The sequence below is a fragment of the Scardinius erythrophthalmus genome (assembly GCF_964197995.2).
Source record: "Scardinius erythrophthalmus genome assembly, chromosome: 10".
In the NCBI taxonomy this organism is placed as follows: domain Eukaryota; kingdom Metazoa; phylum Chordata; class Actinopteri; order Cypriniformes; family Leuciscidae; genus Scardinius; species Scardinius erythrophthalmus.
This window is the reverse complement of record NC_138230.1, coordinates 18564650-18636738: the sequence shown is the minus strand read 5'-3', so window position 1 is coordinate 18636738 and position 72089 is coordinate 18564650. Positions and strand designations below refer to the sequence as shown.

Below are 72089 nucleotides of genomic sequence, written 5' to 3'. Positions count from 1 at the left end.
TTATGATGTAGGACATAAGAGCCGGGGCTTACCCAATTGCAACAACTTCCATTTTTATTATAGATATTTTGTGCCAATTTCCAAGATTTTGTTTTCTTGAACGCATGGAATAGAAACGGTGCTTTATTTGCAAATGTTTTATGCAATATTTCAATTAGGTGCATAAGTTAAATTCGCAACTTTGGATGGAAACATAGCTAATGATGTCACGAAACATACAATTGTTTAATCCAGCATGGTGGTAACGCTAGGAACCATGCACGACAACACGTCCCGCTGCGTACCATGCAAGACAGGTTTTATCCACAATTTTCTGTTGTTGAAATACAAAAAGTCAAAACACTTCAAATATATACCATGATAGTGTACATTTATATGAATGTGTGAGTGATATAGTGTCAAGAAGGATCCCTCACCTGACTTGCGGACTGTTCCTGGTGTGTTGCTCCCTCCTCCTGTAGGTTGGCCGCCTGGGCCGGGTGAGCCTGCTTTCTTAGTCAACAGACTGTTGAAGAAGTTAGCCAGCACGCCCTCACTTGTCTGACCTCCTGTCATGAAAAATGACAATAATTAGCACAACCATACAAGCCTAAACTAGTTTCAGATCAGTGCAAAACAGTCATATGTACTAAGTTGGAATTAAAAATGTGTTTAAAGGAGGTGAAGTCAAAATGAAAGTCTTAGAGAAATTCAGCAAGGAAACAAGCTTTAATCCCAACAAGCTTTTCTAATCCTCTCCAAACATGGCAGCAATGTTCCTATGATCTAAAACCATGAGAGTAGAGTCCTCCTTATCTGCATACAGGAAGAGATCCTAAAACACAATCTCTGGAGACACTGAAAGTGTATTCATGATCACTGCGGACCAAAACAAACTAACGTTTTTCCCATAAAGCTAAATAAATAAGCTTTGCCACAAAAAAAGAGGATGGGATCTCGCTGAAGGTCAAATGTTACTTTTTTCCCAAGATGAGAGGGTGATGAAAACCAGGAAACCAGATCCAAGGACTTGAAAAAATAAATGCCCAGGAAGTAGAAAGGTGTGACTCCAAAAGCTCTTGCTCCCAAAGTTGGAAAGATGCAGCCGAGGAGAGAAAATAGAGAGCGGGATACAGAAGGAAAGAGAGAGAAAGGTGGAGAAAAGACGGAGGCATGCATCCTGAATACAGTGTTCTTATACACACCTTTCATGTTGGGATCAATCTTCTTGGTACCTGATTGCATGGGCATGACGTTTGCCACATTAGCCGCCGCTGAACGGTTGGTCGTCCTTGGTGAGCCGGTGGGAGCTCTGTTTGTTGGGTCCTATTACACACACACATACAGAAATATTTTAGGATTATAAAACTTTATAATAAGAAAAATTAACCAAAGAAGTAATTCTGTAGTCACATGCAAACATTGTGCAATAATTAGTATGGATCTTTACTTAAATTGCTTTGGATATAAGTGTCTGCGAAATTAATACATGTAAATGTCTTGCAGCAGAAAAGGTCTCCACCCAAAGCATGATTCAACATTGAGTAACACTGTGGGCTGAAATGTAAATGAAGCACATGTAGAAACACTCACCACTGGTCTTCCGGCACTGACTGGAGGCTGTTTAGATAACAGAGACTGAGAACAGAACAAAGACAGAAAAATCATTCAGAGATTATTTCTGTCCTGTTTGGTAATGATTTGTTTGACAAACAAGTTTCATGCATCACTAACAAAACTTCTGTTTACTAGACTTATAACTAGTGAGCTACAGTCTCACTGAATCTAACTTTATGCCACATTTCGTCTAAATTAAATTTGGGTAATGTTTCTGTCTGTGTGTGTACCTACTTAACTATATTTTGAGGACAAATTTGTACCCAGAAGTGACCAAAACCTGACAAAATCTCCAAAAACCTCCCTTTAGGGACGTCCTCATTTGTAAATCTGGGATAAAAATAGTAATTAAAAATATAAAAAGTTATTAAAGGTTTTTTAAAAATGCAGAAAGTTTTGTGTGATGGGAAAAATTAAGTCTATGGAATGTCCCCATTTATATAGCTAAGTAAACATGCTTGTGTGTGTGTGTGCGTGTGTGTGTGTGTGTGTGTGTGTGTGTGTGTGTGTGTGTGTGTGTGTGTGAAAGAAAGAGAGAGAGAGAGAGAGAGAGACTATATATTTTACTTTCTATTCATTTTGTATACATTCAGCTTTGCCATCACAGAAGTAAATTATATATATTTTTTAATTATTTTAAATTTAATGTTATTTTAAATTGAAATAATAATTCACAATATTACTATAAAAAATAAATCAAGATTTCTTTTATGATGATGATGATGATGATATTATAAAATATTTAGCAATTACCTGCAACTTTAGTAGAAAAACTTGGTCATCTTCAGCTTGAACTTCCTTCTCATGTACAAACTAGAAAGACATGTCAGAAATGAGCAGTCGCTAGGAAAGAGAGACTCTATAGCTAATTGCACAAACACTGGCAAAGATCTAATTAGGGCCGAGCCTTTACCTTTCTAATTGGAGGTTTCACTATTACATCTTCAAAGTTGTCGTCTGCTTTTACTGACTGGAAGTTTTCATGCAGAATGGCGATCTTTTTTTCATTGTCCCATCCTGACGGACTGAAAGTGAGACAGATAATAATACATTTACCATTTAAAGAAACATTTGAATGACAGCCAATTTTACACTAATAATCTGATATATTCCAGGTGAGCAAAAATATGTATTAATAAAAAAATTAATAAAACATTTATTACATTGTTTTTTACACAACAAAGATTATAAAACAATTTGCAATTGATTTTGATTCCATGTGCAGACTTCAGTAGTAAAATAAAAATCTATATGTTTCTTGACATCCAACTACTTACATAAACACAGAGTCTTTCTCTACCACCTGAGCTGGGATGTTGAAGGGAAAGCCGTATAACCTGTGAACAAGGTATTTGTATAACAAATCTAGATTTTTGTTCTCCTTCATAGATGTGTAGAGTAGTGCTGCCCCATCTGAAAGGTCACTTGTGAAGGAGAAAAACAAGATGAGGTTACATTTAAGCAGAAACAAGACTCTCCCTATTTGTACAGATTTTTTGGAAAGCAGCCATTATGGCAGGTCAGCTGATCATGTTACCATCCTCTACTGTTAAAAAAAGACATTAAAGTCGACATAAAACGGAAGTTGTCATACTCTGTTCTTCCCTATTGTGACGTATATCTGAGTGAAACGACTTCTGGAATGAGAAAAATGTAGGGCGCGATTTGATTTCGTCCTTCGGGAATTGATTGGATCGTAGGAAGTTGGGTGTTGCTAACTAAATTGAGGCAGATCTGAATGTCAGTTTGCAGTCAGTTGTGGAGGATATATAGACGTTTTTATTTGGTATTTCTTTTCCTTTTTGTGTTTAAATGATATAGACGTTTTTGATTAAAGATTACAAAGGCATATGAATTTTTTTTAAATAATGATGTGCACGGATAAATCATTTATAATAAGCACAAAAAAAACGACAAAAGAATTGTAAATGTTGATTTTATGGCGAATTTAAGAAGCAGAACATCTAAATGTGCAGCCCCTGTTGTTGTATTTAGATGCACACAAATGTACACTTCTGACGAGGAATGCTTAATTATGGCAAAAATCATAACAAAAAGTAGTTTTGGTCAATATTGAAATCACGATTATTGGTGGGCGATATGATCCAAGTCTTATTTCACGATATCAGTCATTTTAAATATCAGTGAAATTTCAAATTGATCGATACTTCAGCAAAAAATAATACTAGGTTAACTAATGCAAGTAAATGGTCCTCAAAATAATTACATAAGACAAGTAAACAGTCAGCAATACAATAAGAACAAAAACTAATTCCAAACAAAACCGACAAATAAATACAATAGAACAAAAATACAAATTAAATAAACAGTGTTTTTCAGGAAAATTTACTAACAGTATTCAGATAATAGACTACAACAAAAAACACTGTATAGTCTTACTGTACACATTAAATACAGTTTAATCCTTAAGTTATTCAGTCAAGATTAGTGAGTGATTTTCCTTTGTCGTTTGTTGTTTGATTATTAATGACATACTGCAGTAGGCATTTTAGGCTGCTGTCACTTTAAGAGCTAATGCACGGATCCAATATACTGTTACACATGCATTTCTTTCTCAACTGTGTACGTTTACTAGTAAAGACATAATCCACTGTGTTTACGTGAATACTCTCCAAAAAGGCATTTTGACATTTTTGTGTACACATTTAGGCTCATGTCCAAAGCCCTTTTTTTTATCAGTGTTCGGCAGAAAGCCGTCTGTGGGCCAGCGTCTCTTTTTGCTTTTAATAACAATGTTTAATATCAAACACATCCAGTAGTTTAGCAACAGTAGACTGCATTTTACAACGCTAACTTGTTTGGCTGATTTGGACGTCATGTTTGAGGTTTTAGGGAGGAACGAAAGCGCACCACTGTGAAGGAAAGGAAGGTGCGTTGGATAGAATGTGGCACAAAATAGTTTTAATTATTTAATTATAGTTTGATTAATACGATTATTCACACTGCCCTACTCCTGACATTTAAAGATAAAACTGAACATGGAAATAGTCTGGCCATCAGATGACTAAGATGTGCAGAGTAAAATATAATTGTCATTACATCTTTGGTTTAGATGTGCTGATGGGTAAGGATACACTGCAAGCAGAAACGTCGAATGTGAGACTGGATGAAGTCTAAGTGCTCGTCTTTATAATCGTGCTCCTTCTCCAAAGTGCTGATCGCATCACACTACAGAGAAAGAAAGAGAGAGAGAGAAAGAATTATGAAAGGGATTCTCCATTAATATTTTAGTCCATCCTTGTTTTGTAACTTGATATATTTGGGGCTTATAGTGAAAGTAAAAGCAAAATCATCTTGGTAAACAACGGACAGTAATGGCAAGATGATCATATTCTTTGAAATACATGGGGTCCAATAGTCTGAGAGCACATTGGCAAAATCCAAAGTAATAAACTAAAGGCTTTAAGATTCCGGAAATATTTAAAATAATGAAAAAGCAAAAGAATTAGAAATATACAGAACTCTGCACCCTTTCTAGTTTCACAATGGCATTTGTGACATTGAACATGTAAATTGCTATGTACAAAAGGTCAAATGTTAACTTTTCACTCAAACTGTTGTGCTAATAATATAAATACAATAGTGTTCAAAAGTTTGAGGGCAGTTTTTTTTAAGAAATTCATATTTTTATTCAGCAAGGATGCATTCACAAAAAGTGACATTGAAGACATTTATAAGGATGTTATAAATGCTGTTCTTTTAACATTTATATTAATTAAATCCTGGAAAAAAAAATGTATCAAGATTTCCACAAAAGTATTAAGCAGCACAACTGTTTTAAACATCAATATTAATAAAAAATGTTTCTTGAGCACCAAATCAAATCAGCATATTAGAATGATTTCCGATGACAATGAAGACTAGAGTAATGCTTGCTGAAAATTCAGCTAGTTTAAAATATATATTCAAATATATAACATTTTAAAATTTCACAATATTACATGTTTTCCTGTATTTTAATCAAATAAGCATAAGAGGCTTCTTTTAAAAAAATGTTACCGCCCCCAAACTTTTGAATGGTAGTGTATGAATGTATCCGGTGTTGTAGCTGCTCTTTTAAATACAATTTAATTACATGTCAGGAGTAGTTTGAGGCAGCAGGTGTACCTTAGTGCAGACCACCACTATAGGCAGGCCCAGGTTGTGTGTGAGTGTGTTATCTCCCAGCGGTAGAAGGATGCTCTCTTCCTCTGACTCAGGATTCCTTCTCTGGGGCACAGCCTCCAGGTCACTTCCTGGTTCCACATACTCCTGGAACTGCTTTGTCACTGCATGCACACACAGTCACATTCTAACTGCATTTACTATAGGTTATTTACTAACTGGAAACTCATTCATGCAGTGTAAGTATAAGAAATGCCTGCAGCGATCTATAAGGACCATCACAGATCAAAATGCATCAGCACACTAGATCATTCTTACAGGGTACTTGGCATGCGAACACGCTCACAATCTCAACGCACACACAAAGAAGCCACTCACATCTGAGCTCCAGCTCTCTCATGGTTTCAGGGGGAACTCTGAGCTTGTCCACAAAATCCCTCACCACGCTGCCCCATTTCTGCAGCGAATCGATGGCCAGCCAGGGCCGGGACAGATCCACCACAAACACAACCAGCGAGTCCTCCAGGTTCTCCGTCGACACGGCGAACTTCTGCAGGCCTTTGTGGTACAGGTCCCCATCCAGCACCCATGCATTACACCGTGCATGATCTGCCAAAAAGAGTTTCGTTAGCTTTAGCATGCCTGTTTTGAATGTCATTGGTCATTAGGGTGCCTCTATACTCACAGATTACAGATAATGTCTTGGATAATTAAGCTGGCAAAACAGTAACAGTATTTATACTTTAGATTGACTTAAACAAACCATGTATAATGGTGCATCAAAATTAATAAATTAAAAATTACACAATAAATTTGGGATCTCAGAGCTCAATTAGGGCATTTATTGTTGTTTACAACCAACACTTTCCCATTTCAATAGAGGACATGACTAAATACTTACTAACTAACTGCTGAAACATTTGCCTCAAAATACTGCAGTGTTAGAAGCTATTGATTGTTTGTAGTGGATCACTACCAGCTTTCTTTAATTCAGTGTCATTTAAGGTTGCACATCAAAAACTATCTATATATTGGCAATATCAAACTGTAGACTGTCTAATCCTTACCATCAATATCATCATCGTGAACATTGAAATACAGGTACTCTAAGCCCCGGCCCTTCATATACTCTTCTACACCTTGTAGTTTGGCCACCAGGGTGGTCTTACCGGACCCCACCTCACCTATAAAACAAGCCAGATTAACACGCAGGCAATTATATCAAACATTTAGGAGCTTAGATACTTTTGGATTCTGAAAAACATATGTAAGCATGCTGCATTTATCTTAACTGTTGTTATAATAACATGCAGAGAAATGCAAATGAAAAAAAAAACAAGTGAACTGAAAATTGTACATATGGCTGCAGTGCTTTTATAGTGGCTGATTTAATTGTATAGCTTTTGTTACAAAGTCAAAACAGAGACATGTAACACTGGATTGCTAATAAAATATTTAACAGACATTTACTCCTTAAGTAAATCATTAAAAAAACATACAACAAAGGGTCTGAAATTAACCAGAGATTGAGGCAAAAATGATGATTTCCTGATTTTTTTAATTATTTGTAACGGCTGGTACTATATTACTCAAATACATGTCTTAATATTTTTTTTTTTATTATATTTAGATGGAGAATTTATGGAATAATGCTAAAATTTTCTATATGTCATAATCATTTGTTTGCAAACATATATTCATTACTTCAATGAGCATTATTTCTGCCTTGTTTAAATTAATAAATTTAGCTAACTGTGTGATTTGTATGTACATTTCTGAAATACATAACTTAGACAGTTACCTCTGATAACAGATCACTCTAAATTGTAATTTGGACTCATGCATTTTCTGTTAAGCTGCTATGAAACAATGTGTCTTGTGAAAAGCGCTATTCAAATAAATGTGAATTTAATTGAATAAAATGTGAATTCAGGTATTTGTCAAAGACAACAAAGTGTGATTATATATGGTGAGTAAAACAAAAAAGGATTGCTCTCCGCACACTGGAATTACAACTCCAGAAAGTTCACTAATAAAACATTATTACTATTATCTTAAGATGGTAAGAAAACAACATGCCCAGAGCATAGATAAAACAGTCTTAAAATAATAATTAATTATACTAACAAAAATATATATTTTTGAAGATATTCAACAGAGATGACAGTATCATGTCTGGCGCCCTATGAGAGCACCCACTGAGGCAGCAAATATGAGCCATTCACTAGCTGTGTCTCAAAAACTAGTGAGCTGCCTACCTAGACATAATTTTTAGCCATCATAGATGCCTAGACAGCACTTTATGTGCATCATTTACACCCATACAGCCTTTTTAGTATCTCATACGGTTCGACTGCAGCATTTGTTCATCGGAACACACCTATGATTCTGTCTAGGTAGGCTGCACGATAGGGTTTGAGACAGAGCCCGTGTCTGAGAGTGCGGATTATCTCTATTCACCAAAACCGACAGTCTGTAACGCATGTAAACCGTTGAGACGGAATAAATGTCTGTTTATTTATATAAAATTCACGCGACAGACACTATTGTCTTTTGTGCGCGCGGTGTCTGACAGCGATGAGTGGAGTGGAGACAATGACGTGCGCTCATTAACAACAACAGCACACTGACTTACGCTACAATAACATCAGTGCCATTAGAGCGAGCGAGCGGCAGCTTCAATTCAGTCAGCATTGTATGTTTTTAAATAATAATGAATGAACCATTGGATGCAGGTCAATAGGATGCACAGCAGACATGAAACAGCATTTATGTGTGACAAGAAGAAAAAAACACCCACCCATAACCACCACATTCTTTCCTGACGGCAATTTTGATCGAGATCGCGTCGACACCTCACTCAATATCGATGACCTGAACGTAAAGGAACACAGAGTTTAAATCACGTTGCTTTATTCATTTTGCATCCCTGCGATCATTGATTCAGACTGGCCTGTGTGTACCTGCCCGGCTGGGGCAATTTGCAAGTTAGCGGCTAACAACTGTCACATGCGGCTCTGGGCCACCTAAAGCCGCGTTCTGCACATAACATCCGAGATTGAATGGGGGATAAAAGAACTAGCTAGGCCTACCATAAATTCTGTCCGTCATCCTCCTCAGGGTTTTGGCTTTCGGATATGCTGTTATTTACATTTGAGCTAACCGATAGGAGTGTATTTCTGCCTGTCGTCGCCATCTTCGCAGGCTTGAGCGACACCCCTGAATGAGCCCCGGATGTGTCGCGCAGAGCCGAGCTTTGCTTTTCTGCTGGGCGTGGACCACTGCGAGCCGCAATCACAGACCCAAAGCTCAGATTCATAGAATATCCTATAATCAAATCATTTCAAAAACGGTACTTTATTAGCAGCCATGGCTACATTAAGAACATTTAACATCCGTGGATCATTTCAATTGCACAAAAGGTGGAATTAAAATAGGCTAGTGGAAAAAAAGGTTCTTTAGATTATGAAAAATATTCTTCATACTAAGAAATAAATGGGTCTTTTATAAACTTTACACTGAAAGGTTCTTTGGGGAACCCAAAAGGATTATTCTATGGCATGCTTTGGAATCTTTATTTTGAAGAGTGTTGAATAGAATAGAATAGAATAGAATAGAATAGAATAGAATAGAATAGAATAGAATGATTATAGGCCTACTATATTATTATAGGCTATATAGCTACTTAAGAATATCATTGAATGTGGTTATTAAATAGAACAGAAATGAAAATAATGAAATACAATAAAGTTTTTGATAAATTATTGTATAAGCCTCTCAATTCATTTCATTTCAAAAAATGCATGGGATAAATAGAACCAACAAACTCAGAATAGTTTTGTGTGCAAGGAAATGAGAGGACATTAGATAGCCTGTATCAAATCATCAAAGGTAATATTTTACAATAAGGTCTCATTTTTTAGTTAATGCAATACAACTAACAATTAACAATATAGTCTTACAGCATTTATTAGCCTTTGCTAAAAATGTTCATGTTAGTTCACAGTGCATTAACTAATATTAACAAATACAACTTTTGATCTTAGTGTATTAGTCAACGTTAAAATGAACATTTATTATATTAACAAATGCTTTACATGCATTTAGTTAGTTAATGTTAACTAATGTAGTTATCTAATATTAACAAATTAAACCTTACTTTAAAGTGAAACCAAGAAAGAAATGAGTGTGGACCACTGTGAGCCTCAATCGGCTGAATCAAAGCTCAAATTCAGTCACCTGAATCAAAGACTAGAAGAGAGCCAATTGAAGCCATTGAAGAGAATGGATTTATAATAATCACAAATCATTCATTTTAAATAACTCAGAATAAAGAAATAAACTCAGAATAGAACTATTGTATTGAATGGATGAACAGAGGACACAGAAATGTCAAAACATCACAACAAGAAAGAGAGAAAGAAAGAAAGAAAGAAAGAAAGAAAGAAAGAAAGAAAGAAAGAAAGAAAGAAAGAAAGAAAGAAAGAAAGAAAGAAAGAAAGAAAAAGACAGAGTGCCGAGTAACCTCAATCACAGCCTCGATTCAAGCTTAGACATGATATAGAATAGAATAGAATAGAATAGAATAGAATAGAATAGAATAGAATGTCATTGATGACTATTTTTATATTCAATTAAATGATCTTTATTTAAATATAGGCTATTTTACACAGGAAAACAGACTGATGTGTTGGCAATTGTTTTGTTTCATTCAAAAAAGGTTAAAAAGAAATGAATCATGTAGGCCTACTCGTGCTCATGTGGGCAGACATGTTAAGACATCAGACATTGGACTTGGGCCCCGAATCATTCCAACATTTCACAGCATTGATTTGCTTAGGCCCTGCTTTTGTTCATCAAGATAATATACTTTTCACAAGATCTCACACCAATTGTAATTTACTGAACTAACCGCCAGAGTGCAGGATTTCACTGTTCGCACCCTGCACTTCCTCTCCACCTCTCACAGTGGAGGATTAAACAGTGAAGTTAACTGGAGTGCGCGCGCCTGTCCTGCTCTTATGTTGAGAGAGGAGACTGCGGGTCGGACTATCCATCACCTTTTTTAACGCTCAACCCTATGGAAATGCTTTTATCACCGTAGACAATCTGGACATGGAATCGGATGGAAAATGAGTCCAGTGCGCTAACTGCACTCAGACCGACCTTAATACTGAGGAACTTTTTCTGGCATCCCTTGGAATTTGTTCTTATACTTAAACAGTGGGTAAGTTTTATCCATTTTATATCAAAACGCGCAAGAATTTGGTGATGTTTTACGCATTGATGGAATAACCATTTTACCTCACAGTTTAAATCATATGGCCAAATATATTGATGTATGGACACATTTTGCATTTAATGTATAGCCTACATAAGAAATATTAGTCTGTCAGAAGTGATTTTGTAAAAAAAAAAAAAAAAATTAAGTGCAGTTCAGACTTGTACTGTTCGAATCCCATTGAAAAAGAAGGCGCACTGAAAGGCTGAAATTCTTGATAAAAGAAATGATGGCATAAATAGTTTGGAATACCATTTTATTATTATTTAGAAAAAGAAAGAAAAAAAAGATAATGAGGGAATCAGTTTTTTATATTGCACTAATATATGGGAAACTTTTGCCTGCCAAATCAAAAGTTTGGCGTAATATATACTGTATGCTACACTATATGCTACTGTATTTATTTATATATTTATGTATATATACTGTATTTCTATATATATATATATATATAGTGCTGTCAAATCGATTGATAGCGATTGAATCGATGTTAGCTTATGTGTATATTATATACACATACATATACACACATATATATATTATAAACAAACTTTTATGTTAGATGCCATTAATCATTCTGACAGCCACACACACACACACACACACACACACACACACACACACACACACACACACACACACACACACACACACACACACACACACACACACACACACACACACACACACACACACACACACATCATTTATTCCTAATCCAAATAAAAACAGAGCACTTGGAGGCTTTGTCTGTTTATTTTGATCTCTACATTTTAGTAGTTGCACAAGTTTTCCTCTGTCACTGCAGACAGAGATTAATCAATTCTTGTATTCCTCATTTGTAAGTCGCTTTGAATAAAATCATCTGCTAAATGAATAAATGTAAATATTTACATACTATATGTAGCAAATCTGCAGCTGTTGTCCATTCACCTTTATAGCACAAATGAACTAGACCACTGGTGCACGTAAGACTGTCCAGCAGCACAGCTCATATGGGTGCTTGATTATTCATCATATTTCAGGAAACCCCATGCTTTCCAGGATTATTTCAATATATGCAATGCAAACTGGCTACACGGGAGCATAACAGTGCCCGAACACCTGCACGGGGGTTATTCACACGCAGTCACCTCAATTCATCTGGCCAGGTGCATTCAAATACTGCATCAAAGTGGGACACGCTTAGGATTGCTTACTGTAAGAACTGCTAGAGGTTGCTAGCAATGGTTTTGTCCATCTTGCAGGGCTAGAAGGCTCAGGAGGGTTTCAGCAGCCCGTGAAGGCACGTCGGCCTCTTTTATCTAAAAATAACAATAATGATAACAAAAATGTTGCTCTCAGAGGGCATGAATAATTAAGTAACACACAGAGATACACGTTCTCTGTGGTGTGGTCTCAGAGTATTGGGGTCAGCTCCTCACTCTGTGTTCCAGGGAATCTCTCCCACGGGGACGACGCTGAGCTCATTCCACACGATGCCTGACTTAAGAACAATTTTCTTATAAAGCAGCATTATCGGAGTCTCTGACTTAACAAGTCACCCGTTTTCTGTTTTAATCAAAGCACTTATCATGCTCGAACTTGTCCATTGTGTAGAACTTGTCCAAGTGTAACATGATTAATTCAAATTATTTCAAGGACTGCCTTCCTCTAGAGACTACAGTGTAGCTAAAAATGTTTTGTCAGCTAACCTATAAAACTTCAACATGACTGGAATAATCTGAGTTCAAAACGTTTATTTCATGTGATTGAATCAACCTGACTACATGAGGTTACACCAATGAAAGTATTTTTTAAGTGTGAGGTCAGATAGATATAGCTTCTTAATTTAAGTGTATGGTGAATGAACGAAAAGTGGGGCAGTTTTGGTAGATTCAAAATGGTGCACTGATAAACAAGAAAAAAACACTCTCTTGCTCTCAGTTTTTTGTGATTCAACCATCGAAATAAATGTAAATATATTAAAAGTGTAGTAATAATAATATTAAAATAATATTTCATGTAATTCCTATTTGGTAATTATAGACCTTTGAACACTGCATTAAGCATAAAAATGCTTAAAATGCAAAAAAAAAAAAAAAAAAAAAAAAACAGCATTAATTATTATTATTATTTTCATTTATGAAGTATGTTTGCTGCAATTTAAGAACTACAGAAAATATTCTGCTGGAAAAGCATGTCACCTTCTCTTAATGTGGTCAAGGTGGCTTTTCGGAATTTGTAGCTGGTTCATTTTGATCAAAGTGCCAGGTCAGTCTTTGCATCACTGAGATGATTCATTAGCTAGAAACTGTGTAAAACCAGCTACTACGAGAAGGATGACACACACTGTAGGCTACAATATGTACACTATAAAGTTTGGGGTCGGTAAGATTTAAAAAAAAAAAATTAATTGAAACATGTCTCATGCTCATCAAAACTGCATTTATTTGATCAAAAAATACAGTAAAAACTATAGTATTGTGAACAATTATCATGATTTTATAAATTACAGTTTCTATTTTATTATGCTAAGTTATAATTTATTTCTGTGATGGAAAAGCTGAATTACTCCAGTCTTCAGTGTCACAACACTGAACACTTCATTTTAACATGCCGATTTTCTGCTCAGATAACATTTCTTAATAGTATCAATGTTAAAAACAGTTGTGTTGCTTAATATTTGTATGAAAACCATGAGATAATTTTTTTTTGATTATTTGATGAATAGAAAGTTAAAAAACAGCTTTCATTTAAAATAAAAATTGTCTGTACTTTCAGTTTTGATCAGTTTAATGCATCCTTGCTGAATAAAATAAAATATATAAGGTATAAACAAATAATAATGAATAAAAAAAATATTTAAAAACACTATAAACACACAGGTGATTATTATTATTATTATTATTTAAAGAGATTTATATGTATCCACTAACGCTTTAGCTAAAAATGATATTTTCTTTCACAGCTTGAAAACAGGAACGGAAAATGAGTAACATTTATGAGTCCGCCGCCACCACGCTGGGCCTCTTCAACAGCCCATGTCTGACAAAAGTGGAGCTCCGTGTGGCCTGTAAAGGAATATCTGACCGGGATGCTCTGTCCAAGCCTGACCCCTGCGTCGTCCTCAAGATGCAGTCCCACGGACAGTGGTTTGAGGTGTGTTATTTTTTTTAGGTTTTGTATGCTCTAGCACAAACAGTATGATGTTTTTCATGAAGGAACATCTCATTTTCACCTACACAAAAACACTATCTAGAGTGTGATTGTCATATGTGTGTTTGAATACCTTTTTTAACAGTTTACAATGACTTTTTTCATATATCATTTCAAAGAAACAACTGTTTGTGTGTCAGGCAATCACACACTCCCTTTCTTCACATTGAAACCGTGTAGTGAAATATTTCCCAAAACTTCTGGCGTTATTGTAAAAGTTGCATACTTCAGTAACAGTCATTTCACAAACACTAATCTGGACTGAACAGAAGCTACTTTATACAGTGCATGAGAACCAGCTCTTTATGGAACCGTATGCATGTGTGTATGACTGTTAAAGGCTGATTAGTGTTCTGAGGCTGTAGTCTATGCTGTGATGTGAAAGTAATATTAAACAGCGCCGTTAGATCACAGAGAGCGTTCTAACTGTCACGCTGTCTTGTGCCTCGCTAACAAAAAGCAAAGGCGAGGTTGTGCACTTCTGCAGTAACTCAAGTGAATTGGCATGTTATTTTTTGCTAGGTGTCTGCGAAAGGTTTCAGTTGCAGCACAAAACAGGTGTTTCTGACACATGGGGGTTTTGCTTGGCACAGTTAAGGGTATGATCCATAATTAATAAGGCAAAGCCATTTTATCTCCAGCTGTGAGCACTGAAGTTAAAAACAAAGTGATGTGTTTGAAAATATTTGAAGGCACAGTGGTCTCATGTAGAATGAGAATCTCATGTAACCTGTCAATAAAATGTTCGGCTCATTCATAATCAAGTTTTTAGGACCATTACGGTTGTTTTCATTGTGACGTTACTTTTCGGGACAATTGAGCATTCCCCTGCATTCATTCCCACTACTGTGAAGCTGTCAGAGTTATGTTCTGTTTTGGTCATGTTTCTTTGTGTTTTCGGTTCTGTCAATGTTTCCCTGCGTGCCCGTTAATTTGACACAGTTTCCTAGAGTGTCTGATTATTGTATTCAATTCATCTGTTGTCTAGTTAATTATCTCATTAGTTCCTATGTATTTATACTCCTTGCGTTCCTGCAGTCTTTGTCCTGTCTATGTCAATGTCGAGGTCTTTTTTGAAGTCCTTTTCTCTGAGTGATTGTCAATTAAAGACTGTTTCGTGATATATTCATTTCCATGCGCTACTTGTGTACAATAACCCGTGACAGAAGCAACATTGAATCTTGTTTTTATATTCTCATTTCCATAATGTGACTAAAAATATATATTATTTAAAGAGATTCGCAAAAATGAAAATTCTGTCATTTACTTACCCTCGTGTTGATCCAAACATGTATATGGCTCTTTCTTCTGTAGAACAAAAGAGGATATTTTGAGGAATGTCCTTGTGTAATTTTTTTGTCCATAAAATAAAAGTCAATAGTAACCAAAACAGTTTGGTTACAAACATTCTTCAAAATATCTTCTTTTGTGTTCCGAAGAAGAAAGAAAGTCTTACAGGTATAGAACAACATGAAGGAGAGTAATTGAAATTATATATCCCTTAAATTGAAAAATGCATATATCATGGTAGTGGGACACGTATCCAAAGACTCAAAGATTAAAAAAAAATAAAAATAATAATAATAATAATAATCACTTCCATTTATTAAATGTTCTTTATTAGTTCATAGGTGCAAGTAAATGCGAACTTAGCATGGTACAATAAAAAGTCCCCACAGCCCTTCTTCAATGTTAATCTTGCATCATTTAGTACAAGTAATATTTCTAGGCTTTACTAAAAACCAACACATGTGTAATCAATTGGTCTAATACAAACTGGTTAATCAGTTCATTTGGAAAGCAGTCTACACATTAGCAGTTCCATATATTTTTATGTTCTGAAAAGCAAAGCAAAGACCAGTTACAGGAAACAGTAAGTTGGAAAGTGGACATAGTATGCCCCTTTTAACAAGATGTAAAAGAAGTCTCTGATGTCCCCAGAGTCAGATTGTTTTTAGCTCAAAATACCCCACAGATCATTTTTCATAGCATGTTAAAATTGCCAGTTTTGGGGGGTGAGCAAAAACGCGCAGATTTTGTATATGTCCCTTTCAAGAAGTGTGTGGATCTTCAAAAGCTCATGCAACAACATAAAAGGAGAATTTCACACACTGAAAAAATGTCAGAAACTGTCAGTAGTGGTGTTCAGCCTTATATGTTTGAACTGGAGTCGGACAATGATGCTTACAGAGCCAGAGAAAATATGCTGCATGGAGATTGAACAGGTATAGTTTAGTTTAATTATGGTTATCATCTTGCTTTTATCCACTATTAGTAAAAGCCTGTTGTAGCAGACCCTCACCAAAACTTTGCTGATGAGTTTTATGAAGTTTATTGCTCATAACACAAAAGATGAAGAGTCCGTTTTCACTCCAGAAAACCTCTGTAAGAGCTGAATAAAACACTGTACAAGAAGTGCGCATTAAAGTCTTATCCATAAACTCTCTTTCTCCCTTGTATTATCATCAACATACAAACGGAATTACACAAAACACTCGTTACAACTAACAGTAAACAAATATATACAGTCCGTGTGCCTTTTCGGGGGGTGCTTAATAAACTGGTAAACTTTATATCCGCAAAACAACTCCGATGAACTGTAATAAAGTGTGTGCGTGCTCTCCCTTTCATTACTGCTGTTACCATTATCGCTCCGGATTCTGTAAGCTGGATCACGAACAGTTGCTACTGATCCATCCTTGAGTAACCACTTTTAGCAAGTGAGTCCGTCAGCAGTCGTGGGCGGGCCCTGTTGTACAAAGTGACGTCGCTTTGCCCAGAATCTACGAACGGCTTGTTCTGAGACACTGCTTATGATTTATGGGGATTAAAAAAAAGAGTGGGTGGATTTTTATCATTATAGGGTGGTGGTGTACACACACTGGCAACACACATTTATGTTCAAAAACACCATGTAAAAGTGAATTTTGTTAGAAGAACACTAAATAATCACTGAGACCGAAACATTTTTTTTTGCACCATTCATAAAGTGCTTTATTTCCATATATTTGCCCTTGTGAACTAAGGAAGAATGTTTGGAAATCTTTGTTTATAATTCTCTTTTTTATATAGATAAATGTAAGTTGCAATTTGAGTATTTGTTATACTGCTTTCAATTTATGCTTATTTTAATTTAAGAAATCTGTACAATACAATGAAAAAAATAATGAATATAATGGGAGTAGTCAAAGAGAAATGGACGGATGCATTACAGTAATGAGAATTGATTGACTGAAAGATACATGTGCTTAATTGCCCTGGAAATAATATCACAATGCATCAACAAAAAAATCTTAATGTAGGTTTTTGTCATATTCTGAGTTTGTTTTATTCATGTTTGTATTCTGTTTAATTTAGTTATCCTGTTCAGTTCTTGTTTTGTTGTCAGTTCTGTTTGTTCTCTTCCATTCTGATCTGTTGCTATGGTTACTCATTGATTGTAGTTCTCTATTTAGGTATTTATACCCTCTGTCTTAGTTTACCCCTTGTCTGGGGTTAGTCAGATTTAGTTGTTGTGTGTTAGTATTTCTTGTACAATTTCTTGAGAATTCCACACAGCATCCTGACAGTTTTATTGTCTTTATGTAAAATGTATTTATTTATATTTTAAAATTAAATATCATTAGGGCAAATCCTACTATTCAAAAGTTTAGTTGGGGGTCAGTAAGATTTTTCGCACGTACGATCACACCGGTGTGATCAGTCTAGGCTGGTCCCTGGAGCGTACGATCACACCAGTGTGATTGGAACGGTAGGTGCATCACGTGATCAACTGCTAAATTCAAATGTGCTTTCGCGCGTTGGCTGGCGCTGAGCCAGAGACAGGCGCGCTCAGAGCTGTCATATATCACAACTTTTCAGTGTTTTCAACTACATAATGTTTATATTAGGTTTCAGACATATAAGTACTAAAAAACAATACATTTAGAGTTTGTAAAATACACACTGATGTCAAAGGAAGAGGCAATAATAATCCTTACCATTATAATTTGTTTTATTCATATCAGATACACATTGTGTAAGTAACTTTAAAGTTTACTCTATTCTTCTCCCAGTTCACCTGCCACTTACTTTTATGTATGTCGGGAGAAGTGGACGAATTCACGTGTTGTAAATCCAACAGATCCGATTCTCTGAACTGCGTCTGCGGCACAAACTAAGATGGCGGCGCCCATCGCGAATACAGCTGAACTAACGCGATCGTTATAAAGGTGTTTAAACAACAATACACTTCCACTTGCATATATTTGACAACCAGAATATCAGATATTTCATTCCATATCTAAAAAAATTTTTATATTTTGAATAAAAAAGGAAAAATGACATAAAAGCAGATCATCATTCATTCAGCTCTGTTGTTGCTGCGGTGTGTCACGTGACAAGCAATGACGCGTCACCATAGAAACGTACTCGGTTACTAACGTAACCTCGGTTCTCTCTAGAGAGGGAACGAGTACTTGCGTAATATCTTACGCTAGGGGAAAACCTCTTTTCCTCGAGATACTGAAGCCAAAATATTATCCTTAATTTTGCAATAATGTAAAACGCATTGCAGCAGCATGCAGACATGGGCGAGACAGCTCGCGCGCCCATTGGCTGCTCTGCGGCAACTGCACCAGCCTATCGAGAGAGGCCCCTCATGACGTGAGAACCAATGAGGGCGCTTCGCGCCCAATACGTCATGTCCCGCCAAAAGAGGGTGGGGCTCAGCTATAAATATAGCCTCGAAGGGCTGGTTTGACCAGTTTTTTATCGCCGAAGTGAACCGGAGCGTGATGCATGCACGGCAAGATACGCAAGTACTCGTTCCCTCTCTAGAGAGAACCGAGGTTACGTTAGTAACCGAGTACATTCTCTTCCGAGAGTTTCTCTCGTACTTGCGTAATATCTTACGCTAGGGGAACACAGTGTAAAACGCCGTGCGTGCTTGAGATACAACACTAAAGTCCCAAGGGCAGGTGCCCGGGGCTCATACAGTGCCTAATCACACGGGACACACAGAGAATCCGGGAAGAGGGGCTAGAATAGCATCATTCCTTTAATATAGAGCTCTAATAAGAGCAGATTATATCAAGTGTTCCACACAGCCAGGGCGAACTCGGCCTGGACTGATAAACATGGGGGACTTACACACTGCCCACAGAAGTATACAGACGATCAGTGATCGACGCTCTAGTAATTTCAGCATCCTGGGCCGATAGCATCGGGCAGGCCATACTGAAAATTTAGACCGAGAGCAACTTAGCTTGTAAAGCGGGAACCTCGAGGTTATAAAACCTTATAAATGTAGACGGGGAGGCCCAACCTGCCGCCATACAGATATCTTGCAAGGCATTCCCACTAGACCAAGCCCACGACGAAGCCATGCCTCTCGTGGAGTGCGCTTTGACACCTAACGGGCATTGCAGGCCCTTAGATGTATAAGCTAGCGCTATAGCATCAACTATCCATCTGGATAAACTCTGTTTTGATGCGGCTAGTTCCTTAGAACGTCCGCTGAACAAAACAAAGAGCTGCTCCGTCTGTCTGAAAACGGATGAGCAAGACACATAGGCTCTTAATGCCCTGACCGGGCAAAGGAAGCCTGCGTCCCCTTCCTCTTCGGACACGGGCAGGGCCGACAGGGAGATCACCTGTGCCCTAAGCGGTGTATTGAGGGATATAGGAACATATCCGTGCTTTGGTTTGAGTATGACTCTCGAGTCATTAGGTCCAAACTCCATACACGTTGCGCTCACTGAGAGCGCTTGCAAGTCCCCTATGTGCTTCACTGAAGCGAGAGCCAGAAGAAACACTGTTTTGAGAGACAAGTGTTTTAGGTCTATTGATTGTATTGGCCCCTAGTGAACACAGACCATTTTGAGGAATAGAGCCGTCTCATAGATGGAGCTCTAGCCTGCGTGATCGTGTTTAACACTCCCACTGGGAGGTTAACGGGTACCCGTTGATGGCCCACACGTGTAGGGACCAAAGCTCCGGGCAAGGATGCCAGATCGAGCCGTTCGCCTGCGAGAGGAGATCCCTCCTCACCGGTATCGGCCACGGGGCAGTACTCGTCAGCTGCATCAGGACTGGAAACCAGGCTTGGTTCGTCCATAATGGGGCGACGAGTAGCACCGAGCATCCGCTTTCCCTGATTCGCTCTAACACCTGGGGCAGAAGCGTGACAGGGGGAAACGCATAGAGCGGGCAGCGGGGCCAGACGCGGGCCAGCGCATCCCTGCTCTTGGAGAGAAATTCCTGACAGTGAGCGTTCTCTTGAGACGCAAATAGGTCTATTTTCGCTCTGCCAAATGTCCTCCACAGCAGTTTGACTGTCTGCGGGTGTAAAGACCATTCTCCTGCCGGAAGATTGTTCCTGGACAGTCTGTCTGGTCTCACATTCAGGTGGCCGGGCACTTGCGCTGCTCTGAGCGAGCACAGATTGTGCTGAGCCCAGACCAGGAGGCGTTCCGTCAGCCTGTGAAGGGCTCTGGATCTGATACCTCCTTGGTGATTTATATAAGCCACCACTGACATGTTGTCCGAACGGACCAGGACGTGGTGTCCTTTTATATGGGGACAAAAACGCCTCAGCGCGTTGTCGACTGCCATCATTTCCAGACAGTTTATGTGTAGAAGCTTCTCCCGTTCTGACCACAGGCCGAAGAACGGTCTGCCTTCTAGCAGCGCTCCCCATCTCGAGGTTGAGGCATCCGTAGACACCACCTTCACACTCGAGGAAGTCCCCAGGCTTACACCTGACCGGTACCAATCGGTCTCTGTCCAAGGTTTCAGAGCTGCGATGCATTTCTGATCGACCTTGAGGCGCAAGAGACCGGATGTCCACGCTCTGCGCGGAACGCGCGGTTTTAACCAGTACTGCAGCGGGCGCACGCGAAGCAGACCCAGCTGAAGCACTGAAGATGCTGAAGCCATGAGACCCAGCATTTTCTGAAACCTTTTGAGCGGGACTAAAGTGCCGTGGCGAAAAGTTTCTGTCATACGCCGAATACTCAGCCTGCGCTGCGGTGACAGTTGCGCTGTCATAGACAGCGAGTCCAGTTCTGTACCCAGAAAGGATATTTTCTGACTGGGAGACAGCGAACTCTTCGCCCAATTGACTCTGAGACCCAAATTCTCGAGGTGGTCAAGTAATATGGTCCTGTGTTCTATGAGCTCTGACTGTGATCGAGCTAGAACCAGCCAATCGTCCAAATAATTCAGCACTCGTATGCCTCGGAGTTTGAGGGGTACGAGCGCTGCATCCATGCACATCGTGAATGCACGAGGTGCCAGGGATAGGCCAAACGACAGGACTGTGTACTGATATGCCTGGCCCTCGAAGGCGAATCTCAAAAATCGCCTGTGACGTGACGCTATTTGTATTTGAAAATAAGCGTCTTTCAGATCTATCGACATGAACCAGTCCCCTTGGCAAATTTGCGAGAGGATTTTCCTGGTCGTGAGCATTCTGAATCGTCTTTTCAGAAGTGCTTTGTTTAGCCGTCTTAGATCTAGAATGGGTCTGAGACCCCCGTCTTTTTTGGGTACCAGAAAATATCTGCTGTACATGCCCCCTTCGCTCTGAGCCTGTGATAAGGGTTCTATAGCCCCTTTGCTCAGTAACTTCGCTATTTCGGCTCGAAGTAGGTGTGCTACTTCCTCTTTCACCGTAGTTTCGATTCGCGCCGCTTGGCATTGCGGGCGTCGACCGAACTGTAGCGAATAGCCTCTTTCTATAGTGTTCAGCACCCACTTTGATACCCTGGGAAGCTCTGCCCACGCTTTCGCGTGAGTGGCTAAGGGTAGAATGATATCTGGGCTCTGGTCGCGACCTAGTGGCGAGCGGAGAGCACCGGTGTGCTGTAACATGAGCGCCACGTTTGCAGCGTGTGAGACTGGGGGTGCGCTGATCAGAGCGGGCAGCCTGCCCGCGCTCAGTTCTCCTACAGCGGTGTGCTGAGAGAGCGAGCGGGGCGAACCCCGTGGGGTTTATTATGTCTGTGAGCGAATGAGGGCGCGGGACATCGGGCCCATGCAAAACGCTGAGAACACCGTCTGTTTGTGCAGACTGTATGTGCGTTGGTTTCGTTTTTTACGGAAACCGTGAGACATGTAGTGTGTAGTGTTTGCGGGCACTGGGACGTAAGCACAATCACTACATTTGGTGCACAATCGACATGAGTCGATTTTATTTGTGCGGGCCGTGTGTGGCGGGCCGTGTTTGTGTGTACTGGGCACTGGGCAGTGGGCATTTTTACTACACTCCTAACACCATCGGCCGTGGCCGGAATACCAGAAAATACACTCTTTATGGGATTTATCTGGGTCGTCGTAAAAACGGCGTTTGTGTGCAGGCAAGCGGGCTGTGTTGCCGAATTGTTTACTGCAGAATACGCTGGAACAGTCGCAATTACTTGAACTGAGCGAGCGAGAAGTTTTGGTGGGAGTCCGGCCGCAGCGGCTAGGAATCCTTTGTGTTGCCATAGAAACAGTGTTTGGGTGCAGGCGAGCGGGTAGTACAATGCGCTTGTTGGCTGCAAAATACACATCTGCAGTCGCTTTTAAGGGAACTGACAGAACGAAAGCATTGATGGCATAATTTACATTCTAGTAGACCTGGGATTCGAACACGGGTCTCTCGTGCGAAAGCCTAAGATTCTGCCACTGAGCCACAGGGGGAGAATACACATGCTTTCAGTTAGCACGACCATATAACAGAGCGTCAACATGCTTGAATGGGTGCAGGCGAGCGGGTTGTACAACGCGCTCGTTGGCTGCAAAATACACATCTGCAGTCGCCTTTTAAGGGAACTGACAGAGCGAAGCACTGACGGCATAATTTTATGTGTCGGTAGACCCGGGATTCGAACACGGTTCTCTCGTGCGAATGCCTAAGATTCTGCCGCTGAGCCACAGGGGGAGAATACATAAGTTTTCAGTTAGCACGACCATATAACAGAGCGTCAACATGCTTGAATGGGAGCAGGCGAGCGGGTTGTACAACGCGCTCGTTGGCTGCAAAATACACATCTGCAGTCGCCTTTTAAGGGAACTGACAGAGCGAAGCACTGACGGCATAATTTTTTGTGTCGGTAGACCCGGGATTCGAACAGGGGTCTCTCGTGCTAATGACTAAGATTCTGCCGCTGAGCCACAGGGGGAGAATACATAAGTTTTCAGTTAGCACGAGTATATAACAGAGCGTCAACATGCTTGAATGGGAGCAGGCGAGCGGGTTGTACAACGCGCTCGTTGGCTGCAAAATACACATCTGCAGTCGCCTTTTAAGGGAACTGACAGAGCGAAGCATTGACGGCATATTATGAATGGGGCGCAACTAGGGTGGGGCGGCTTTTCTTTTAACGTAAAGAAAAAACTAACCCCGTGACCGTACGCTTCCGGTCTCCCTTGTGAACGGCGCAGTTTGCGCGGCTCGAACAGAGGGAGAGAGAAAGCTAGCCCCGTGATCGTCCGCTTCTGACATCCCCTGTGAACGGCGCAGTTTGCGCGGCTCGAACAGAGGGAGAACAGATATCATCCCCCACAGACGCGGCTTCTTGGCCACTGTCCATCAGGAAGAGACTCAGCGAAGCAGGTGAAGCAGGCGGGCGCACCGGCGAGCTTTGCGGGGTGGGGGAGGTTGCGGAGGTGCAGTCTCGGAAAAGGATGCCAGGCGAGTCCTCAGAGTCACCGTAGGCATTAGCTAGCGCGAGAGCTGCGTGATCCTTACCAGGAAAAAGGGGTGTCTTGATAAAGACGCCCGGCTCTTTTAGTGCAAAGGGAGTGTGTGTCGCGGCGGCGAACACACACATACACAAAACACAGTAGTAGAGAAAGGATATGTACGCCGGAAAGCGTGCGCAGGAACGGCGACTGAAGGCGGCGAGTTGTCGTCCAGCAGCTTCAGATGTGGCGCTAATCCCGCTCAGTGCTTCTATCAGACGGCGCGGCTTCTTCCTCTCGGGATCCAGCGATGCGTGAGTTTCGCTGAAGAGATAAAAAACTGGTCAAACCAGCCCTTCGAGGCTATATTTATAGCTGAGCCCCACCCTCTTTTGGCGGGACATGACGTATTGGGCGCGAAGCGCCCTCATTGGTTCTGACGTCATGAGGGGCCTCTCTCGATAGGCTGGTGCAGTTGCCGCAGAGCAGCCAATGGGCGCGCGAGCTGTCTCGCCCATGTCTGCATGCTGCTGCAGCGCCGAGACCCGCCCACAAAGTTACTTGCGCTTTGCGCTTTGACACTTTCAGATCGTTAAAATAGGGCCCAATAAGTCGATTTGTTGCGCAAGAAACAATTCTTATTATTATCAATGTTGAAAAAAGTTGTGCTACTTAATATTTTTGTGAAAAGGAAGATTTTTTCAGGTTTATTAGATGAATAGAATGTTCAAAAGATCAGCACTTTTAAAAAATATTTTTTAACAATATAAAAGTCTATATTGTCACTTTTGATCAATCTGTCCTTTCTGAATAAAAGTATGGTCTGTCATCTCCCGCCGGAGCCTGAGAGATGACAGACCATTGTGGAGCCGAGGGAGAGTTGTTTCAAGGTGGAGCCGATGGGTCAAAAGCCCCTGGTAGATCCGTGCAGCTGGGTGGAATCTCTGGAGGTGCCAAGGGGCTAAAGGGAGACAGTGGAGATGAGGCTGAGGAACTGGATGGTTTTGGCAGAGGAGGAGGGAGACACAGGCTGGGCAGGACTATCTGCCACAGAGTCTTGGAGCTGGACAGAGCCAGTGGCGAAAAATGAGACTTGGTGCTGGATGACAAAGAAGACTTGGTGCTTGATGACGAAAAGAGACTTAACTAGTGGCGCAAAGATGACTTGGGACTGGGCTGAACCAGCAGAGATGAAGACGTCTTGGAACTGGACTGAACCAGCGGCGTGAAAGACAACTTGAAACTGGATTGAACCAGAAGAGACGAAGACGACTTGGGACTGGACTGAACCACCAGAGATGAAGACGACTTGGAACTGGCCTGAACTAGCAGAGACAAAAATGACTTGGGACTGGACTGAACCAGCAGAGACGAAGAAGACTTGGGACTAGACAGAACCAGCAGAGACGAAGACGACTTGGGACTAGACAGAACCAGCAGAGACGAAGACAACTTGGGACTAGACAGAACCAGCAGAGACAAAGATGACTTGGGACTGGACTGAACCAGCAGAGACAAAAATGACTTGGGACTGGGCTGAACCAGCAGAGATGAAGACGTCTTGGAACTGGATTGAACCAGCAGAGACGAAGATGACTTGGGACTGGACTGAACCAGCAGAGACAAAAATGACTTGGGACTAGACTGAACCAGCAGAGACGAAGACGACTTGGGACTAGACAGAACCAGCAGAGAGGAAGACGACTTGGGACTAGACAGAACCAGCAGAGACAAAGATGACTTGGGACTGGACTGAACCAGCAGAGATGAATACGACTTGGGACTGGACTGAACCAGCAGAGACAAAGATGACTTGGGACTGGACTGAACCACCAGAGATGAAGACGACTTGGAACTGGGCTGAACCAGAGGAAACAAAGATGACTTGGAACTGGAGTGGAGAAGGTAGACCTGGATACACTATCTCCTTAAATAATTTTTATTATCTGATCACTATATCATCCATCTCCTTAAATATAAGCAACAGGAGTGTGGACGGGGCTCCAATCCATTCCGACGATTATGCCCTCGACGGCAGACGCTGATGCCGGCTCATACCCCTGGACAGACTCCGCTTTGGGCTCTGAGTCCGGGATAAAAGTAGCCTCTGGCGTTCACTCTGGCTCTTGCTTTGTGGTGGGCTCGGGCTCTGAGTCTGCAGTGGGTTTTGGCTTATGCTCCATCCTGGGCCTTGCTGAAGGCTGGCTGGGCTCTGGGTCTGAAGTGTGGCTGGTGTTGTCCTCATCCGCAATGCAAACAGTGTACGGAGAACCACACTTTACCAGCTCCCACTCCACAAATTGCAAAACTTCCTTGAGGACCTTCCATGGGCAGGTGTGACTTTAAATGCTTGTTGAGACCAGTCTTATAGAATATGTACAGCGAGTGGTCAGGATAGTGGATGAGGTGTGCCAGATCTAGAAAATCCCTTGTCTGATCCTTGAGGGAGCGATCCCCCTGCTCCAGCAGGAGGAGGCGAACAGCAGTTATATCCATAGTTTTAAATACTTTTGCTGTTATAATCCAGTATGTGATCTTGGATTCTGTCAGTGGTGCTGTGCATACAGTATAATCCACAAAGAGAATGCATAATGCAGAATGAATGACAAAAGGTAGCCTACTTTTAATGAACGCCAAGAACTAGAATACAACACAGCAAACCATTAACGTTAACGCAAGACAATGAACAGAAGAAACAGAGGGCTTAAATACACAGAGGAAGATCATTAACGAAATAGGTGAGAACTAATTAGAAACCATGACAACAAATGAATAAACGAAAACAGTGACAAGGAAAAGACTAAAGGACTAGAAAGTAAACAGAACAAGACAATGAAACTATACACGAAAAAAAAACACTTCATTATTGATGGCACATGGGATTAAGTATAATACTATTTTAAGCAGTTTGTTATAGTCGTAATGCCACCTGTCATAATACCCTGTAACAAATTAAATTAGGACTTTAAGTACAATAACCTATTTTGCACTTTAAGTACAAGTCGTTCTGTGGCCCTGTTCAGCTATCATCCATTGACATTGACTTTAGATATGAATGAATGCGGACTGAATCGATTAAGGATATGAACCAGATTAACTAAAATCCTTTTCATCATTCAAACATCCAAACAATCAGCCTGTAGGACTTAATTGATACCAGAGCAGAATATTTTTTGTAAAAAGCTCTGAACTAAATGCCTGAAATCTGTATTAAATCAAAACACCAGAGCTGGAATATGACATTTGCAATGTTCTGATTGGTTCCAGGTGGATCGGACAGAGGTGATTCGCAGCAGCATCAGTCCGGTTTTCTCCAAAGTCTTCACAGTGGACTACTATTTTGAGGAAGTGCAGCGCCTCCGTTTTGAGCTCCATGACATCAGTAGCAACCATAATGGACTCAAAGAGGCTGACTTCCTGGGTGCCATGGAGTGTACGCTTGGACAGGTGAATGCATGAAGGAGCGTCAGAGTGCACACTTAACTGAAGCACAGTAGGGAAGATGAAAGCTTGTGAATGGAACGAGTGCGTGAGAGAGAGGATGAGTACATGAGAGGGATTGTGTGTATTCAAAAGGATAGCAGAGAGCTGACGAGCGCATGAAGGTGCCTGGTGGGCAGATGGATTATTACTCCAAACTCTTTTTATCTAGTCTATTATAAAACAAGACTACAACCAGTGGTATATAAAGGAACATAAGAGGGTAAAGAGGACTTGAGTAAAGAAGAGTTCATGTGAGGACAAGGAACTACTGGATTTGGATGGTAATAACAGACGCTTCTTTCGTTTCTCGCTGTTAAAGTGATATGCTATATAGTGTAAAATAATTTTCAGTTGAAATCACTTACAGCTGACAAATAGTATATATTAAATGGTTTGAAAATACTTTTTTGTGAGTTTAACATGCTAAACAGGTACATGTTAGGAGAATTTTTGGTAACACTTTATTTTAAAGTGACGTAGTTACAAATTACTACATGTACTTACTGTAGTAATAACAGTAAATTATGCATAATTACAAGTAACTAACCCTAAACCAAACCCTAACCGTAACTCTATAGTAAGTACATTCAGTTAATTATTATTACTCAGTACTGACTTGAGTAACTACATTACCTTAAAATAAAGGGTCCCACTTTATATTAAGTGGCTTTAAGTACTATGTACTTACATTGAAATTAATAATTTGATACAATGTACTTATTGTGTACCTACATGTTTTTACATTGTACTTACATTTAAAAATTCCTGCATGTAATTACAGCTGTAATTAATTTCTGTAATTACATTTGTAATTACACAGTTGACCCTTCCCTTACACCTTAACTCACCCTTTAAACCTACCCAATCCACCACACCTGTCCCTAACCTTACCCGTATCACACCTCAATAGCAGCAAAAGTGTTTTACAATACAAGATGAACACAATAAGTACATTGTACTTTTTTTTTATGTAAGTACATAGTACTTAACGCCGCTTAATATAAAGTGGGACCTGGATGAATAGCCTTGTTGGTGATTGTGGTGTAAAAGTGTAATTCAAAATACAGTTAAAGCACCTGTGAAAAATCAATATGGAAAATTACCTCAGGTTTTTGGCTCTTATTTTTTACAGACGTTTCTTAGAGTAAGTTCATAATTTGTTCGAGTTTACGGTCTGGTTTTCTGTATAAGAGTATCTGCTTGCCTCATGTCCTCTCCTTTTCCTTCATAGATTGTATCACAGAGAAAACTATCCAAAGCTTTACTGAAGCAAGGAAATACATCTGGCAAATCATCTATTACAGTAAGATAGACATTTCACCCCCAATTATTTCACACTGCAAATTTGTGCTCTTTCGTAATCTGAACTATGACTTCTTTGAAATCACAGGTCACAGCTGAAGAGCTGTCTGGGAATGATGACTACGTGGAGCTCGCCTTCAGTGCCAAGAAACTGGATGACAAGGTGTGATCTCTGTAATAGCTCAAAAGGCACTTTACAACAATATTGAGAAACAATCAGATAATGTTGGTCTTCATACTGTCCTTTACGCTTTTATCCCAATGGTTTATGAAAAGCCCAAATTCAAATGGAGCAATGCATTTGCTAATTTATTAAAATATACTGCTCTTTTTAATGTGCCTTTACAAAATGCCAAAAAGTCTAAATACACAGTGGACCATTCAAAAACAAGAAAGTATGTGCAATCTAATATAGACTCTGAATAGGAGAAAGTTATTACACAATAAATGTGCCTGGGATTGATGTATGAATCAATAAAAAATTAATTAAAGCTCAAGTGTCATTTCTGTGCTACTTGTGGCACCGAATAAAATTACAAAAATAATGATTATAATTTAGATTTTCAGAAAGGCTTCTAGAACATGTATTTAATATTTGCAGATGTTACGTTAACCTTAAAAATAAGAATGAATTGATTCTTTGTTTGTTTAGGACTTTTTTAGCAAGTCGGATCCATTTCTGGAAATCTTCAGAGTGAATGATGATGGAACAGAATCACTGGTGCACAGAACAGAAGTGAGATTGATAGAAAGACACATGCATCTGCAAACATGCATATCAAATACTTATTTAAGATATATTGTACATGTATTAACTGATCTCGTTTTTTTTCTATTCGCAGACCATTATGAATAATCTAAGTCCTGTCTGGAAATCCTTCAAAGTTTCTTTAAACACACTCTGCAGTGGAGACCAAGAGCGGGAGTTAAAGGTAGGACAGCTATTTCGACTAGATCCACTAATAATTTATTACATTATTATACATACTGTTATGATAACTAGACATGCTATTTGAGATATTTCTGACATAAAGCAGTGAATCATCTAATCGAAAGATAAACACACTCTATAACAAGGCTTTTATGTCAGTGTAGCTTTTAATTATTTTATTTTTTTTGCTCTTTATTCTGGTCTCAGCGTGACCATTTGGTTACATTAGATTAGAATCATCTTGGCAGATTTATGTAATGGCAGTCCTATCCATTCTTCCTCACCATTGCAGCTGACATCTTTCATAGTGAGCTAATTATTGAGCGGGTAAATGGAGCCCGGCTGTTCGGAGGGTCCTGACAGTTGGCTGAGGGGAGCAGACATAGTGGAACCAGTGACAGAAATTGATGTTAATGCCCTTTAGTCCATTCAAGCCCATACTGTCCTTCTGGGTTTGAGAACTTTCTGTCCCTGGGTCCAGTTGTATAAAATAACATAGGGCTCTATGGAGAGCAAGAAGCTGTGTTATTCACCAGACAAGATTGATTTGGGATCAGAAAGTGAGATTAGACTCAAAGTCAGCCATGGCTCATCTGTAAGGGCAGGTGGTGCAGTGCCCTGCCAAAATACTCATCCAAAACATAGACCTCAATATAAATTGAATCAATAATAAATTGTAAATGTGTTCAGCATTCTGTAACATATATTTTTGGATTTCCTAGACTAATTTAAGTCATAAAGTGAGCAGGATATATTAAAATTAGGCGCATGTATTATGATACTTAGCGTGGCAGAGGATGCCTGTGTCCACCCCAGCTCTACAGTGCCCCACAATTTTCCAATGTAAATCTGTGGTGAAAAATGAGAGCCATGGGGCAGATTTTAGACTGACCCGTTTATTTTCACTTTAAGTAAACCTTGCTCCAAACCAAGATGATATCAATCTGCTTCAGAAGTGTATATTAGTCTGCATCAAGTCAGTAACTAGTTGGTATGTCTGTTCTTCTTATCAAATTAATGAAAATTTAAACATGCTAATGTGAAGAACCTTTATATTGTTTGGTTGTGTTTGTTTTATGTTTGTTCTGAGCATGTCTAAATTAATGGTAATATTTCTGTAAATAAGTATATTTATTGTTCAAAAGTTTGGAGTATTTTTTTTTTTTAACTGAACAATCATGTGACCCAAAGATTGGATTATAACTACTGAAAATCCAGTTTTGCCGTCACAGGAATAGATTACATTTTAAAATATATTCAAATAGAAAACATTTATTTTAAATTGTATCAGTAGTTCACAATATTAATTTAAAGTGTTTTTTAGATGGCAGCTATCACCCTGTAGCCCAAGACAGGTTGCCCACAGAAGCTAAGCAGGGTTGAGCCTGGTCAGTACCTGGATGGGAGACCTCCTGGGAAAACTAGGTTGCTGCTGGAAGAGGTGTTAGTGAGGCCAGCAGGGGGTGCTCTCCCTGTGGTCTGTGTGGGTCCTAATCCCCCAGTTTAGAGATGGGGACACTATACTATCAAAAAGCACAGTCCTTCAGATGAGATGTTAAACCGAGGCCCTGACTCTCTGTGGTCATTAAAAATCCCAGAATGTCCTTTCGAAAAAGAATAGGGGTTTAACCCCGGCATCCTGGCCAAATTTGCCTCCTGATCATCCCCATATATACTGATTGGCTTCATGACATCTCCTTTCCACCAATAAACCGGTGTGTGTTGGGCGTTCTGGCACAATATGGCTACCATCGTATGATCCTGTTGGATTCCGCAGATTGGTGGTGGTTGAGGAGATTCCCTCTTCTATATGTAAAGTGTTTTGAGTACCCTGAAAAGCGCCATAAATGTAACAAATTATTATTATAATTAATTATTATTATTATCAAATAAATGCAGCCGTGGTGAGCATAACAGACTTTAAAAAACATTTATTAAAAAACGTACCTACCCCATACTTTTAAACAGTAGTGTAATTGTGAGATTAAATATTAAGATAAATATATTTTATATTCATATATACATGCATTTATATGTCAAATATTTATTAAATATTTATTACAATTAAAACACAGCTTCTGTACTGAAAGCACACTTTTATAGTAATACTCCAAAATGTTATTGAACAAACCTAACGTGTCAAGCTCTAGGTTTTTATAATGTATGAAAAGGGGATTGAAAGGTTCAAACCACAGCATTACAGTTTTTCTGAATTGCTAAAACACATTTCTCGGAACCATCACCCACTTTCTCAAAACCTTAAACACAAAACAAAATCTTGAAACTACATTCAGAGAACCTCTGACTCTTCTGGCAAAATCAAACAATTGACTCAAAGTCATTTCATCTGTGCTCAGAATCAAACAATGCTTTCAGATCATACACACATCAGTCAATATATAAACACTACAGATCATTCATTAGAAACTACATAAAAAAAGGAGAACACAGAATCCAAAGCATGCAGTTACAGAAAAAAGATATATTGGAACAAAGTAAACAAATCCTGCAATTACTTAAAAAAGTATAGTAATGACAACTTACAGTATAAGGTGAATATATCGTATACTGTATGCACTGCAAATATAGTATTGCACTGAATTTTTTATATTGAATGTCTGTATATTCAGCACTTGCATACTGTGAAAATACAGTGACCCAACTGCAAAAGTCAAAAACGTTACAGTAAAAAACATGAAAAGCATGTTACAGTACACTCAGAAGAGTTGTGTAACTGCAAAATCAAGGTCAGTGAGAGAGATTCATTCTGTTTCTGCATCATGTCTTCATGTTGAGTCCGGCCTGAGGACTTTGTCCACATTACAGACAATGTCATCTCTGCAGGCAAAGGGAAAAACCTTAAAGGAACACTCCGACTTTTTGGGACTTTAGCTTATTCACAGTATCCCCCAGAGTTAAGTCCATACATACCTTTTTCATTTCTGTGCGTTCTGTAAGTGTTATTTGACGCACCCACCGCTAGCCTAGCTTAGCACAAAGACTGGATGTAAATGGATAAGGTAGCATACTAATCCCAATAAGTGACAAAATAATGCAAACATTTTCCTATTTACATGTTGTGATCTGTATAGTCACAGCGTGTACAAATAACAAGGCTATTTGAGACAGAGACCATTTTTAATCGTATAAATACTGGGAAGTATATTCTCACTAGGCGTAGGAGCACAGCTACTTGGGCGGAGTGGCTACTTGGGCGGAGTGGCTACCTGGGCGGAGTGATTAGCGCAGCACACGAGACGCCCTGTGGTGAGGAGCAGAGAGTTCGCTCAGAGTTGGAGTAATAGAGTCAGCAATTACTAGATAGTAAATTTATAGTTTACAATCATGGGTGTTCGCTGTATCTTGTCTTACAGCTTCCAAAGTTTGTAACTCCTCATCTGTGTATTCTGGCTCAAAACTATATGGTTCTGGATCTTGGTTTGATACCCAGTAAAATTCCTCTGACAATTCCTCAAAGTCAGCCATGATCACGAGTCACGTTCGCTACTAGCTAGTTAGTCACGTTTGTTTTGTTTACGGAACCATCAACAGGGCGTCTCGTGTGCTGCGCTAATTACTCCGCCCAAGTAGCCACTCCGCCCAAGTAGCTGTGCTCCTACGCCTAGTGAGAATAGTTCCCAGTATTTATACAATTAAAAATGGTCTGTCTCATATAGCCTTGTTATTTGTACACGCTGTGACTATACAGATCACAACATGTAAATAGGAAAATGTTTGCATTATTTTGTCACTTATTGGGATTAGTATGCTACCTTATCCATTTACATCCAGTCTTTGTGCTAAGTTAGGCTAGCGGTGGGTGCGTCAAATAACACTTACAGAACGCACAGAAATGAAAAAGGTATGTATGGACTTATCTAACTCTGGGGGATACTGTGAATAAGCTAAAGTCCCAAAAAGTCGGAGTGTTCCTTTGAAAGCAGATCCAGCCTTGACAACATTCTTGCTCTTTCTCGTCCCCATCCTCTTCCTCCTCGTCCACCTCCTCTTACTCATACTCTTCCTCCTCTCCCTTTTATGTTGTTTCCATCCATTGTTAGTATCAACATTCAGTGCAACAATTTGAGTCAGTTTTGGCTCTCTGAACTGACTTGTATTATGTACAGTTGGATTGGTCACATCATTAGAAAGTGTGAACAATTTTGAGTCGTTGTGTGTAAACGATGACAACAGTGTTGTAGTTATGTTTAACTTTTGTCTGCCTGTGTTTAGTGTTTTAAAACATAAGTGCATCACAGTGCGAAATGTGTTTTAGTGAGTGAGAATGTGAGTTTTGCAAAAAGAGTGCATGATTTGCAAACAGTGTTTTAACTACCTTGAACTTGTTTAATGTTTTACAGAAAGAGTGATTTATTCGACAGATTGGTTTAGGCTGTTGAGAATTTGGTTCAGAGAATGGGATTTAGAGTTTCAGCAATTCAGAAAAACTGTAAAATCAGTGTGCAGATTTAAAAAAAAAAATTCCCCTTAACTATATATAGTGGTATATATATCGTTACATGTATTTAGGGTTTCATAGTTGGGAACGCCTCTGCGTGATTGCTTCTGAAACATGTGTGTCAACTAGTCCAATGGGGAGACGGAACATCACGGGTGGGTGACATCACGACCAGGAAAGGATAAAAGCACATCCAGAATGACCGGCACTAGCTTCTGTGCCTCAGCAAGCGCTCTGTGTCAAACTGTGTGTTTTTTTTTATTGTTGTCTGTCCCGATTTAGTGCAGTACACAAAAATCACACTTATTATAGCGAACCAAACATTCGAACCTTGTGCTTCTCCCTGCCCGTCCTTCCTAATGGGTGGGGATTCACATAACTTGTGTGTTATGTGTTTGGAAGCGGATCATGCTCTGTTAGCCTTCGAGGAGGCTGACTGCGAACATTGTTTGTCAGAGGCTGCCACTTCGCACACTCCACTCCCGACTGTCACTTTTCGAGGAAAGTGTTCAGGTTCATGTTCCTGATGGTGAAGCTGAAATCATGGGGTTGGCAAATGGATCTATCGGAGGGGTTAGCAAACTTTGTTGCAATATTTTTCTGTTATCACTGTAAAGCTGCTTTGAAACAATTTGTATTGTAAAAAGCACTATATAAATAAAGGTGACTTGACTTGACTATGATCAAGATCACGCGGCGATGTCTCCGCGCCTTGGTTATATGGAGGAAGCCTTGGTTCCTGTCCCAGGGTCCTGTGTTAGGAGCTTATTGTCATTGAGTCACTTTCACGACAGACGCTTCTCTCACAGGCTTTGGAAGCAGTAATGGATGGCCGCTCAGCTCAGGGTCTGTAGAGGAGAGGAGTCATTATCTTCCGTCACACATAAATTGCCTGGAGATGATGGCGGTCATAATGGCATTGAAGCACTTCCTCCCAGACCTAAGAGGACATCATGTGCTTGTCTGCACAGACAACACATTGGTGGTCTCTTACATAAATCACTAGGGGGGTCTGCGTTTGCGTTCACTATGCAAACTGGCGGACCAGGTCCTCCTGTGGTCCCTAGGGAAAATGCTCTCCTTGAGAGCAGTGTACATCCTGGGGTACCAAAACATAGGAGCAGACATCCTGTCGAGGCAGGGGCTGAGTCCAGGGGATGGGGACTTCACTCTGAGCTGGAGGTGAAGCATATATAGGAGTTTTACAGCCAAGTGGAAGTGGATCTGTTTGCGTCTCAGGTTACGACGCCCTGTTCACTTTGTTGTAGAGACTCAACTGAGGTTGTAGAGACCATACTTCCCTCCAGAGGTTCGTCCATGAGGAAACTTTACACCCTGAAGTGGAAAGTTTTCACTTCTTGGTACAGAATGCGACAGTGGGATCCAGTTAACTGCCCGGTGGGTTCAGATCTAGAGTTTCTACAAGATCGCTTTTTGGCAGGGCTATCCCCTTCCAAATTAAAGGTTTACGTGGTGGCCATAGCGGCTTACCATGTCCCTTTGGGTGGTGCATCTTTGGGGAGGAACCCTCTAGTAACTTGTTTCCTTCATGGCACTCTGAGGCTGAGGTCTGCAATTCGTATTGGGACCTGGCTATTGTTTTAGAAGGCTTATCTGCAGCTCCCTTCGAGCCCCTTGATATGGTTTCAGAAAATTTTCTGACTTTAAAAACAGTTTTCCTTCTAGCCATTTCTTCTCTTAAAAGAGTAGGAGATCTTCAGGCCTTATTGTTATCCCCCACTTGCCTTGAGTTTGCACCGGGGATGGTCAAGGCATTCCTTTACCCTAAAACAGGCTATGTCCCTAAGGTGCCGACCAACGTACCACAGCCTATTGTTGTGCAAGCCTTCTGTCCTCCTCCTTTCAGAGACCAGGACCAGGAAAACTGAACCTTCTCTATCCAGTAAGAGCACTGGACACATATGTCCACAGAGCTGCCCTGTGGAGGAAATCTGATCAGCTGTTTGTCTGTTTTGGATTGCCTAAAAAAGGTCTTCCTGCTTCAAAGCAGACAGTCAGCAAGTCGAGGCTATCTCTCTTGCTTATTAGGTCTCTGGTTAACCTTCACCTTTGGCTATCAGAGCTCACTCTACCAGAAAGTATGGTGGCCTACAAGGCCTTAATTTCAGGTGTATCCTTTCAAGAGTTTTGTGTTGCGGTGCGTTGGTCTTTTCCACTCACATTCATAAGGTTCTATAGCCTGGACTTGGAAGCTGCCCCAGGTGCTCATGTCTTAGTTGTGCCACAGTTTCACACGGACATGCACTTGTAAGTATGGCGTTTGGGTATTATCGTTCCCAAAGTGCCATTAACGCAGCGCAAGTTCCCTCGAAAGGGAACATCTCAGCTCACGACTGTAACTAGGGGTGTGCGATATTACAGTTTTTGATAGTGGACGATTGAAATGTCTCCACGATCTGCTATTGAAGAAATATCGTAGTATCGTGCATTCTAACAGTTGCTGTTCTGGCGAAACCGTCTCAACATACTGTACAACACGATGTATATTCACATCAAATGTTAATGCAGAGGAAAGGGACACTGCAGTTGACAAAAGTTTATTATTTGCATGTGATTTAAATCCTTGCTGGTTAAACATGTCATTCACGTGCTGATGCGCAAACTCCCAAAGTGCACATGCACTAAAAGCCTGTCTAACAGCGCCTGGTTATTGGACTAAGTTATCTTACGCGTCTTATTGTGCTAATACTGTCAAATACACACAAGGTTTACATAAAGTTGGATATGTCTAAAGTGAAAGCAAACAGAGAAAATTGAGAGAAAATCTGCTTGTCAAATGCGTGTATATTAGATGTGTCGCGTGTCTTTAAAGAGAAAGTTCACCCAAAAATAAAATTTAATTATTCTGTCATTGTTTACTCACTCTAATGTTGTTCCAAACCTGCATTAATTTCTTTCTTGTGCTGAACACAAAAGATGATATTTTGAAGAATGTGGGTAACCAAACAGTTGCTGGTCCCCACTGACTTCCATAGTAGAAAACAAAATATAGCCTAACTTTAAATTAGTAGCTTTAATAAAAATCAATGTAATTTATACAGTCTATGTCTATGTTGTTTCATATTTGTTCATTTAATTACTTTTTCAATGCTATTGTTAAATACACCTATACTGTCGCTGAAAACATAAAGCACTGTTTATTTCATTTGTATATTAAGTTGTGTATGTGTAATGTGTATCTTTGTTAATTTTTAATAACAAAGAAAATAATGACAAAGATTTTTATCTTCGCCACTTTGGCCTAAATGTCTGCCATTCTTTTTTTTTAGCCTTTTATTTTGTTGCCTATAAGGCTAAAATATGGACATTAGTTTGGCTGTAATGCTCAGTCACTTGCAAAATAGTAAAACCAACATGAAAAAGAATCGTGATAAAATCGTGAATCGCGATTTTCCTGAAAAAAATCGTGATATGATATTTTTGCCATATCACCCCCTAACTGTAACCATAGTTCCCTGAAAAGGGAACGAGAAGCTGTGTCGCCCTGCCATACTTCCTACATCCCTGTGATCGACTTGCTTCGGGTAATTGAAGCTAGCGCCGGTTATTCCGGATGTGCTTGTCATTAGGATACGTACCAAAAACTTTTAAGCTGGCTATAATTAAACCGCTTGTTAAAAAAATGCAACTTGGTCCTACAGAATTAGTCAATTACAGGCCGATCTCGAATCTACCTTTTCTGTCAAAGATACTAGAAAAGGCAGTATCCTCACAACTATGTTTCTTTTTAGAAAGAAATGATATCTGCGAGGATTTCCAGTCAGGATTTAGATTGTACCATAGTACTGAGACTGCTCTCATTAGAGTCACAAATGATTTGCCCTGATCATCCGATCGTGGTTGTATCTCTCTATTAGTGTTACTCGATCTAAGTGCTGCATTTGATACTATTGACCACAATATTCTTTTAAATAGACTCGAAAATTATGTTGGCATTAGTGGAATTGCATTAGCATGGTTTAAATCATACTTATCTGACCGTTATCAGTTTGTAGCAGTAAATGAAGAGATGTCTTATCGATCACAAGTTCAGTATGGAGTACCACAAGGCTCAGTACTAGACCATTGCTGTTCACTCTGTACTTGCTACCCTTAGGAGATATCATTAGGAAGCATGGCATTAGTTTTCACTGTTATGCTGATGATACTCAGCTCTATATTTCTTCAAGCCCTGACAAAACTTACCAATTCACAAAATTAATGGAATGCATAGCGGATATAAAAAATTGAATGACTAGTAATTTCCTACTACTTAACTGAAAAAACAGAGATTCTAATTATTGGACAAAAAACGTCCTCACGTAATAACCTAGAATACTGTCTAACACTTGGTGGCTGCTCTGTCAAACCTTTGTCGTCGGTTAGGAACCTGGGTGTGCTCTTTGATACCAATCTCTCATTTGAAAGTCACGTTTCTACTATCTGTAAAATCGCATTTTTCCATCTTAAAAATATATCTAAATTACGTCATATGCTCTCAATGACAAATGCGGAACAATTAGTTAATGCGTTCATGACATCAAGGCTAGATGTAATGCTCTACTGGGTGGTTGTCCTGCACGCTTAATAAACAAATTACAGCTAGTCCAAAACGCAGCAGCTAGAGTTCTTACTAGAACCAGGAAGTATGACCATATTAGCCTGGTTCTGTCAACATTGCATTAGCTCCCTATTAAATATTGTATACATTTTAAAATATTGTTGATTACTTACAAAGCACTAAATACTTTAGTTCCCCAGTACTTGAGCAAGCTCTTAACGCATTATAGTCCTTCACGTCTATTGCGATCACAAAATTCTGGCCAGTTGATAATACCTAGGATATCAAAATCGACTGCTGGCGGTAGATCCTTTTCCTATTTAGCACTAAAACTCTGGAACAATCTTCCTAGTATTGTCCGGGAAGCAGAATCCTGATGTACTCGTTGCATCATAAGAAGAATGGCGTCTACGCTAATATTAGTCTCTCTGTTTATCCCGAGGTTTACCACAGTCCACCGGATCCAGGCCCCCTTCTCCTTCCCTTTACCTTTGTATAGATAAAACGTTGTCAAAATAGTTCCGGTTCACATGGCTACTCGGAAGCGATAAATAATTCTGTATTATACATTTTAAGTAATTTATTTAGGTCAATTTGCATAGAAAGACTACACGCCTGCGCACATATATTCAAACGCGCATACCTATAGACTAAACACGTAATACACATGTGCACGCCGTCAGCGTTTTCACAAGTTTGCGTTTTTAAAGCTTGCACAGAGATGAAAAAAATTATATATATATGTATATTATACAAAGTATATATATATATATATATATTTTTTTTTTCTTCAAGGCTTGCACCCTGGAACCTATTTCAAGGTTTGCGTTCTCGTGCCACCAGGCACTGTTGTTGTGTGAGTGAGCAGGCCGGAGTGCGTTTAACCTATTAAACTGCAACGCCACTTTTGAAAAATCCCCAGAAATGACATACCCAAACTTAAACAGATACAGTTCATGAACCCTTTGCACTAAAATCACAAGTATGATCTCATTTGAAAGCTGACACCTGGCAGTTTATTGTAAATGTAGAATTAATTATTGTCATAATGAAATTTTTTTTTATAAATAGCTTCAAAGTTTTGTAAAGTTATTAGAAATTATTTTTTATGAAACATCCTCATGAAAATAAAATTGAAGTTGGCACTGGAGCAATCTAGAAATGCACTACAGCTAAAGCCACATGTCTAAACATTGTATGTTTAAAATCTGAAGATAATAAGTCCAAAACTCTGTATTTAGTTACATGTTTTCCAAGACCATGTCAAATGACTTTATTTTGATTTGACGCTAAAATGCTGCTGATGTTTAGTCATCTTCTAAGTCATCCATTCAGTCTTATTGTCTCTATTGTTTTGTGGTGCAAACGAGCCCAATTCAGTCTCAGTCTCCCCCTGCACACATTCACACCTCTCCAGCCTGGTTTATGGCTCTAAATATGCATTTCTTTTGTCTGCATTATAGTTACTAATGACTGGCTATTCACAGGCTATTCATAGGGTTTCAATCCCTAATTTCTTTTATCAAAGTTCTTACTTAACATTTAATAACTGGATCAAATGCCCTGCTTGAATAATGAAACATTTCAGTAAGCATATTTAGAAAAAAATCATAAAAGGATAACTGCTATATGTGGCAGGTGCACCTAGAGCTAGCTAGCATGTTAGCTTAGCACACCATCAATACACGACAATTTATGAGATTAAAACCATGTTTGTGCTTCAAACTTAATTTATAACGCAAGTCGAGTGTTTTAAATAATCTTCTGTGATATAATTTCGCTTCAGATAAAAAAATCAGACAGAAAATATATATATTTTTTTATTCTGCACAATGATAAAGTCTATATAGAATAGCATTACATTATAAATATAATCTATTATTATGGAAATACCTGACATTTCTCGAAGAACACAGGTAAACCAAATATAATTTCAATCATGTTTATTGTCTTCAAAACGTCTTTATCTGCATGCAACAGCGATCTCTGATAGCTTTGAATGTGTTCGAGACTTCCTGGATTGTCACATCATCATGGCTCTTCTTCATGTTCCATATATGGACTATTATTGTGCATGTAGCGCCCTCAGGCTGTTGGTATGGATTGAAAACACAATACATCACAGTATCCAGCGCTCATAATGATTACATTGACGCATTTGGGCATAAATTCAATAAATATTATACCTGTCTATAGAAATCTGATGAAAACTTATGAAAATATATCAATATTTCTCCAAATCTGCACATTTTTGAGCTAAAGCCCTGAAGGACGTTGTTTTGTGTATTGCTGTCATGACGACAGCACGGGAGTTTTTTATGAATGGAACAGGCTGACGCTCATAATTCATATTAAAGGTATCGACTCATTTTTTCATTTCATAACTCCTGACACAAATTAAGAAATAACTGTCACTATAAGTTTTTCAGAATACAATAGTGGTCAAATACTGAAACTTGAGTCTTATATCTTTTTAATGATGTATAGTTTGTCAATGTATAACATTAAATCTGATAGTAATTTTTAACTAAATAAAAAAAAAAAAAACGCTTCAGTGCGCCGATGCACTGGTGAAGCTTAACAGGTTAAGGTTTTCTGTTCGAATGGTTTCGTGTAAACAGCCCCTAAGTTAATAACTAATGATCTTTGCAACGGAAGTGAATCGATCAAAACTAACTTTAGCTGGACAATAACTTTATTCTAGAGCTGCTGTTAAGCCAAAACAATCTCTGTTACTTTAATTTCCTTTTATCGCTGTAAAGCTGCTTTGAAACAGTCCATATTGTTAAAAGCGCTATATTAATGAAGGTCACTTGACTTAACTTGATTTTGATTCTTTCCTGGTCATGACATCACCCGCCCGTGACGTTTCCTCTCACCATTGGACTAGTTGACACACGTGCTTCAGACGCAATCACGCAGAGGTGTTCCCAAAGCAGCATTGACGCAGCATCTTGTTCCCTTCTCAGGGAACTATGGTTACAGTCGTAACCTGATACGTTTTGTTTGCTTATTAACTCATGAATGCTCCAAACTGGGGAGTTTTCATGAGTAAATAAGCAAACATTCCCTCTCTTCTCTTTCTCTCTCTGTCACATACACTTATTCGGACCTCAGAGTCAGCACTGCAGGTGTTAGATACTCATTGGTATGCTGATGCAGAAGTGGGGTTAGGAGAGCTGTACTGTAATAATCCGGCTCTAAAGATGGTTCTCTTTGTATTCCCATAACGGAGTTTAGATGAGATTTAGTCTGCCGGACCACACTGAGATTCTGCACAAAAGCTGTTTGGAACTAAAGCCTTTCTAAAATGTTCACATACTGCACAGGAGACATTTTAGAGAAAGTGAAAGACAAGAAAAAGACAAAGAGAGCAAAATTAAGAGCTGATGTCTCAATATGTTTATTTGAGAACTGAATCCCTTGATCAGCTCCACGTTGGCACATTACATTGCTGCTCTCAGCTTTACATGAAAATAACCACCACTTACAGCAAATGAACTAATACTTTAAATGCTTGGAAACAAGCCACTTTGAATTAAGTCTTTGGCAATTATATGAAGTGGCTGAATGAGCAGTTCTGCAACATGTTCACTTAAAGTTGGTTAAAATAAATGTTCAATATAATACTCAAACATTGTTGATTTGAGTCCATAAATTTGTAGGTGATATTGAACAGTCAAGGACATGTATTCAGACAGATGGGAAAACAGTTATTTTAGGTGACATGTCCCTGAATAAACATTAACTGGTTTGTTTAATATTCATGCCTCTGCAGTGAAAACACATTTTGAATTCAGATTCACTGAGTTACGGAGCCACTGCAGTTACATTTTATTCATGTAATGAGACTTATCAATAGATGTATAAGACAGTGCAGTTAATGCGTCATGTTATATTGAAACAAGCTCACAATCACTCTGCTGTTTGTCCTTTTTTTGTGCAGATTTTGACACAGTCATTTATCATTTAAGCACTTTATTAAATCTTTGACAAATATTGACGTAACGGCCCAAAGGCAACAACATTTTTCAATAATAATTTAAAATCTTGTCTGTATGCGTTTTCCTCACTGTAGACTGTACTGTATTATGTTGTTAGAGCTGTGATCGATTCAAAAAATGTGTTTTACTTGCACATTTATATGTAGTTACTATAGTAATAACCATAAATTATACATAATTAATATAAATGCAACTAAACCTTAACCAAACCTTAATCCTACCGTAACCCTTTAGTGAGTAAATGTTGTTAATTAATATTACTCAGTACTTAAATATAATTACACTTTAACAATGACACCTTAAATTAATAGTGTAACCTCAATTAATATTATGCTCTAAGAAGACTAATATTAGACTAATATTGCAGATTATTGCAGACTAATGTGGTATTTTATTAACATTATATACAAATATTTCATTTTCAACTCAGTTTAGTTTAGTTTAGTTTAGTTTAGTTTAGTTTAGTTTAGTTTAGTTTAGTCTGGAGCCCAGGGTAAATGAAACACACCATTGCTCTGTCTTTTGGGGATGTTTTCAAACTTTATTTTGTGAAGAGATGCAGGTGTTTTGTCAGGTTGCATGTTGAGTTATTGCTGGTTCTCGCTTCTTCAGCTGAAAAGTCAACCACAGCATCTCTGTATTAATATTTTAAATGGCCTTCAAATTTTGATTACCACCCGCTTATGTCCCAGCATCAATGATTCATTAACGGCAATGCTACAGTGTGCTGTCTTCCTGCCACTCCTGCCACACACCAACACTCACAATGACACATATACACAACGTACAGGCATGGCTGTTATACTGTATTTTTAAACCAACAACATGACAAATGATATTAAAATTCAAGAAGTGTTATGAGAACAAGATGACCTGTTGCAGTTTGTCTGTACATCTGTCTGTACACTATCGCAATCCTTTATTATAGATCTTGAAACTTTAGAGTCTTCAGCTTTTTCCAGCAGTCTTCTTTAGAGTCTTCAGTCTCACTAGAGCAAGAAAAGTTGATGCTGTTTTCATTTTGGCTGCATTTGTGATGTTATTAATTATCTCAGCATTTAGTTCTTGGACACACTGTTTACATCTTGTGCATATTTACACTCTGTACAATCTATCATTTCTGAGACAATACTATTTTTGCTCCTTGAAGCAACTCTAGAATTAAAACAAATGTTTGCAAATGAATGCATATGAGAAGGTTTGTGGAGGTTAAAAGTTGAAATTCTCATAGTTAGTATTGTTTAGTGTGTGTGCGTGCATGTGTGCATGCGTGCACGCGTTTGTGACCTTTAGTACTGTTATAGGAAACTACTCAGCACAGGATATTTATCACAGTTCTCGACTGACGTTGCACACATTCATGCACAAAGTTAAAATTATTCATATTTTTACTTACCCCATAAAACATGTGGATCAGCATCTTATAAATGTAGGATAATGGTGGTTTCTGTGTTTCAAAAAGCAGTTGTATTTGAATAAACTCAGCTCAGCTGTATCATAAACATCATGTTTATCATAAACATGATGTATATTGTCAATTCTATGTGATTAGCTTTTTTACACTTTTGTTTCTTGTTGTAGTGTACAGTATGGGACTGGGATTCTAATGGAAAACATGACTTCATAGGAGAATTTCAAACCACCTTCAAGGAGATGAAGTCAGCCATGGATGGGAAGCAGGTAAAATAAACACACACACAGTCACAAAATGATCCTTCTTCCAAAATTCTCTTATCAACACAATAATTCATCGCAATACAATTGTTCAACAAGTCAAGTCACCCTTATTTATATAGAGCATTTTACAGATTTACAGATTGTATCAAAGCAGTTCAAAGTGATAACATGAAAATAATACAATGTTTCTAGAATAAAATTGCGTCATCGTAAGGCAGATCAATAAAATTGTTGAATATTAAACATATACAAATAACATGACTTTTTAACTGTTTCATATAATTATTTAGAATTATGAATTATACCTGTTTAAAGGAGTTATCCCCATTGTATTAGCAGGGAAACACTACTAGGATTCAAGACACCTGGGGGGGGGGGGTATTATAAATTTTTTAAAGCACTGAATATACCCTGAAGCACATGGAACTGAGTAAGAGCAATAGCATGCATTCTTCATAACTCCAGCTTATGGATATGTGCAAAGAAGAAAGCCTTTATTAATAAAAACTCATATCACATCATCTAGACTGGAGCTTGCCCATGGGTATGTGAAAGGCTGTAGAATTTCAAAGAACCAGACCAGATTTGCCGAAATTGAACCTTTGAGCCTCAATGCTAAGCACCCTAGAACACACTAGCAACTGCATATCTACAGGCTACCACTCTGAACACTTAGCAAAACGTTGACAACCATCCTAATGCCCTCTGAACACCTTAACAACCACATAGCAACACTCTGGCAATCAATAAAAACTTAGCAACTGTATTCACCTTATTTTTAACGGAAATATACGGACGCAGCCAGTTGACGGTATTTTGTGCGAGACTTCCGGTCAGGCACTTCCGGTCACTGGCAAGCTAACTCACTTTTCACCGTAGCGGTTAATCAAACAACTGTTCGTAACAACTAACTCATCGTTATGGCTTCGAGGAAGACCAGGATTGTTTGTGCAGTTAGAGGTTGTCATAATAACTGGTACAAAATAAAGATTTACTTGGAGCAGGAGTGTTTTAATAATCGAAATCATTGACATTTTAATCATCAGGCACCCTACGACCGGCGACACACTGGCTGCGTGGCGTGAGCGTGGCGTTTTCCATGTCTTTGCACACCAGAAACGTGTCTGACGCGGCGCTGCTGCTGCTAGGTGACATATGATAAACCTCATTGGTGATATATTCGACATATGGGGAGAGAGTTGTGGAAGGCCTATACTTCATGTTAAACATAAATATATAAATTTTTTTTTTTTTTTTTCTTCAGCTGTTGTTATTTGTATCTTTTAATGTGTATTTATTGTCTGTAATGGCAGCTGCTTCTATGCACTATGCACTTTTGAGTCCATGACAAATTTCCCCTAGGGACAATAAAGTATATTCTATTCTATTCTAAACATATAGCAGCAAAGACAACGTCGGCAGTGTTGACGGCAAAATAGGCTACAGAATATTTCGCTCTGTATTGACAGGTGTAATATTTGAAAATCGATAATATATATTTTTTTAATTACATTTATATCTGCATTTATGTCAAAACCTAAACTTTCAAACATCAAAATGTCATTTATTAATATGTATTTATGTCAAAATGACATACAAACATATTTTCCTATTCTATTTCGCCTGGAAACGCTTCCAAAACGCTTGCGTATCGCGTGAAAAAATAGGCGTCGATTCTATTTCTAGCATGCACGCGTTTTAGACGCGCGTGTCACACAGGCAGTGTGCAAGCTCTAACCTGTTAACATTAATAACATGGGAGCCGAAATAAAAACGGACACGCAGCCCAGCCTGAGGAAACCATTGGCCTGTGGTTAAAAGCTTTACATTTGAAGAAACCACCGAAACGACCGTATGTTTGTTCTTTTCATTTCGTGAACACAAGACCTACAGAAGACCACCCGATACCAGAAAAGTTCTTGTAACAAGAAACTGTGCTTCTAACCACAGCTCGAGAGTGTGTACAGTTCCAACCACGTAAGTTTGCAATGCTGTTTGCAAATGTTCGTTGGAAGTATGATTTCAGGAAACGCCAAATCGTTGAACTATGTTGGTAACATCGGAACTTGCGACCATAGTTGGCTAACTATGCTTTCGGGAAATGCACCCCAGAATAGCTAAGCAACTGCATAGCAATGGGCTAACAACAACATAGCAACACACTGGCAACCAACCATAACACCCTAGTAACTGCATAGCAACAGACCACTCTGAACATCTTAGCAACACCCTGGAATGACAGCAAGTTTTGCACAGGCAAGCACCACTCACAGTTGTTTGAGAAAATAAAAAAACAATTTATCTTTTTGTTCTCTATTAGAATAATTAAGCAACATATCAGTTTTTCCCCCGTTTGACTCAACCTTGTTGAGCATAAGAGACTTCTTTCAAAAACATTTTTTTTAATGTTTCCAGACTTTTTAACAAGTACTATATACAGTATATAATTAAACGTCCAGTATGGAATTTTTCAGGGCTAGGGGTTGCTAACCTATTTACAATCACAAAGGCGTAGATTGATGACGCAACATTTGCTAAGAATTATGGATCTTGTCGTCAACGTCAAGCCAACCAATCTAATAATGTTTATGGATGACTGAATACATCAATGTTTTTATCATGACTGTGATATGAAGCAGTTCGGGATTGCTAAGAGACAGCTATCAGCTCCACACGCGACGTGAGTCCCGCGGATATAAAAGGAATATGGACATTTCATTCTACCGAACTACACGCAAGTGCAGAATTACAACTCACAGGTCAGTTTATTAGACAAATTAAACTTGTGAGGTAACGCAGCGCTGTTGCACTTGGTCTAACATTACACTAGCACACTAAACTGCATTTGAATGTGTTGAAATGTATGTGTTAGTTTGTCTGTATGAGACTAGCAGTAAGCTAGATCAACATTAGAATAACATACAGATCATATTCTGACATTTTATCATTGTTGAACTATATAACATTGATTCGTTTTATGTAAATGTGCTCACCTGTTTAATAAAGTACATGTAGGAGCGGTCGAAGTCTCGGACGTGGAGCTCTCATTTATATACTGTCTATGGGAGCTCTTGGCATCTCGAAAACACCGCGCTGATATTGATTCTCGTTTTAGTTCTCCTTTTTTATCCAAAGTCTGCTTGCCATGGTCCATAATGTTTGAACGAAACAACAACAGTGTGCAAATAGACATCGCAAACTACCCAGTTGTCCGTGTCAGTCGCTTTGTTTACTATCAGAGGACTCTGGTTCGAGTACGAGCGGAAACCAGGGACAATGCGGATGTGACGCCATTGACGGCGACAAAACGGAAATAAAGAAACGGGACGTGTCTTCGAATTAAATTACAAATTTCTCCTGATTTGAAAGTTGTTGGAAACAGTCGGGATAATGTAAGTACACAACTAAAAAAATATATATAACATAGATATAGTGATTTTTTTATAGTGATTAAAGCAAAAAAGTTACATATTGTGCCTTTAAATACAACCACCATAACTAGATAATTCTATACTTGAGTCAATCCACTATACCACCTGATCGTATGTATACTCAAAACACACACACACACACACACACACACACACACACACACACACACACACACACACACACACACACACACACACACACACACACACACACACACACACACACACTTACTCTGCTCCGTTGCTTCTCTCATTTGAAATCTATTACCGGCTTTGCTGATTAGTAGTTAATGTGTGGCTTTAAATTCCATTAACTTCATATTCACAGTCATCCCCTTGAATGCTCAGAGGAGCAAAGTCGACAGGCTTCAACATACGCTTCTCGTTGGATTTGTTAATCAGTGGAATACCTCTTCCGCCAGCGTGTGCTGATTGCACTGCTAGCGGGGTTCACAAATAGGTGCTTCGTTTTCAGTGGGAAACTCTGATGCTTTCAGTCTCCAGGGGTGGAAGAAAACGTCTTGCATGCTCTTCAGTGAGAATACCTGATTTAAGATCTTTAGATCAGGCTGAGATAATTGTGCTTGGATCGATCATTTTAAATAACTCATGGATTCGAGGCCGAGATCTTTGGATTGTTTGCATCACTAGGTTTGCACTGAGCTATTGTATTCACACTAGAAATGTAAATTAAATGAAGAACTGTTTGGCTGGGATAGAAATATCTCTTTTTTTGTCCTGACAGGCATTATCACAAGAGAAACTACCAACTGATCTTGGCCAAAAGGTGACTTATTAACACTGACATGCTTGTGAAAGTCTTGCCAGCACTGCTAGCTTACAGCCAATCACTCTCATACTTTCTGAAAGCTCAACTGCAGACACTATGTTATACTGAGTCTTTAAGACATCCGTCTGTCAATGTGTCTCTCAGGCTTTGGGCATCTTCCTCTCATATAGATATATCACATACACACATCAGACCAGATGAAAGACTTGCAAGCCCAGGATAGATTCATGTGGAGTTGGAGTTCACTGCAGAGTTGAATGAGTGGCATAGTGCTGTAATGTTATTTTACTGTAACATGTTTCTGACAGATCCAGTGGGAGTGTATTAATCCTAAGTACCAAGTGAAGAAGAAGAACTACAGAAATTCTGGAATGGTAATTCTTACCCTGTGCAAGGTGAGTCATTTTCACACTCTTTTTCTAGCGCTAAATAAATTAATGAAGGATTTTAGATCTGGGTTAAATAGGAATTGTAAATCAATCCTTCTGTACCACCATTATGACTGTCCTTGTAATCACTGCACTATAAGCAGGGTTCGAATTATGATTTCATCTTTGTGGGGGTCTCTTTAAAAAAAAAAAAAGAAAAAAAAGTAGCCTATGAGCAGGCGTGGCATAGCTTAATAATGTAATATAAAAATATAAAAATTTGTAAATATAATACAAATTTAATTTAAAAAAAAGCGTTGGTAACACAATTCAATTTAAATAGTACATTTGGTTTAATTTGTCGTTTAATGAGGTCTAATATGTTGTAAGTTGTGAGAATTTCCAGTGGTAAAACTTTTGCCAAGCGTGTCAGAGGTTATGGGTTCGAATCCGTACTCATATAGTTTTTTTTTTTAATCAAATCCGATTGTTTATCAGTGGTTGTATATCAGGCAGAGACACGTTTGTGAGCATTTTGTTTTGTAATTTCACTGGAACGAATAGAGAGTCTACACAACGGATTGAAGCGCGCGTCCGAGTGAAGACTGTGCGCGAGCCACAAACAAACACAGTATCCGCGTCACTGATCGCAGCGGCAACGAGCACTTTGATCACTTGATTTAAGCATAAGGATGTAGTGTGATGACGATCCGAGATCCCGTGAGATCCATGTGTTTGGCATCTTGTCCTATCTTTAAGTCATGCTACAGTAGTCTAAAGGAAAAAGTGCTTTATTTGTAATTTAAAATAATGGTGCTGATGATTTTTAGAGACCCCCACAGGTGTATGATTTTACTGCTTTCATGGGAGCTCATCCTCTCTCTATGGGAGCTCAGCTCCCACTGGCTCCCACGTAATTCGAACCATGACTATAAGTAATTTTGGGTAGAAAATATGTGTTTACCATTTTTATTATCTGGTCCATTCAATTGGTTGGAAATGCTTTGTATGTCGATCTGTGTAGAGCACTTTGCATAAATCAAATATTACAAAGGTTTTTTGTTACCAACTGTTTTTATTTAGCAATGTAATTTTTCGTTTGATAAAGGAGTTTTTAACAGACAATTATTCTTGGATCTAAAACAAATTTTGTGAAGCGCCAAATGCGAGTAAAAATGATGAATTCTAAAAATGCAATTTTGTGAACATTAACAAACATGAATGACGCTCGGGACAGTTGACAGGCCAGCGCTACATCGTCACAAGTGTTCAAACCTTGGCAATTTAAATATTTAGATGAAAGATGCAAAAAGGAACTCAATTCTTTATTTGCAGGCTGTGTGGAAAGTTTTGTGTGCGCCCAGAAAGCTGCATCTCAGACAACGGACAAATTCGCACAAAATAAAAATGTCTGTCTCTATCCTAAACATAGTTGGTTATGGCTTAAGTGAATATAAAAAGTAGAGAAAGATGTGTATCAGCGTATTGGTTCTATGCATTCAGTCTAAAAGTGACAGCAGCCTACTATTTCTGCTGCTCTCTGTGTTTTTTAAAGGACAAAGCAAAAAAATGAACTGCTTTTGACTGAATAACTTTTGTAACTTTAATAAGGATTACTCTGTTTAATTCATAAAGTGAAGACTATCCAGTGTTATTTTACTTTTGATCATTTTTTTCAATGTCTCTACCTGAAAACTTGTATTTATATAGCTGTGGTATCAAAATTGGAATTTTTTGGTCCCCATGAGGAAAACAGCTTTTATGTACAACTGGAATGATCTGTTAACCGATCAGAATCCAGGACCAGAACTATCAGTTTAATAATTATTATTTTATCTCTGTTTCAGATCATAAAGATGCACTCTTTCCTGGATTATATCATGGGAGGTTGTCAGATTCAGTTCACAGTAAGTGGTTTTGCATAGCTTTTGGAAGGATTTCCACCCACTTTTTTATCTTAATGTCATCTTAAGCTTAAACCAAACTCCACTCATATATGCACTGCAAAAAATGCTTTTCTTACTTAGTATTTTTGTCTTGTTTCCAGTCCTAATATCAAAAAATTCTTAAATCAAGATGCATTTACTAGATGAGTAAAAATAACATAAGATATTATGTCTTCTTTTCCGGGGGAATTAATTCAAATTAAGTGAGTAGTTGCTTAAAAAAGGCTAAATTATCTGCCAATGGGGTAAAAAAAAAGAATCTTAATTCAAACAGAAACAAGATTATTTTTCTTACCCCATTGGCAGATAATTTTGCTTTTTTTTTAAAGCAAAAACAGAAAACAAGACATAATATCTTATGGCATTTTACTACTTTAGTAAATGCTTCTTGATTTAAGAATTTTTTCATACTTGGACTGGAAACAAGACAAAAATACTAAGTAAGAAAAGCATTTTTGCAGTGTAGTCAATATATGTGTAAGGATCATACCTAGTTTTCATGTTTGTTTCGTTCTCATTCAGTTCACCTGTTGTTAATTAATTATCTCATTTAGCTTCCTCATTTGTTCTAGTATATACTGCCTGTGTCTTTCAGTTCTTTGTCCTTGTCTATTTGTTTTACTTCAACGTTAAGTGGATGTATTTGCCTGTTTCTTCTGTCTTTCCCCTGTGTGAACTTATTAAAGACTGTGATTCTGATTTCTCCTTCGTCGTGCGCTACTTACACTCATGTAACGTGATGTGACAATAGGCTGGATCTTGTAATGTAAATCACTGACTCCGTTGTTGTCACAATTTTCCATGCAATTGCGTGAATAGATGCAATGTCCTATTCATGAACAAATTATTTTGACTTCAATTAATTCTAGTCAGTTTACAAAACCATCCTGAATGATTTGTTCACAAATCAGACTTGTTTGGTTCTTGAGTTCAAATTAAAGTTCTGGAGGGTTATCAGTGAAGAATTAAATTTAAGTCTGTTCATTACACAAAGCTATCGTATGACTTGAAATCCAGTGCACAGGTCCTATATACACAATTTATTTATTGTGTTTATGCATCTATTTTTGAGGCTTTGGTCATTGTAATTGTATTGAAAAAAGCAAGCATTTTAATTTTTGGTGAACTATTCCTTTAAGTGGTGTTTAAGTGTTGTTGTTCTGCAGGTGGCAATTGATTTCACCGCCTCAAATGGTGACCCTCGAAACAGCTGCTCCCTCCACTACATCCACCCTTATCAGCCCAATGAGTACCTCAAAGCGCTGATCGCTGTTGGGGAGATCTGCCAGGACTACGATAGGTAACCCACCACTCAATCCCTCAATCAGTCCGTCAGTCAACCAATAAATCAGCTAATCAATCATGCAACCAGTCAGGCAAACAGCCAAACCTTGAATTTTACCAAATTAAATTCAACAGAGTCTACTATTACTCTACTCTCTCATGAAATGTTTACACTCAGTACAGGTCATTAACCAAACGTTCAAACCATTAATCAATCAATTACACATTACATCAATCAATCAGGCATTTAGTCTTATGACTGCCAGCGCCTGTAGTATGCAGAGCTGTCATGTCAAGGATTGAGTTTCTACACTTCAATCACTCTCTCACCCAAGATGTCACTTAAGCTTGGAGTCAATTATATTTGACCCCTCACAATGTCACATCCTTGCTCACCTCATTGCTCATCTCTGGGGCTCAATGCACACTCATTAATCCTTCCTCCTTCTGATCTGTTTCCAGCGACAAAATGTTTCCCGCTTTTGGCTTTGGAGCCCAAATCCCACCAGACTTCAAAGTAAGTTCATTATTTTTATGTGTAAAAAATAGAAAAATAAATAAATAAATAAGAGGTTTTTTTATGCTTTAAAGGGATATTTCACCAAGTTGTCCCAAACCTGTATGATTTTCTCTCTTCTGCTGAACACAAAACAAGGTATTTTGAAGAATATGGGTAACCTAAAAGTTGATGGGCCCCACTGACTTCCATTTCATACTATGGAAGTCAATGGGGTCCATCAACTGTTTGGTTACCGAAATTCTTCAAAATATCATCTTTTGTGTTCAGCAGAAGAGAGAAAATCATACAGGTTTGGGACAACTTGAGGGTGAGTAAATGACAGAATTTTCATTTTTGGCTGAACTATCCCTTTAAGTGTAAACCATTTTTACATGGAGTTTTGGAGGACTTTTTGGTATTTTTAAATAACTTTGCTTTCTTACTGTGATTCTAGTTTTCATTTGACTGTTCAACTTGTTACATACTAAGAAGTTGAAAAGATTTAGTTTAATTTACATTTCAGATCAAATTATATTTAATTTAGTAATGCCCTTCAAAAAGTATTTGAGCTAAATCATTTTAAAAACACATTTATTCATTAATTTAATGGACTGAATTTGTAACCTGATTTTAAGACTGCAAGGAGATTCCCATACAATACAATACATCGCTGGGGAAACCAGAGTGCTCTGAATCCCTCGCTGTTACCTGACCAGAGATTTCTGAATAATTCATGAACTGCTTATGCCCTTTTACAATAATCACCTCATCATTCCTGCTAATCTATGCCAATCACTCAAAATCAGGTCATCTGATTGGTTGCCATGTTACAATCAGAGGTCATGGTCGCAGCGTGGTTGGATGTGACTCTAAGAATGCATTTTATTTGACCGCAGTTTGAGCCACAGGGAGGCTCCATGTTTTATGCATGGCCTTATCCCATTCGTTGACTGCAAAGACACTGAATATAAATGAACCTAGAAAACTTATGAATAAAATAAAGAAATTAAATGTTGTAGTTCTTCCAGTACATCAAATGGACTCTAATATCATAATCTAATATCGGCAGGGTTCAAAGTTTAAATCGATTGAGTCTTTTTCTCCATGCCTTTTGAACGAAGCGTTTTGTTTCTAAAAGCAGTAACTCTGCCATCACTGTCACTGATCATTGAGGTTTTGGCAGTAAACTAGGTTTTTCTTTTTCTACTCTCTTTAGGTTTCTCATGATTTTGCTGTGAATTTTGATGAGGATAACCCAGAATGTGCCGGTGAGTCATTAAAGTGTAAACAACATAATTTCATGCCTCTACAAACATGTTTTTTTTTTTTTTTTTTTTTTTTTTAGTTCAGTGAACTCCAATGCTTGCTTAATGTATGAGTCAAACATCTCCCACACACACTCAATGGCAAAGAGAATATGTTAGGTTTTTGATGCATAAACCTTTTTAACTGCATACTCTTGCATTTACAGTTTTTCTCATTCACTTATTTTTAAAACCTTCTTAACATGCTCAAAACTGTAAGTTCAATAGTCACAACTTCCTTGCCGGAACATCAGAACTCTATTGCATGTCTGCAAAATGTAACTCACCCAAAACATTTAATTCATGCTTCAAAACGCCTCGGTTACAACTGTGCCTCGGTTTCCTGAAGAGGGAACAAGATGCTGCGTCGATTGATGCTGAGGGAATGCTTCGCGTGATGACGTCTTGAAGCACATGTGAAATCAGTCCAATGGTGTGGCAGAACGTCAGAGGCGGGTGACCTCACGAACCAGGAAACTATTAAGCCTGCCCAAAACAAAGCAACGCTAGCTTCGTAAAAGTCTGAAGTAAGTCGCTGACAGGCACGTAGGAGATATGGCAAGGTGACACAGCGTCTCGTTCCATCTTCAGGGAACCGAGGTTACAGTCATAACCGAGGCGATTGACGCTGAGGGAACGTCTATACCAACACCACCATAGCGAGAAGTGTCTGTCCTGTGTGAAATCGCGAGGAGCAGCTTTAGGACGAGAGCACCTGGGACCCTGGTGTAGAGTCCAGGTCCAAAGAGTAGAACCTTACAAATGTGTGCAGTGAGGACCATCCTGCCGCATCACAAACATCTTTGAGAGCAACTCCTGACATAAGGGCCTTAGAGGCCGCCATACTCCTAGTAGAGTGGGAATGGACAGCCATAGGTGAAGGCTGTCCGACCGACTCATTAGCAAGTGAGATAGCCTCGACCACCCACTTGCTCATTCTCTGCTTAGATGCAGGGGACCCTTTGTTAGGGGGCCTGAAACATACAAACAACTGTTCAGATTTACGCCACAGGGCAGCTCTGTGGACATAGGCATCTAGCGCCCTGACTGGGCATAGCAGGTTATTCTTTTCCTGGTCTGAGTTTTGGAAAGGAGGACAAAAGGCCTACAGCACAATAGATCTAGCCACATTAGTGGGGACCTTAGGAATGTATACTGGCCTAGGATGAAGGAATGCTTTAACCATACCAGATGCAAATTCCAAGCAGATCATCAGACTGGAATGAGAGGTAGAGTTGTGTGTCATCAGCGTAGCAGTGATAGGAAAAGCCATGTTTCTGAATCACAGATCCTAGTGATGTCATGTAGATAAAGAAGAGAAGTGGTCCAAGCACTGAGCCCTGAGGCACCCCAGTAGCTAGATGTTGGGTCTTAGACACCTCATTTTGGAGACTTCTGCCTCTGTAAGCAGAGAGAAGTAGGGTAGAATGTGTGTGTTAGCTGGTAAGATGTGTGAGTCAGTTTGTGGTTTGGTAAATTGGCCAGTGATGGTGGTTGTTTTATTTATGAAGAATGTGTCAGCTGTTAGGGTTGATGAAGGAGGAGGAGGGTTGAGAAGAGAGGTGAAGGTTTTGAAAAGCATGCGAGAGTCAGAAGAATTGTTAATTTTGTTGTGATAGTAAGTCATTTTAGCAGTAGAGATATTAGCAGAGAAGGAAGAGAGGAGGGATACATAAAGACCAAGGTCAGTAGGATCTTTCGATTTGGGCCACTTCCTCTCTGCACCCCTGAGTTTAGAACGATGTTCGCCGAGAACATCAGATAACCAGGGGGCAGAGGGTGTGGCGCGGGCTGGCCTGGAGGAAATGGGGCAGAAGTTGTCCAAGCAGGATGTTAAAGTGGAGAGAAGAGTATCAGTTGCACTGTTAGTATCTAGTGTTGAGAGCTGATCAGGTGGAGGAAGTGTGGATGAGACCAAAGAGGATAGGTTCTGAGACATTTGTGCTTATTTCTGTTACTTATATTTCCATGGCTAAAGTCTGATTACACTGTATTCAGCACAAACTCTGCTACAATATGTGAGGAGCATGTATGTAAAAGTTTGTAGTTTTGAGAAAATTACGTTTATGCGTGGTTTGTGAAAAAAATAAAAAAATTGTCACTGAAATAGGGTCATAAAACCCATACTGATTATTTCTTCACAAGACTTTTAAAAATTATATCACGTAGCCTAGAATATTTTCTTCAAACAATGTGAAAATCATCCTGCATTCTCACTCAGATTAAACAATATATTGATTGAAAATTTGTAAGACATGTTTTGTGTAAGAAAGCTGTATGCGAGGAGGGCGTGAATCATCATGAATATTGAGGGAAGACAAAGACCCTCCCCTAATGGCCCTATCAGATGGGACCTGTGAGGGAACTTGAACAAAGAATGAGGAGAGATTTTAAAAAGAATTGCTTTTTGATTGTTTGGATTTATTTACAACACAACATAATTCAAAGGTACATAACGAAGGACAAAAAAGCAAAAAAAAATCTGGTTAGAATTGCTATTTAAATTTCACAAAATATATAAATAATGAACACCAGGTTTGTTGTGCATATACAGGGCTGTATACAATAATAATAACTATAATAATAACTATAATAATAATTTTTACTTTACAGATGTAAGCCCGTCTAAATCGGTCCAATGGTTGTATCTGATAGAACGGGTAAAGGTCTCTGTGCGTTACTTTCTTTTCCAATTAAACTTATCTGACTCCATTTTATCACAACCTCGAATTTAGGTTAGAATGCCAATTGGTTAATGGTCATTTATATAATAGTTTAGCAGCACATTTGATTATTTTTTTTTTAACTCTTTACTTATATTTTACCTGTTCATATTAGGAAGCTATGTCGCTTTGAGGTCCTCACGCCTTCTGTTTAACGCGGGTCTCACAATCACAAACTTGCCAGCTTCTGTCACTAAACAGAGGTAATTGGCTATCAATCAAAGATACTTTTGTATAGCCCCTGTGGTTTTTGTATGCACTTGAATTTAAAGTAACGTTTACTTCAGGCAGAGGTATGGCCACTACTACAGATGTAAGTCGACCAACATTACTTCTCTTATAATAGCTTTGGATTGGCCATGCCGTGGTTTCCCACATATACTTATCTAAAGTACTAATTTAATTAAATTAAAACAGAGGTAAGACACACCCAAATTTAGGTTGGTCAAGCAACATTTTGCTGTCCTAAACGGAAATTCACTTCTTGTCTTTACAAGACCACGTACACTTGAATTAGTGGCAAATATTAGTCGTCACTAATCTGACGCAGATTTTGCGGTAGCATACGAATCCGTTTAATCCACTTGGGAATACAATTTCAGAGCAAGTCAGAATAAAATCAAATGTAACACTTTATTATGTCAGGTAAATGTATCATGCCAATTTCATAATCAGCTCAAAGATAATAAATACAAAACATCAAATGCTCTGGAATAAAGAGAAAAGACGCGAACCTGACATTAGAAAATGCATGATGCTGAGTGTCTTGCCCACACTCGGCATCTCAGGCTAATTTGAGCTACAAATCGCCCTGAGCCTCTTGTTGCATTTCTTTATATAGACGGAAACTTCTTCTACATGGAAACATTTGCTAACAATGGGAATTTGCATTCAGAGTTTAGGTGGCTGGATGCGTGAAGGAGAACCAGAGTGGACAGTGAGACGTCTCTCGTGACGCAAACAGATCCACTTCCACCTGGCTGAACACCCTCCATATCTGCTTCACCACCTCGGGGTGGAGCCTCCATTCCCCGGGCCTCAACCCCTGTCACGGCAGGATGTCTGATCCTATATTCTGGGCCCCAGGGATATAAGCTGCTCTGAGTGAAAGTAGCTTCTCCTGGGACCACAGGAGGATTTGGTGCACCAGTTTGCAGAGTGGATCCGAGCTCAAACCCCCCTGATGATTTATGTAGGTGACCACTGATGTATTGTCTGTGCGGACAAGCACATAATGGCCCCTGAGGTCTGTGAGGAAATTCTTCAGGGCAAAAAATACGGCCAACATCTCCAGGTGGTTGATGTGTGCCATGAGAGATGATGGTCCCTCCACAGACCCTGAGTCGAGCGTCCTTCCAGGACCACTCCCCAACCCGTCGACAGGATGGACTCCACTCCACGGCTAGAAAATTGGCCCTCTGTAGTGGAGAAATCACACTCTCTTTGCCGTTTAGCTGCAGGCGCAGAGGTGCCAGAGCTGCATCTACACATTTTGTGAAAGCACGGGGTGATAGTGCTAGGCCGAATGGAAGAACTCGATATTGGTATGCTTTGCCCTCGAAAGCAAACCTCAGGAACTTCCTGTGATATGGAAGGATGGATATATGGAATATGCGTCCTTGAGATCTATCATGACAAAACAGTCCTCGGATCTGATCTGTGGAATGATTTGTCTCAACGTTAACATTTTGAACTTTAGCTGCATGACTGACTCGTTCAGAACTCGCATATCCAAAATTGGACGCAGCCCCCCACCCTTCTTTGGAATTATGAAATACCGACTGTAAAACCGGGTTTCCCTGTTGGAAGGGGGTAAATGTTCTATGGCCCCTTTCTCAAAAAGGATTTTTGCTGCTTGTTCCATTACCAGAACCCCTGCTCAGGGCTCACCACAGTGGAAAGGACCCCCATAAACCTGGGCGGGCGAGACCCGAACTGTATTTGATAACCCTTTTCTATGGTCTGCAGAACCCAATGAGAAAAATTTGGCAGTAGCTTCCACGCTGCCAAAAATTCTACTAGAGGTACCAGCCCCTTAAGACTGGCTTCTGGTTTTTGTTGCACAATCAGCCCAACATGTGTATGTGCTCTCCAGAGACCGCCGCGCCCCAAAACACATAAGGTGGTGGGGTTGGTATATAAGCTGGCTCTGTATAAAGAGGTGTTAACCGCTTTACTTCAGGGGGGACTGCCCTCTTTGGCCTGACCCCTCGGGCATCAGGACTTTTCCCCGCAGCCTTCTTGGAAATAATGGCGGTCCTTAGATCCGTCTTACCCCTTGAAGGCTGCAGTTGAGAGCGCTTTCTCTGTCCCCAGTCTTTTTGAGGGGGAGTACGAGAAGCTAGCATTCGATGTTTGGGGCTGCTCCCGCTTCGCAAACTGGAGCGTCTCCCCATAACTGAGCTCTTTATAGTTTGATATAGAAGAGTAGGTAGATGTTTGTGCACTATACACTCTATAAGAAACTGTTTTTTCCCACAATCTCAACACCTCAGTGTGAAGATCTGGGAAAAACGTAAAGCCCTGGCTTTGAGGTTGTGAACGAGATGGCAGGAAGCGTTCATCTAATTTATTTTTTTGTATGAACGTCCTGCTTATCAGCTGGTCAACGATGCTTAATCTTTCCACAGCTCCCGTCACAACCTCAACTAGCTCCTCATTGCATGAGACTGAGGTGGCGAATCCTCAGTATCTCCTGCTTCGACACTGACAACATCTAGTTCCTCAGAACTATATAGCTGCGGTGTCGGTGCCTCAATCAGGGAGGAAGTACCCGCAACACATGCTTCCAAACCCTTAGAGAAGGCACTGGATCGATCAGGTGAAGGCAGAGATAAGGTTGGGCCCATCTCTAACCCTGTTGATAGATCCATTTGCGAACCCCAGGACTGAAGTTGCCGCTATAGTGGATGTATAGACAATACAACATCAAATAGACAGAGACAGTTTCACACTGAGCGCTTACTGAAGACACAGAAGCTAGAGACTTCAAGACTTCATCACGCAAAGCGTTCCCTCAGTGTCAATCGACGCAGCGCGAGTTCCCTTGAAAAGGAAACTAGTTATTGTGTCAGTAAATTGCCAATGACACCAAAATAAAGTGTTTTTGTCATTGTGTTAGCCACACTGGTCAAAATGTTTAAATGTTGGAAATATTTGTTGTATACATATTTCATGTTTTTTTTCTACTTTTTTGTTGACACTGACTGCTTTCTGTACTATACAAGATACACAGGGCAACTTTTGCCGAGCGATTGTTGCTTGGGCACTTTCCCATTGAAAATGGGCATTTTCAATTTCTATCTGGATAATTTAGATCAGTCGTGAGCCCCGTGTCTCATCTGGTTGCCCATTGACGGCAACATTGCCCAGCAACATTGCCCAGCAACATTGCCCAAAATGTTGCCCTGTGTAGCATCACCTTAACTCTATCACCACCACACATTCTTACATTATCTTCCTACTGCAACTGTGAATCTTCAGTTTACATGTAACATATTTCTATAAAATAAATGTACTGTATAAATACAAATGTATTTATACAGTACTGCTGTAGCTGCTGCTGTTTTGGGTTGTGACATTCATCCATGTTCAAAAATAGTAGTGATTGAGCTGGGCAGTCCATATATTTGCTTCCCAATTTGAATGGTAAGATAGTGATTCCTCTTTCATTACCAATTTAGCAAACATTACATTCCTATTTCATTTGCCAATTTAGCAAACATTACAAACATTTCATATCAGATATTTGTGGAATATACATACATGTCTGGCAGATAGTTATTGTGCAAATTGCAGGCAATTTTACTTCATGTTTTGCACACAAGTCTGAGGTCAAAGGTTATGTTCTTTATTTTCACATAGTCATAGTTGTGGGATTTAAATGAAAACCAATGTAAAAGAAATGGGCAATATGACATCCATTCAGTGTGTCACGTTACAAAACTGATAGTTCCGCTCCTGGGCGATAATTGGTCATTGCAGCAGCCTGAATGTGCTAAGCTCAGCTAAAATAAAATTCAAATAGCTTTGTTTTTTTTCTTATACCATTGAAAATTTGATAAATTTGTCATAAATTGGCATAAAAATCATTACAAAATTTAGTGAGTTTTATGCTTAATTCAAGATATTTAACAACAAGTGTGTGTATTTTGGAGATTACCTGACTGGTTATGTGTGTTTTACAGGTATTCAAGGTGTTGTTGAGGCTTATCAGAACTGCCTCCCAAAAATCCAGTTGTATGGTCCAACTAATATCGCTCCCATCATCCAGAAAGTTGCCGACTCAGCCTCCGAGGAGATGCACACCAAAGAGGCCATGGTTAGTGGAAGAGAGAGAGACTTTAACTTTTAAAGGTCTATTTATTTACAAAAAGTAAAAAAAAAAAAAAAAATACATTGAATACATTGAAAATACAAGAAATGCATTGATTTACTTTGTATTTAAAATTTTCCATTTAACTCAATTTTAATACAAGATGTTAATAATCCCTTTCAAATAGACACCACATCATTTGACACGACACCACACATTTTTCTGTGACAACCATATAGCCATTTTTGCCTGCCCAAATGAAAAGTTAATTCAAACATGAGCTTCCCTCCTACTTCTGCTGTATTTTGGCCCATAAATGAAATAAAACCGGTGTAAACACTTCCACCATTCTTGTACCTCTCTTCCGAGAGAGAGAGAGAAAGAGAGAGAGAGAGAGAGAGAGAGAGACACATTTAATTAGACTGAAGAGCTTAATTTCTGCTCAGCACCATATTGACACCATCTGCTTTACTGCTGTTGCCTTTTTATAAAAATAACCAAAGTTGCTGATATATGTGTGTGTGTGTGTGTGTGTGTGTGTGTGTGTGTGTGTGTGTGTGTGTGTGTGTGTGTGTGTGTGTGTGTGTGTGTGTGTGTGTGTGTGTGTGTGTGTGTGTGTGTGTGTGTGTGTGTGTGTGTGTGTGTGTGTGTGTGTGTGTGTGTGTGTGTGTGTATAAATGCATAAAAGAGCATAGAAACATTATTACTTTATCAGAATTTTTGTCTCACTTTCATGTAAAATTTTAAAACATCCTTGTACTGTATCTATATAAATTTTCTTGAGAATCAAACTGCATTAGATGTCAGGGCTTGTTCTCAGAAGATACTTCTTGATTTATTTACTTTTATTATTAATGAAATAATGCCCCACTGGCAAATTTAGTGCCGTATACAGTATGCTGAAAATAAGATAAGAAACAATTTGTTGGTTCTGAGCGCAAGACAGACAAACACCTGGTGATCATATTTGTAAAATGTTTTACTGTTCTCTCACATTTTTTTGAATCATTTTCCTCATTTGTCCCGTTCATTAGGAATACTTTATACTGCTAATCCTGACGGATGGAGTAATCACAGACATGGCAGATACACGAGAGGCCATCGTTCACGCCTCCCACCTGCCCATGTCCGTCATCATCGTCGGCATTGGCAGTGCGGATTTCAGCGACATGCAGATGCTGGACGGTGATGATGGAATCCTCCGCTCTCCTAAAGGAGAACCCGTCCTGAGGGACATTGTGCAATTTGTGCCATTCCGCAACTTCAAACATGTGAGTATAAAACAGCAGTATCCAAAATGTATACTTCATTCAATAAATTCTGTCATTATTTACTCACACTCATGTTGGAATAACAAAATGTTTCTACACAAATCCGTTTATGAATTGAATTCACTTTAAAAGAATCCTGTCAGGATTATGGTGTAACCATAAACATAGAAAGCAAAGCCTAAAAGTTTTACTGGATGCCTTATAAATCAAAGCGTAATGAACAGATGTGTCTTCTGAAAAGAAATGCTTCATGCCAGGTTTTCTTATTTAAGAAACTGTATGGTACCTCCGGTCAGGGTATAGTCAGGAAACCAAACTACAAGAGGATGCCGTACATCTGAAGGCATCCTGGTTTCTTTTCATCTCTCTCTTCTCTCAGGTCAGTGCGTTGCTCTCACAGCTGTCTGTCTGAGCTCCAATAACAAGCATCTCGACGCTGGAACACAGGGAAGGAAAACTTCAAAGCTCTTAGATTTTACAGCCCTGTTTAGTTTAATTAAGGAGTGAGAAATTGTTCATGTAGAACAGTCTTCATTATGAAAGCATTTCTTTAAGTGACGTTAGGCGTATTCTGTCCTGCTTTGACCCAGCGATATCTTTGCCTGTGAAGTTTGGTTCATGCAAAGTTCAGGGTTTTTTTTATGCCATTCAATACATATTTTTTATTTATATAAAGCCTATGTGAGTTAAAATTAGACAAAATGATCTCAAAAGTCTAGTATATCATTAATGAAGGTGTAATTTTATTTATTTCATAAATAAATATTAATGTAGGTTTTTTTTTTTCTTTTGTGACAGCTGTGAGATGAACTTGAATTATATTCGTTATATTTGATCCTAAAATGGATCGCATTTGCAGCAACACGAGACACGGTTCAGAATTCATTTCAGTACAGTAACATTAGATTGCAACTAAAATAAACTAAGAGCGCATAATTATACATGGCACACACAGATAATGCATTTTCACAACACTTAACTGCTTTTTTTTATTGTTTGAATTGCAAAATTTCTCTCATATAGTCCATGCTTTTCTAGGATTAATGTTGATTTGGGTTCATTTTTGGGTTATTTGTTTTATTTTAAATTATTATTTTTATTTTACATAATTATTTAAACATTTTCATTGAAGATATATTGATGCCTTTATATTGTAGGGAGTGTGGGTGTCTGTGTGGCATCAAAATGTTGGGATTTTTCTCCAGTATTTCCAGTTGTCCCTCCCACAACCTCACAGTGTGGCCAATGGCAAGTTTTTGGCAAAAATCTCTGCGTTCATTTCTTCAGATTATTTCATGATTATGCTGTATTTCCTCAGTTGTTATGTGACTGGAGGTGTAGTTGTGCTTTTTAAATCTTCAGGTAGGTTTTTCATTTGATTTATTGAACCTTTCGTACAAGGTGTCCATTTCTTGTGCACTAAACTCCAGAGAAAGGTTTTGTTTTGCTTTTCTCCACAGTCAAGAGAACTGCTGTGAGGAAACTTGCTACCTCAGGTCAACTTCTGCAATATCACACAATTCATAAATATAGCGCAGCTCTGGAGGTGTGAAGTTGGCTGTCCGATACGAATGCTTCGGCGAGAAACAGAGTGTGTGTGTGCGTGCGTTTATTTTTAGTTCTGTCCTGCTGTGTTTTCACCGGTCTGTCTCCACCTGTTTTGCAGACAGAGAGAAATAGGAGTGACACCTTTCCTGTATCAGGAAAGGTGTACTCAAGCACAATAAAGTGTGAGATTTCATCTATATTCGTTTCTCTCATCCTTGCCTCTTGTCTTTTCTTCCACACAGGCCTCTCCTACAGCGCTGGCTAAAAGTGTGCTGGCTGAGGTTCCCAATCAAGTGGTGGATTACTACAATGGAAAAGGCATCAAGCCCAAATGCCTGTCGGACTATGAGTCTTCCAGGGCGTTCAGTCCCTGAGCTACGCACAGCCATATAAGCAGCTACAGAGTCTCAGCTTCAAGATATCTTCATTGATCATTTCAGAGCTTGCTGCATTAGTATAGGTATCCACAAGCAGGTCCATCCTTGTTGTTGTTGATGTTGTTGTTGGTGTTGTTGTTGTTGTTGGTTATTTCACTCAGGTTTTCAATAGCATTGGGCAAAAATGTCCACTACTGTTCACATTTTCTTCTTACGCAGATGTTAGTGATATTAAAGGTGCATTCAGTCTTTTTTTCTTTAGTTTGCCTGGCTAATATGGCGGTCGTCTAGGACTTAAAGTCACCATGATATTAAAATCGACAGTTCTTGTTTTGTTTTTTGTTATGGAACATTGTCATGTTTATTCTAAATGATTTATTTGTGCACATCATTTTTTAATTCACGTGCCCTCTTAACTTCCCTTCCCTATCGCCGAAACATCTCTTCTCTGAATCCCTCTCTTCCAGCAAACTTTCACTCACATGTGATCGCAGCAATTAGCAAACTCCGATCCAGTCAATTCCCAATGAACAAAATTAAGTCCCGACACACATGTATTATCTAGGGGTGTTCGATTCCAGGTTTCTCAGAGTCGACGCCGTTTACTTCACACCAAAACAGGGTCAGGAATAATACAAGATTAAAGTTGTTATTACAAAAACAAAAATTCTCCCCTGACAAAAAGCCCTATATTCCTTATAACGCACTTTTGGCATGACTGTCCAAATTTGTTGAATTCAGCGATTAGCCTACATTATCTTGAGTGTATAGCTATCAACATCGTTACCTAGTTGTTTTTTTACAGAGGTAAAAGTCACGAGAAACAGCCGTGTTCGACTTTTATGTCCGAATTAAATAAACAAGAAAGAGGGTAATGTATTCTTTAATGAATTCGTCTCATTATAATGTTTGGGGATGGCGCTAAACGCACATGATCATGTTTAGGCACAAAAAGCTGTTTGGGCGGAGAGTTAAGATAGCTACTGAAAATAATAAATAGAATACATGGGCGTTTCTTCAACTAGGGGCACTTTTAGGCTTGTGAAGTTGAATAAAAAAACTTGTTCAAAAGTCACGTAACACAGTCTACAAGAGAAATTGTTAATATTTTACATTTTTTCCGACCTGCAATGAACAAATGTCATTTCCACCACATCTCTATATACAGCTGTTATTTAAAAACAGAATAACTTATGCCACTCAAGAATTGTCTAAGATCATTTTTGTAACTAGTTTTATCAGTTTTTCCACAATGTACAAAAATTATACATTTGTCAATGAGATAAATTAACTGCCCTAAGGACCAAATGGTGAACTGTACACCTGTCACACTCTGAAATTTAATTTTGGTTAGGGCAAGAGCTTATTAGAAAATAAATAACTTGAAATTTTATATTAAGTAGAGCATGATCTCGTAAATTGTGGATACATTTTTAATGTGTGATGAGAACTTTTTAAATGTTTTTAAAAAATGTGTGTGGTGATGGAAATGACAGGGTGGTGGTGGAAATGACAATGAATTAACGTGAATGTAGAGAAACAGTAATATTTAGAGAAATATTTATTTGAAAAACTCTTAAACTCATCACACTCAGTAAACTCAATTCACAACGTCAATCTACTCTTGCAATCCATGTCAATTGTACTTTGTAATCATAAATGTCATTTCCACCACATGCTGTCATTTCCACCTCAGAGGGCAGTGTGGTGGAAATGACATTTCTGTAGTTTTTTGTGAAAAAAGGGAAGATAGCTTCACTGATCAGCTTTGAATTAATACTCAGCATTTCATGCATGCAAAATACTCTTATTTAACTTAAATTTTTTTACTTTTTAAAAACACCCTTGAAGGTACAGCATGTTTCCACACATGCTGTCATTTCCACCACAGAGGGCAGTGTGTTTTATAATGTTTTATAATCAGCATTTCATGCATGCAAAATACTCTTATTTAACTTAAAAAATTTTACTTTTTAAAAACACCCTTGAAGGTACAGCATGTTTCCACTACATGCTGTCATTTCCACCACAGAGGGCAGTGTGGTGGAAATGACTGTGGTGGAAATGACATTTCTGTAGTTTTTTGTGAAAAAATGGAAGATAGCTGCACTGATTAGCTTTGAATTAATACTTAGCATTTCATGTATGTAAAATACTCTTATTTAACTTAATTTTTTTTACTTTTTAAAAAAACTCTTGAAGGTACAGCATGTTTGGAAATGACGTAGAATAAATATATTAACTGATCAAGCAATATTTACCTTGATTTTTCCTATTTTGTTCTTGATGAAAATTTTAAATTCCCACCACGTCCAACATGTGCTCTGATGTCTCTGAACATTTCCATAGAAACCACCTAAACAATCTTTCACACAAACTGTTTAAAGGGACATTACAGTGTTGTGGTGGAAATGACACCAATACTGTGCGACAGCTATATTTTGTATAAAAAGTAATATTGATGGTGGTCTCACATTAAATACTATAATGTATTTTAATTATTTTACTAGTGCTTAATTTAAGTATATTAATAGTTACCAGATAAGTCATACTTTTAAACTGTATTTTCATTGTTGAAGTTAAAAAGTCTGGGTGTGCGACAATGAGAAAACAGTGATTTTGACTCCTATAAGGAGGTTGAAAAGTATGAAAAAATCATAATAGAAAGGTAGTAAAAAGTTTTTAAGGAGGTTTTATTGTTAGTTTGAAAAAGAAAGAGGATTTTGTCCAAAATTGTATGTATTTTTAAAAATATGACCAAAGTACATAAAAGTGCCATAGTCTAAGAATCACCCACATACACTACATACAGTAATGTACACTATTCATGCGCTTTGATGTGACTTCTTTATGATTTATGGTTAGTTTAATGAATGTGAACAACTTAGGTTAACATGGGAAACCAAATTTATATTTTTTTACATTGATAACATCAAATACTCTACAAAACTGAGTTATGTATAATTACAAACTAAAGTTATTAGGCCTATGACTTTTCTAAGATTATTTTCTGAAATAAACTACATGCAGGATAAAAGTATGCATGGTATAATATGTGTGTGCGACTGTCTGTTTCTTTGCAGTGCGATAAAAATATTTTTTTACATAGCACTGATAGCATGTCAGTCTGAACAGACATATTAACATTGAAATTAAAAGGCTTATCAAATCTTCTTACCAAACGTTCATCCTGGTGTAAACAGGCCTTTATTCTTACACTTATTGGTGTGAATATAGCATTACACAAAAGCAAAGGTTTGCACCGCAGTCACTGATGCCAATTTCAGCCATGATTATTTTGTTCAATAAGTGAAAGTGTCTGATAACAGGGGAGTCACCAATATAAAATGAGTATAGTATTCAGCTGAGGCGTAGTATTCATGAGGTGACCCACTCTCCTGTGAGATGGTTTTAAACATTTGTTTAAATTACGATTAATTATGTGTAAAACTTTTTAATGGGGTAGAAATCGCTGAGTGCACCTTTAACAGTGGGATAGATTGCTTTCACTGCAACCAAACCAATCTGCAAGCACCTTTTGATCTGCTGTAAATGGAAGAAAAGCCGAAAACTGTGGACAGTGTTCCTTTAGATTCAGATGCCAGACTGATTACAATTTGCATTCGTTCATTAGTGCTGGCTTTTTTTTTTTTTTTTTTTTTTTTTGCTAGATATCATTACTTTATATTTGGTGGACCTGCTATACAAGGGCTATATGGTCCAATATAGCATAATATTCCAATACGTAATAGTTTAGGAGGCAAGTGATTTTTTGGCCAGTGCATGACCAATGCTCAGTTAGTAAACACTGTTAGTCCTCTATAATCCGAAGTGCAACCATTTAATTGCTTTATTTAATTTACCAACAAAAAGTTTGGAGTCGGTAGATTTTAGTTTTTTTTTTTTTATAAATGTTATGTATTCCTGTGATAGCAAAGCTGAATTTTCTGCAGCAATTACTTCAATCTTCAGTGTCACATGATCCTTCAGAAATCATTCTAATATTCGGATTTGGTGAATAGAAATTTCAAAAGAGCCGTATTAAATTGAAATGGAAATCTTTTGTAATATTTTGAATGTCTATACTGTAACTTTTGATCTATTTAATAGATCCTTGCTGAATAAAAGTAAAAAAAACGAAATAAAAATCTCACCGACCCCAAACTTTTGAACAGTAGTGTATTTATTTATTTTTTTTTACTTATTTTTGATGTGAGGCCTTTACGACTTACAAATGTTACATACAATTAAGTGTATTGTATATAGCTCTATAAATGAATGAATATTTATTGGAAAGCATGTGGAATGGATTCAATTCTGTGAATACAGTATTTAGGGATTATTTGTTTTTGTTCTTTTCTACAGGTTTCTTGACATCGGTTTTACAGAGTTTCTTAATCTATAATAATAAAGTCCCTTTCAGATGTAGGTGTGTATTTATGGTGTTGTATTAGACACATTTCTCTTTTCCTTTCACGCATTTCTTTCTTTTCTTCTTCCTTCTGTTCAGAGAGAGAGAGAGAGTGTGTGTGTGTGTGTGTGTGTGTGTGTGTGTGTGTGTGTGTGTGTGTGTGTGTGTGTGTGTGTGTGTGCTTGCTTACTACAGCAACCAGGACTGTATTTTGCATGTTGCCAATAAAAAATGTTTTTCCCACTTTTTGTGTTTCAGCTTTTTTGTTTTGATACAGATGTTCACTGGATGCACTTGCTCATCATCACATTAAACACACACAGGTCTCTCACGTCCGCTCATATTGATCTAGAGTTTTTCTTAAATGCTACATTACTGTAATTCACTCAATGCTAAATTTCGGGATGCTTGAATGTGCAGGCTCTTATCAGAAGACCATGAGAAACTGGAGTCCTGGAGGTGTGATCGACTCTTTATGAGTCAGACGAATCTTTGAAGTCTAAACACACAAACATGCACACACTCCTCTTCACACACACAGACTCTCAGCTCACTCCATCATAATTAAATACTCAGATCACCAGGACAAGACTACAGGGGATATCAGGAGAAAGAGAGGTCATCTTCTTTATCATATCCATTAATCAAGAGATTCAGATAATTATTTCTTGTTAGTAATATTGCAGATGCTTTCTTTTTCAAAACAACTCTCAGCATTAACCACAGAGGTTGAATGGGCACAAGGGCACAGTTTTGCTGGGAGACCCCCAATTTCATGAATATTCACTAAGGTGATATTGTAATGATTTAGTCCACTGGAGGCAAGTTGAAGTGAGAACCCAAATGCAATTTATTAACGGGGTGGTATAATGCCCTTTTCACATGATGTAAAATAAGTCTCTGATGTCCCCAGAGTGTGTATGTGAAGTTTTAGCTCAAAATACCCCACAGATATTTTTATAAAGCATGTTAAAGTTGTCACTTTTTGAGGGTGAGCAAAAACGCACTGTTTTTGTGTCTGTCCCTTTAAATGCAAATGAGCTGCTGCTCCCACACAGAGGGCGGAGCTTCAACAGCTTGTGTCCTTTTTCCTCACACAGACATGCACTGAAAATTTCAAAAACTTTTAGCCTTTTATGTTCAAACGTTCAAAGAAGTGACAACATGTAGAATGCAACAGAACATTTCTGAATGGTTAGTTGATGAATTCATGTAGCTTATGTGTAGTTATCTTCTAGTCATTGATTAGCATATTCTGTCACAATAATCTATAAGTCACTTTCCCGGGGGCGGGTTTATGTAAATTTTGGGGTTAGTGATGTTCACTAACCAGGGAGGAATGTCTTGTAGTCCCTACCAACCATTTGTTGTAGTCCTTAAAAAGTGATTTCTTTAAAAGCAAATATCTCCCTTTGTTTTGAACTTGAGTGTTGTAACTTTGCAGATGCTGTTTATGCTCAAACAGCAACATTACACACTAAATTTAGAAAAGTGAAATCGTATTCAACCACCCCTTTAACAAAACGTGATGAAACTGGAAACAATCAATACACAACAAAGACACAAGCCAAAAAATACACAGACTAATTACAAGACAAGGAACACCTGTGAACAATGATCAGATGATTAACCAATGACAAGACACATGGCAGGATCACATGACAAACAGGGGTCACATGACAAGACACAGCAACATGACAATGACAAGAACAAGAAACAAAACCCAAAACGTGACAGATATCTATTAGATAATGAACATGAATATTTACTAAGATTAATATTTGCATTTTTTTTTTCTTTGGTTCACTAATGATTGCTTCCAGGATTTGAACTCACAAACCTTTGGTTAGAATGTTCAACATTTAAAAAAATATAAATATAAATGTGTGTGTGTGTGTGTGTGTGTGTGTGTGTGTGTGTGTGTGTGTGTGTGTGTGTGTGTGTATGTGTGTGTGTGTGTATGTGTGTGTGTGTGTGCAACGTAATGTAACATGGTGCAGCGTAATGTAACATAACATAACATAACATAATAATATTAAAAATTTAGCTGTTCCTATGATTTGACCTCACAAACATTAGGGTTCAAAATGTATATAATATAATATAATATAATATAATATAATATAATATAATATAATATAATATAATATAATATAATATAATATAATATAATATAATATAATATAATATAATATAATATAATAATATTTTTTTAAATATATAATATTTGTAATATAATAATAATATAATATAACAAAAAATTAACAATTGGTTGCTTTCAGGATTTGAACTTATCTTGAAAATATTTACGTATTATATCATATATTTGCTTATATTAACAACTCATTGTATTTATAGTCTTATTCTATTCAATATGTGTATATTATTTCATTGAAAGTGTACATTCTATTTGATTAAACAATCCTATTTAGTTCATATGTTTTATTAGGTATAATTATGTTTATACAGTATGTAACACTGTGGCCCTGTAAGGCATGACATTTAACCCTTTGTATGTCTCAATGGAATGACAATGAAGCTCGCTTGACTTGACTTGTCATCAGGCATCTGAGGCTGTGTAACTCAACAACTTCTAGGAGTTTATCTACTTTTAAGTCTACTCTTAAGACTCATTTATTTTCTTTGGCGTTGACTTGCTGTTTTATGACTTTACTTTCATGTGTTACACCTATTTTACAGCTTGTGTTTTATTCTTAGATTATTATCATTACTATTTTTTACTATTTTACTATTTATTTATTTTTATTTATTTTTTGTGTACAGCACTTTGGTCAACTTCGGTTGTTTTTGAATTGTGCTTTATAAATAAACATTGTATTGTATTGTATTGTATTGAAAACAGGCTTACAGATATCCAAAATCTTTGTGTGGTCAGTTTATCCTGATATCTGGAATCATCTGCTACTGCTGCAATATGTACATACTTGATGTTCCTCAAAGCCCTATGTGAACATCAATGGCAGCGGGCGGTACTGTGAACATCAGCCGTGAGAGCGGATGAGGCAGGGAGCAGGGTGGATGAGGAAACCGCATGGTAGGTCGGAGGAAAACGCAACTGGCAGGTAAGAGGAAGAAGCAGCTGGCAGGGTGGATGAGGTAGCTGGCAGCTTGAAGGAAGTAGCAGCTGGCGGGACAGAGGAGCAGCTGAGTTGTGGTTAGGGCTTAATCTGCAACGGTGCTGAGGTTTCTAGGAGAACCATGGTAGAAGAGAGCATGTGGTCCTCCTCAAATCCTTCACCCTCCTAATATTTTACATCCTCCAGCAGCTGGTTGGTCTTTTCTCCATCTCAGTTTATAATTGGAAGTTCACAAGGTTTTAAATTGGACTAATTCTCCTAAAAAAAGGACTACTAAACAAATAACACTGGATAAATGGCAGAAAAAGAGTTATCTTGCTCCAGCTGCAAGTGGACAGGATGCATGGTTTAACTTTGATCATGCTTGTGCAGGACAAACAATGAGATTCTCCAAATGCACTTTACATATGCCTATTAAATGGATAGTTCGTCCAAAAATGAAAATGTTGTCATCATTTT

General features: G+C 38.5%; 2 protein-coding genes across 8 annotated transcripts in view; one reads left to right on the top strand and one right to left on the bottom strand.

Annotated features, from left to right (window-relative positions):
* dync1li1 (dynein, cytoplasmic 1, light intermediate chain 1) overlaps positions 1-9005 on the bottom strand; it is a 19421-nt gene extending 10416 nt beyond the window's left edge. For 2 of the 7 annotated variants that reach the window (XM_081375900.1, XM_081375897.1), the window contains exons 1-12: positions 8814-8945; positions 8522-8595; positions 6789-6905; positions 6100-6330; positions 5725-5885; positions 4692-4785; positions 2874-3009; positions 2510-2621; positions 2350-2409; positions 1573-1617; positions 1215-1305; positions 417-548 (exon numbers count right to left, since the gene is read on the bottom strand). In XM_081375900.1, coding sequence (XP_081232026.1) covers positions 417-548; positions 1215-1305; positions 1573-1617; positions 2350-2409; positions 2510-2621; positions 2874-3009; positions 4692-4785; positions 5725-5885; positions 6100-6330; positions 6789-6905; positions 8522-8595; positions 8814-8917 — 1357 coding nt within the window. In that variant the 5' untranslated portion in view covers positions 8918-8945. Of the gene's footprint in view, positions 1-416; positions 549-735; positions 1306-1572; positions 1618-2349; positions 2410-2509; positions 2622-2873; positions 3010-4691; positions 4786-5724; positions 5886-6099; positions 6331-6788; positions 6906-8521; positions 8596-8813 lie in introns of those variants that run through there. The other 5 variants (XM_081375896.1, XM_081375899.1, XM_081375901.1 and 2 more) reach the window with 5 other exon arrangements.
* Positions 9006-13972: 4967 nt separating this feature from the next.
* Positions 13973-64998, top strand: cpne4b (copine IVb; the record flags this gene model as incomplete). Its single annotated transcript, XM_081375954.1, has 15 exons — positions 13973-14143; positions 27116-27295; positions 28563-28634; positions 28722-28796; positions 29286-29369; positions 29476-29565; positions 44170-44268; positions 48795-48881; positions 50702-50761; positions 51967-52100; positions 52547-52601; positions 53800-53851; positions 60798-60931; positions 61960-62196; positions 63987-64998. 15 exons carry the CDS (start codon positions 13973-13975, stop codon positions 64116-64118), a joined length of 1662 nt encoding a protein of 553 aa, XP_081232080.1. The 3' UTR covers positions 64119-64998.
* Positions 64999-72089: the final 7091 nt, after the last annotated feature.